The sequence below is a fragment of the Triticum aestivum genome, chromosome 6A (assembly GCF_018294505.1).
Source record: "Triticum aestivum cultivar Chinese Spring chromosome 6A, IWGSC CS RefSeq v2.1, whole genome shotgun sequence".
In the NCBI taxonomy this organism is placed as follows: Eukaryota; Viridiplantae; Streptophyta; class Magnoliopsida; order Poales; family Poaceae; genus Triticum; species Triticum aestivum.
Window position 1 is genome coordinate 356,095,039 of NC_057809.1, and position 72,089 is coordinate 356,167,127.

Genomic DNA, 72,089 nt, shown 5'->3' on the forward strand with positions numbered 1-72,089 from the left:
ATGTTGCGAACATCTGACATACACGTTTTGATAACTACGTGATAGTTTAGTTAAACGGTTTAGAGTTGAGGCACCGAAGACAGTTTTGAAACGTCACGAAACATATGAGATGTTTCGAGGGCTGAAATTGGAATTTCAGGCTCGTGCCCATGTCAAGAGGTATAAGACCTCCGAAGATTTTCTTAGCCTGCAAACTAAGGGAGAAAAGCTCAATTGTTGAGCTTGTGCTCGGATTGTCTGAGTACAAAAATCATTTGAATCGAGTGGGAGTTGATCTTCTAGATGATATAGTGATGTTTCTCCGAAGTCATTACCACCAAGCTGTTAGAGCTTCGTGATGAACTATAATATATCAGGGACATATATATGATGATCCTTGAGATATTCGCGATGTTTGACACCACAAAAGTAGAAATCAAGAAGGAGCATCAATTGTTGATGGTTGGTGAAACCACTAGTTTCAAGAAGGGCAAGGGCAAGAAGGGATACTTCATGAAACGGCAATTCAGCTGCTGCTCTAGTGAAGAAACCCAAGGTTGAACCCAAACCCAAGACTAGGTGCTTCTGTAATAAGGGGAACAGTCACTAAAGCAGAACCACCCTAGATACTTGGTAGATGAGAAGGCTGGCAAGGTCGATAGAAGTATATTGGATATACATTGTGTACTTTACTAGTACTCCTAGTAGCACCAGGGTATTAGATACCGGTTCGGTTGCTAAGTGTTAGTAACTCGAAATAAAAGCTACGGAATAAACGGAGACTAGCTAAAGGTGAGCTGACGATATGTGTTGGAAGTGTTTCCAATGTTGATATGATCAAGCATCGCACGCTCCCTCTACCATCAAGATTGGTGTTAAACCTAAATAATTGTTATTTGGTGTTTGCGTTGAGCATAGACATGATTGGATTATGTCTATCGCAATACGGTTATTCATTTAAGGAGAATAATGGTTACTCTGTTTATTTGAACAATACCTTCAATGGTCTTGCACCTAAAATGAATGGTTTATTGAATCTCGATCGTAGTGATACACATGTTCATGCCAAAAGATATAAGATAGTAATGATAGTACCACCTACTTGTGGCACTGCCACGTAAGTCATATCGGTATAAAACTCATGAAGAAGCTCCATGTTGATGGATCTTTGGGCTCACTCATTTTTGAAAAGTTTGAGACATGCGAACCATGTCTATTGGTGTATATGCATGAAGAAACTACATGCAAATGGATCGTTTGGACTCACTTGGTTTTGAATCACTTGAGACATGCAAATCATACCACATGGGCAAGATGACTGAAAGCCTCGTTTTCAGTAAAATGGAACTAGAAAGCAACTTGTTGGAAGTAATACATTTTGATGTGGGCAGTCCAATGAGTGCTGAGGCATGTAGTGAATATCGTTATGTTCTTACTTCACAGATGATTTGAGTAGATGTTGAGTATATTTACTTGATGAATCACGAGTCTGAATTATTGAAAGGTTCAAGTAATTTCAGGGTGAAGTTGAAAGATCATCGTGACAAGAGGATAAAAGATCTATGATATGATCATAAAGATGAATATCTGAATTACGAGTTTGGCACAGAATTAAGACATTGTGGAAATTGTTTCACAACTGATACAGCCTGGAACACCATAGTGTGATGGTGTGTCCGAACATCATAACTGCACCCTATTGGATATGATGCATACCATGATGTCTCTTATCGAATTACCACGATAGTTTATGGGTTAGGCATTGGAGACAACCACATTCACTTTAAATAGGGAACCACGTAATTCCGATGAGATGACACCGTATGAACTATGGTTTAGAGAAACCTAAGCTGTCATTTCTTAAAAGTTTGGGGCTGCGACGCTTATGTGAAAAAGTTTCAGGCTGATAAGCTCGAACCCAAAGCGGATAAATGCATCTTCATAGGACACCCAAAACAGTTGGGTATACCTCCTGTATCAGATTCAAAAGCAATAAGGGATTGTTTCTAGAATCGGTCCTTTCTCGAGGAAAAGTTTCTCTCGAAAGAATTGAGTGGGAGGATGGTGGAGGCTTGATGAGGTTATTGAACCATCTCTTCAACTACTGTGTGGCAGGGCACAGGGAGTTGTTCCTGTGGCGTCTACAGCAATTGAAGTGGAAGCTTATGATGGTGATCATGAAACTTCAGATCAAGTCACTCCCGAACCTCGTAGGATGACAAGGATGCGTACTACTTCAGAGTGGTACGTAATCCTGTCTTAGAAGTCATGTTGCTAGACAACAATGAACCTACAAGCTATGGAGAAGCGATGGTGGGCCCGGATTCCGATAAATGGCTCGAGGCCATAAAATCCGAGAGAGGGTCCATGTATGAAAACAAAGTGTAGACTTTGGAAGAACTACTTGATGGTCGTAAGGCTGTTGGGTACATATGGATTTTAAAAGGAAGACAGACAATGATGGTAAGTGTCACCATTAAGAAAGCTCGACTTGTCGTTAAGAAGTTTCCCGACAAGTTCAAGGAGTTGACTACGGTGAGACTTTCTCACTCGTAGCAATGCTAAGAGTCTGTTGGAATTATATTAGCAACTACTGCATTATTTATGAAATCTTGCAGATAGGATGTCAAAGCATTGTTTCCTCGACATTTTCTTGAGGAAAGGTTGTATGTGATACAACCATAAGGTTTTGTCAATCCTGAAAGATGCTAATAAGTATGCAAAGCTCCAGCAATCCTTCTAAGGACTGGAGTAAGCATCTCGGAGTTGGAAGGTATGCTTTGATGAGATGATCAAAGGTTTTGGGTTTATACAAAGTTTATGAGAAACTTGTATTTCCAAAGAAGTGAGTGGGAGCACTATAAAATTTCCGATGAGTATATGTTGTTAACATATTGTTGATCGGAAATGATGTAGAATTTCTAGAAAGCATGTAGAGTTATTTGAAAAATGTTTTTCAATGGAAAACCTGGATTAGGTTGCTTGAGTATTGAGCATTAGGATCTATGAGGATAGATCAAAAGGCTTAATAGTACTTTCAAATGAGCACATACCTTGACATGATCTTGAAGGTGTTCAAGATGGATCAGTCAAAGAAGGAGTTCTTGCCTGAGTTGTAAGGTATGAAGTTAAGACTTAAAGCTCGACCACGGCAGAATAGAGAGAAACGACGAAGGTCGTCCCCTATGCTTAAGACATAGGCTCTACAGTATGCTATGCTGTGTACCGCACCTGAAATGTGCCTTGCCATGAGTCAGTCAAGGGGTACAAGAGTGATCCAAGAATGGATCACAGGATAGCGGTCAAAGTTATCCTTAGTAACTAGTGGACTAAGGAATTTTCTCGATTATGGAGGTGATAAAGAGTTCGACGTAAAGAGTTACGTCGATGCAAGCTTAACACCTATCCGGATAGCTCTGAGTAGAGATACCGGATACGTATAATGGAGCAACAATTCAGAATAGCTCCAAGTAGAACAGTTATTTGGAATAGCTCCAAATGTAGCGTAGTAGTTGCATCTACAAGATGACATAGAAATTTGCGAAGTACATACGGATCTGAATGTTGCAGACCCGTTGACTAAAACCTCTCTCACAAGCAACATGATCAAACCCAGAACTCTTTGAGTGTTAATCACATGGTGATGTGAACTAGATTATTGACTCTAGTAAACTCTTTGGATGTTAGTCACATGGCGATGTGACCTGTGAGTGTTAATCACATGGCGATGTGAACTAGATTATTGACTCTAGTGCAAGTGGGAGACTGTTGGAAATATGCCCTAGAGGTAATAATAAATTAGTTATTATTATATTTCCTTGTTCATGATAATCGTTTATTATCCATGCTAGAATTGTATTGATAGGAAACTCAAATACATGTGTGGATACATAGACAACACCATGTCCCTAGTAAGCCTCTAGTTGACTAGCTCGTTGATCAATAGATGGTTACGGTTTCCTGACCATGGACATTGGATGTCGTTGATAACGGGATCACATCATTAGGAGAATGATGTGATGGACAAGACCCAATCCTAAGCCTAGCACAAAGATCGTGTAGTTCGTTCGCTAAAGCTTTTCTAATGTCAAGTATCATTTCCTTAGACCATGAGATTGTGCAACTCCCGGATACCGTAGGAGTGCTTTGGGTGTGCCAAACGTCACAACGTAACTGGGTGACTATAAAGGTGCACTACGGGTATCTCCGAAAGTGTCTGTTGGGTTGGCACGAATCGAGAATGGGATTTGTCACTCCGTGTGACGGAGAGGTATCTCTGGGCCCACTCAGTAGGACATCATCATAATGTGCACAATGTGATCAAGGAGTTGATCACGGGATGATGTGTTACGAACGAGTAAAGAGACTTGCCGGTAACGAGATTGAACAAGGTATCGGGATACCGACGATCGAATCTCGGGCAAGTATCGTACCGATAGACAAAGGGAATTGTATACAGGATTGATTAAGTCCTTGACATCGTGGTTCATCCGATGAGATCATCATGGAACATGTGGGAGCCAACATGGGTATCCAGATCCCGCTGTTGGTTATTGACCGGAGAACATCTCGGTCATGTCTGCATGTCTCCTGAACCCGTAGGGTCTACACACTTAAGGTTCGATGACGCTAGGGTAATAAAGGAAGTTTATATGTGGTTACCGAATGTTGTTCGGAGTCTCGGATGAGATCCCGGACGTCACGAGGAGTTCCGGAATGGTCCGGAGGTAAAGATTTATCTATGGGAAGTCCTGTTTTGGTCACCAGAAAAGTTTCGGGGTTTATCGGTAACGTACCAGGACCACCGGGAGGGTCCCGGGGGTCCACCAAGTGGGGCCACCAGTCCCGGAGGCTTGCGTGGGCCAAGAGTGGTGAGGGACCAGCCCCTGAGTGGGCTGGTGCGCCTCCCACAAGGCCCAAGGCGCATCAAAGGAGGAGAAGGGGAAACCCTAGGCTTAGATGGGCCCTAAGGCCCACCCTAGGGGGCGCCCCCCCTCTTCCCCTCTTGGCCGCCACCCCAAGACCCATCTAGGGCTGCCGCCCGTCTAGGGGTGGGAACCCTAGAGGGGGCACACCCTCCTCCCCTTCCCCTATATATATGAGGCCTAGGGGCTGCCCAATACACGCGATTTGATCTCTCTCGTTGGTGCAGCCCTCCCTCTCTTTCTCCTCATATCCCGTGGTGCTTGGCGAAGCCCTGCAGGATTGCCACACTCCTCCACCACCACCACGCCGTTGTGCTGCTGCTGGATGGAGTCTTCCTCAACCTCTCCGTCTCTCCTTGCTGGATCAATGCGTGGGAGACATCGTCGGGCTGTATGTGTGTTGAACGCGGAGGTGCCGTCCGTTCGGCACTAGGATCATCGGTGATTTGGATCACACGAGTACGACTCCATCAACCCCGTTCTCTTGAACGCTTCCGCTTAGCGATCTACAAGGGTATGTAGATGCACTCTCCCTCCCCTCGTTGCTGGTTTCTCCATAGATAGATCTTGGTGACACGTAGGAAGATTTTGAATTTCTGCTACGTTCCCCAACAGTTCCAACATGGAACAATCTTCAATTTCACCTACGACTAACAACGCTATAAGAGGGGCTGAGCAAAACTGGTAACATAGCCAAACAACGGTTGATAGGAAGGTGGGTTAGAGGCTTAACATGGCAATATGGGAGGCATGATATAACAAGTGGTAGGTAGCGTGACATAGCGATTGAATGAACAACTAGCAAGCAAAGATAGAAGTGATATCGTGGGTATGGTCATCTTATCTGAGATCCCGCAAGTAAGAAGAACGAGTCCATGAAGAAGACAAACTGTCAGGACCCCGACTCGATGTCACATCGATCTAGCTGGTAACACCTCATATCACTTTGCGGCCTCACGCACGGTATCCCCACGGGTGTCGTCTTACCTTTTCCCGGGACCGTTTGCGCCTTTTGGCTCACGTATATGATAGTGTCGCTAGCATCCATATGATAAAGAGCCCGGGCTGACATGACTAGTCGTAAACCCAAAGTGGCACAGACTTACAGGGACAGGCATCCATGACCCAGCTTCGAACGTGTCGGTCATCAGCAAGTGGGTCCGGGCTGTAGCACTGGGCTAGCAGGACTCCGGTAAACCGGGCTGTAGCGGGCTAACAGGACTCCGGTACTCAAAGCGTGACATTTCCCCGAAGGGACAGACACAGGAACGAAGAAGGACACATGCCGGCCAGCCTAAGTGTTCCAGAGCAGTAGCAAGCTACCATGGCTCAGCGGTAACACTAGGAGACATTTCCCGGTAAGAGAGGCTACTAAAGATAAACAACTAGATAGTCAGATCCCACACATACCAAGCATTTCAATCATACACACAATATGCTCGATATGTGCAAATACAACGAAGCATCACAACATGACTCTATGACACAAGTACTTTATTTAAGGCTCAGGGAGCCATACATAACATTCACAAAGGTACGGGTCTCACGACCCAACATACAAGTCATACAGTCATACAAGCCAGCAGCGGAAGTACATTGTCTGGGTACAGACAACTAGTAAAATAAAAGAGGCTTGGAAGCCTAACTATACTACGTGGTCCATCACAAGCTCAGGGTCACCACCTGGGTCTTTAGCCTACTCGTTGATGTCAACGTCTACATAGAACCCATCAGAAGGGGTTGCAGCGTCTTCTGTAAAGAAATGTAAATTATAGCAACATGAGTACAAAGGTACTCAGCAAGACTTACATCAGATCCTACATACATGCATAGTATCAAGAATGGTTGGTGGAGTTATTGCAGCAAGCCAGCTTTGACTCTTGGCTAGACTATCCTACGATACTCCAACTTGAAATGTTTTGCGCACACGAGTCCACTACTCACCACTTCAATACACTACCGAGGATCCACCTCCGTCTTCCTACGGAAGAGCCATCCTCGGCACTCACACTTATCTTGAGGCTTTTAGTAGTTTCCATTTACTTGTCTATGAACTGTATAGGCAACCAAGTAGTCCTTTACCGCGGACGCGGCTATTCGAATAGATCATGATAACCCTGCAGGGGTGTACTTCTTCATACATGTTTCCACCACTTAGCGTCTGCACACGACATGTGCTCGGCAGACTTCAAGCGAAAGCCGACGTGGGTGTAGACCACGACCTACCTAAACACTTAAGCCTCTAGTCCAGGTTTATCGCCTATTCAGGTTCCATCCGCAGGGAGTCCGGCCGAGGTTTCCCATACGGCCCCGAACGATGTGAACAGGGTTCCCGAGATACCTAACGGGTATTCGGTACACCCGGCCACGTACCTACCGCATCACAGCCCACCCCTACGGTCAGCGCTGTCCACGGCCTCCAGTAGGCTACAAACACCAGAAACTACTTGCAACTCCTGGACAGAGAGCTAGGGTGAATAAGAAGTCGAGCGGGGTCATATTTCAGGGCCCAATGCATGGTAGTAGCTGTATCTTAAATCACACATACAGATCTCAGTGCTTAAGGTCGGCTTCAATGAAACAACCCACCATGTACTCCTACATGGCCTCTCATCGATACCTTTACCAAATCGTGTTCACCACACCACTCTCATTACCGACATAATCATTTCACTCTAGCCCATCACCCAGATGAACCAGACCTGACACGACTCTAAGCATAGCAGGCATAGCAAGGTAGGAACAACACATACACATGGCTCAATCAACTCCTACACATGCTAGTGGGTTTCATCTAGTTACTGTGGCAATGACAGGTCATGCAGAGGAAATGGGTTCAACTACCGTAGCACACAGCAGTTTGAATCGCGTTGTCTTAATGCAGTAAAAGAGAGCAGGAGCGAGAACATGGGATTGTATCGATATGATCAAATGGTTGGTTGCTTGCCTGATGGTTCGATGCTCGGATATGATTCTTCGTTAGGGTAATCACGGTACTCCTCGGAGACAGAACCTGTCGCAAAGGACATCGATACACAAGCATCACCAAACAATGTGCAACAATATGATGCATGCATGAAACATGGCAATATGAGTGTGTTGGGCTAATGCAACTAAAACCAGAGGGGTTTGAACAAATTTGAATCAAGGATTCAAATTTCAAACTCAAACATGGCCTCTTTAAGTGCTTTTCCTTATTCTGCTTAAAACATCAATTTAACTTGTTTGATCATGCATGAAAATAGTACAGATGGATAGATTGGATTTTTCTGATCATTTTTCATATATAATTTGTCCAATTTGGAGTTACAGAATAAAAGTTATGAATTTTTGAAGTTTAATTAATATTCTGGAATTTCCTGATTTAATTTAAATCCAGAAAATCAATTACTGCGTCAGCCTGACGTCAGTGTGACGTCAGCAGGTCAACGGAACAGGTCTGGGTCAAACCTGACAGTGGGTCCCGCATGTCAGGGTGATTAATTTAATTAAAAGTTAATTAAAACTAATCCTGTTTAATTAACAGGGCTGGGCCCCACCTGTCATTGACTCAGGGGAGTCAACCAGGGCCCACCCGTGGTCAAAGTCAAAGTCGGCTGCCGGCGTTTAGTCGCCGGCGAGCCCGACGCGGCGGCGGAAGTGGTTTTGGTCATTTCGGCCACCAAACGGACCGCGGAGACCACCGGAGTGGAGCTGAGGACAACCCGCAGCTCTTGGCGGAGTCCGTTGGGGTCGGGGTGGCCGGAGTCGACGGCGGCGAGCTCGGCTGCGGCCGCCGGGGTTCGGTCGTGCACGGGAACGGGGTTGGAGCTCGAAGTCGAGCGAAGCGAGGCGCTAGGGATGCTCTACGGGGTCTTGCGAACTCGTTGGACTCGCCGGGGTGACCAAATGGTCACCGGAGCTGCGTCGACGGCGAGCTCGGCGACGGCGGAGGTTCGGCCGTGGTGGGGAGGAGGCTATGGTGAGGGAACGAGGGGGAGAAGAGGGGGAAACGGTGGCGTAGCTCACCGCGGTTGCAGTGGGCGTCGAAGCGGGCTCGGGGACGTGCCGGAGACGACGAATTCGACGGCGACGATGATCGGAGCCGAAGAGGGGAACGGCGACGTGGCGGCGATGCAGGGCTTCCGGGGACCCGTGGAGCGGTGGGGAGGAAGAGGGAGTTGTGGCGGAGCTTCTGAGCTAGTCGGGGGAGCGAGGGGTGGCCGGAGATGGCTGCTGTGGCGAACGGCGGCGACGGTGGTGTTCGGCCGTGAGAGAGAGAGAGCGAGGGAGAGGAAGGAAAGAGCCGGGGAGAGTGAGAGAGAGCAGGGGGGATCGGGACGGGCTGCGGGCGTCGTCCACGCGGCCAGGAGGTCGTCGGCAAGCAGGAGGTGGCCGCGCGGCCGTGCGCGCGCGAGCACGCAGCAGCTTCGGGGCGAGGGGAGGAAGACGACGGAGGGCTACAGTGCTGGGCTGGGTCGGTTGCTGGCTGGGCCGGCCAGCTGGCTGGGCCGCACAGGGAGGAGCCCAGGTAAGTTTTTCCCTTTTTCTTCTGTTTTCTGTTTTATTTAATATATCTGCAACTTTGTTGAATTAAATAAAATACCTAGGCAACTTCAAAAATCACCAAACTATTCCTGGCCCATAGTTGGATTATTTCCAACATGAAACATTTTAGTTTGGAGATATTTGAGCATTTAAATATTTTATATTATTTTAAATGCCCAAATTCAAATATTTATGATTTAATTCAAAAACCCTAGGATGGCCTAGGAAAATGTGCACCATTTTTGGCAGAGGTTCTGAACCAAGACAAAAATGATGGGCATTTTAGAAGGGCATTTCAGGTTCATTGAAAAATTATTTTAGTAACCCTAGTTGGTTTCAGAGGGGACTGGGGGTTCTGTCATCCCCATTTCAAGTTTCTGATGAATGAGTAAACATGATGCAACACTCTAATGCATGACTAGCTAGGGTGTGACAACTCACCCCCACTCAAAAGAATCTCGTCCCGAGATTTGGGTTCCTCCGGGAAGAAGGCGGGATACTCGAGTCGAAGACGATCCTCCCTTTCCCAAGTTGCTTCATCCTCAGAATGATGCGACCATTGAACCTTGAGAAACTTGATATTATGACGTCGCGTGGTACGTTCGGCTTGATCGAGGATACGAATGGGGTACTCTCGATATGTAAGATCATCTTGGAGATCAAGCGTTTCGTGGTCCACTTCACGGATAGGATCCGAGAAGCAACGCCTGAGTTGAGAAACGTGGAAGACATCGTGAACTCTGGAGAGATGCGGAGGTAGTTCCAACTGGTAGGCAACTTCTCCTCGTTTGGCAAGAATGCGAAAAGGTCCAATGTAACGAGGAGCCAATTTGCCTTTGATACCGAAACGATGGGTTCCCTTCAGAGGGGTGACCCGAAGATAAGCCTTCTCGTCAACCTCGAAAGTCATAGCCCTATGTTTTCGGTCATATTGACTCTTTTGGCGAGATTGGGCTGTTTTCAACTTTTCACGAACGATACGAACTTGATCTTCTGCTTCCTGAATCATGTCCGGGCCAAAGAATTGTCTTTCCCCGGTCTCTGACCAGTTAAGGGGTGTTCGACATCGTCGTCCATAGAGAACTTCAAAAGGGGCTTTACCCAAGCTAGATTGATAGCTGTTGTTGTAAGCGAATTCGGCAAATGGAAGACACTTCTCCCAGTCCATTCCGAAGGAGATAACAGAGGCTCGGAGCATGTCTTCTAGAATCTGATTGACGCGTTCCACTTGACCACTCGACTGAGGGTGGAAAGCGGTGCTAAAGGAGAGACGGGTTCCCATAGCATTTTGGAAACTTTCCCAAAATCGAGAGGTGAAAAGACTTCCTCGATCCGAGTTAATTTCCAAAGGAACACCATGGAGAGACACTATTCGGGAGATGTACAAGTCTGCCAGCTGACTAGCGGTTATACTCTCACGAACTGGTAAGAAATGAGCTACTTTGGAAAGACGATCGACCACGACGAAAATAGCATTATTCCCTCTCTTGGTCCTGGGAAAACCGGTAATAAAATCCATACTAATTTTATCCCATTTCCATTCAGGAATAGCTAAGGGTTGAAGGGTGCCAGCAGGCCGTTGATGCTCTGCTTTTACACGACGACAGACGTCGCAATTAGCAATATACTGAGCAATTTCTCTTTTCATCCTAGTCCACCAGAACCTCTGGCGTAGGTCCTGATACATCTTAGTACTACCGGGATGAATGGTGAGAGGAGATTCATGAGCCTCCTTAAGGATCAGCTGCCGTAGATGCTGGTTCTTGGGAACCACTAGACGGTTCTCGAAGTACACAACACCATGATCATTTGTGGAGAAACAACTAGCACCTCCGCTAGCAATGTTCTCTTTGATTTTAGATATTCCCTTATCTCGCTTTTGGGCAGCGATGATTTGATCCGTAAGAGTAGGTTTTGCTACCAAGGTGGAAAGAAAACCTTGAGGAACAATGTGAAGGTTAAGCTTCCGAAATTCCTCATGGAGAAGCGGTTGACTTTGTTGTAACATCAGGTTGTTACAATAAGATTTACGACTTAGCGCATCAGCCATGACGTTGGCTTTCCCTGGGGTGTAGGTTATTCCTAAATCGAAGTCTGTAATCAATTCAACCCAACGTCTTTGCCTGAGATTCAGATCCGGTTGGGTGAAAATGTACTTCAGACTTTGGTGATCAGTGAATATTTCGCAACGATTACCGAGGAGGTAATGTCGCCAGGTCTTAAGTGCATAGACTACGGCTGCAAGCTCTAGATCATGAGTAGGATAATTCTCCTCATGTGGGTGCAATTGCCGTGAAGCGTAAGCAATTACGTGTCGATCTTGCATGAGAATGCAACCTAGTCCTTGTCGCGAGGCGTCGCAGTAGATAACAAAGTCCTTGGAGAAGTCTGGCGGTACCAGCACGGGAGCAGAGGTCAGGCGTCTTTTCAGTTCCTGAAAGCTGTGCTCACATTGTGGAGTCCATTCGAACTTCTTATCTTTCTTGAGGAGTTCGGTTAGAGGTTTGGCAACTTTGGAGAAGTTCTCGACAAAGCGACGGCAATAGCTCGCTAAGCCTAGAAAACTCCGAACTTGCTTGACCGATTCAGGTGGAGTCCAATTAAGGACGGCTTGAACTCGCTCAGGGTTAACAGCAATACCTTTACCAGATATTACATGACCCAGATAGGTCACTTCTGGCAACCAGAATTCACATTTAGAAAATTTGGCATAAAGGCGATGCTCTCGAAGTTTCTGCAACACTAGCCTTAGATGTTCGGCATGTTCTTCCTCGTTCTTGGAGTAGATGAGTATATCATCGAGATAAACTACGACGAACTTATCCAAATACTCCATGAAGATTGAGTTCATTAACCGAGAAAAGGTGGCTGGAGCGTTGGTTAAACCGAAGGACATGACGGTGTACTCGTATTGGCCATAACGAGTAACAAAGGCCGTTTTAGGAATGTCCCCGTTTCTGATTTTGATTTGATGGTAGCCCAACCTCAAATCCATCTTGGAGAAGACTGAGGATCCAGCGAGCTGATCATACAGATCGTTGATCCTGGGAAGTGGATATTTGTTCTTGATTGTGACCAAATTGACAGGTCGGTAATCTACAACCATCCGGTCCGTACCATCCTTCTTCTTGACGAATAGGACGGGGCAAGCCCACGGAGATGAACTAGGTCGGATGAAACCCTTTTTCAAGGACTCATCGAGTTGTTTCTTAAGCTCGGCTAGTTCTAGGGGTGCCATCTTATAGGGTCTTCTAGCAATCGGAACGGTTCCTGGAATGAGGTCTATTACGAACTCAACATCCCTGTCAGGTGGAACACCTGGCAATTCCTCTGGAAAGACATCCGGAAAGTCACGGACTACCGGAACGTCCTCAAGGTCTGGCAAAGGGCTGGCGTTAAGAGAATATAATTGTCGCTTGGCTATTCGGGTCAAGACATTAACTATCTTCCCCGAAGGATGGGTGAGTTGAACAGTCCTAGAGAAGCAATCAATTTTGGCTTGATGAGCTGACATCCAGTCCATACCCAAAATGATATTAATATCCGAAGATTTAAGGGCTATCAAAGATGCAAGGAAAACAAGTCTGTCGACTTGGATCTCATTTCCATAACTTACCCTAGAGGTCTGCCATCTAGACCCAGGGGTAGAGATTTCCATAGTGGATGGCAAGTCACAGAATGCAACGTTATGCAAACGAGCATAATTTTCAGATATAAAAGAATGAGAGGCTCCTGTATCGAAAAGAACAGATGCCGGGTGGCAGTTAACAAGAAGCGTACCGAGAACGACGTTGGGGTCCTCTTGAGCTTCTTCGGCAGAGATACAGTTGACATGGCCACGTGAAGCGGTGACCGGTTTAGCATGAAACACCTTCCCTGTCGGCTTGCCACGGCCAACAGCTTTAGCAGATTGATTGGGGTTGGTCTGGGGACACTCACGCATATAGTGACCAGATTCCCCACACTTGAAACAAGTCACGGAACTGGTACGTGGAGGAGCATTATTGGTTGGACCCCCATAGGGCTTGGCCGGTGCAGACTGTTGAACAGGGCGAGGCGCCTGGAAAGATGGCCTCGGTGTGAATCTGGGTGGCAGAGCGGTGTTGGGCACCCACACGCGGCGCTTCTGAGGACCAGCACCGGATGAGGAACCCATGTCACGTCCATGCTTGCGTGTTGCGTCATAGTCAGTCTGACCAGTTTCAGCACTGATGGCTTTGTTGACAAGTTTCGAAAAAGATGTGCACTCATGCAGACGGAGGTCGCGGCGAAGCTCAGGACTAAGGCCCTTACGGAACCTTGCTTGCTTCTTGGCGTCAGTAGAAACTTCCTCAGTTGCATATCGTGCGAGATTACCAAACTCCCTGCTATAGACATCCACAGAAAGTCGGCCTTGGGTGAAATTGCAGAATTCCTCACGTTTACGGTCCATGAGACCCTCCGGAATGTGATGTTCACGGAAAGCCTCGCTGAACTCAGCCCAAGTAGTGACATGGCCCGCTGGGCGCATAGCTCCATAATTCTCCCACCATAGACTGGCGGGGCCTTCAAGATGATATGCAGCAAAGGTGACCTTGTCAGCCTCCGCTACCAGCGCGGAACGCAGCTTGTGAGAGATACTGCGAAGCCAGTCATCAGCGTCGAGAGGCTCGACGGAGTGGTGGAACGTGGGTGGATGCAGTTTGATAAAATCACTGAGTGACACCACGTTAGCCCTCTGATGGTGTGCTGTGTTCTGTTCAATACGCTCCAACAAACGGTTTGTCTCCCGCTTGTTTCTCTCAGCTTCCATCATAACCTCGGCTAGTGAAGGAGGATGAGGCAGATTTGCATCCCTGGCTTCACTGCCTTCGGCCTGCTCTTGGGAAGCAGGGTTAGCGCGCGTGTTGACCATCCTAGGTAAACAAGACAATGATTTAGTCAGAATGATAAAATTCCGACATAGGATACATAATGTAAGGAATAACTCGGAATGCAAGATGATCATCCGTATGACATGGTAGATACAGAAACTGCTTCTTTTATTCCATCGTCATACACACCATACAAGGTTTAGTACAAGACCAAACAAAGTACTATTACGGTGAGAAAAAGGATTACATCTCATCGGAGGCATTCCAAGCTCCTATACATTATTTTTCTACACCTCCGGAAAGAGTACAACTAGGTCATATCCCACGAGTCACGCAGGACGATAGACGACACGGCTAGTGCGAACTAGTGATACTACCACTACTCAGACCGATCCGTAGTAGTCCTCGTAGAAGTCACCTCCATAGCCTGGAAGCTCAACATGATCATCCGGAAACAGACGGTCTCGCGGAGCTTGTGGACCATAGGGGCTAGGATGAGGCCTTGGACCAACAGACGGTGGCCTGCGGGGACCGCGAGGTGGGGTGATGCCTCCTACATCACGCCAAACCATCACGTCTGGCAGAGCAGATCTCACAGGATAGAGATCGCGCATATCTGAGAATCCAGCTTGTACCGCCGGTGCGAACCGAGTCAAAGTGGCCCAGTGGTCAGCACGGGTATTGAAAAGCTCTAACCTTAAGGCCCGATTTTCACGGTCCTTATCCTCGAGCATCTCAGCAGTGGTGCGAGTCCGTGAATCCTCCTGAGTGGAGTCAGCATAAATAGCCTGGAGATATCCTTGTGCTCCCGGAAGTGATCCTGGCATATACCGGAAATCAGAGTCCCGAAATAAACCAGATCTGACTCGCATAATGGTCATCATAGAGTAGGCGGCGTCCTGCACAGCCATCTCAATAGTAACCCCGAGTCCATAGGAACAGTGAAGAGGCTCGGTAGATCCAGGATAAGATGGAAATATCCTGACAGTGCAGAGATACTGGCTTTGATTGAAGTCCCGGAATTGCTCTTCGACCGTGTACTCAGGATACCAGCGGTATCCAGCCTCAGTCATTACCCTGACCAACTTGGCAGTATGGCCGGGTACATCTAGGCATCGAGTCAGGCGAACCACTTGATTAAGGTCGCGAGTGGCCATCTGAAAGCATAATCATAATGCAAAGGCATTAGAATTTCTAGCAAAATTTCGGCAGCATAACAGCTGTAAATGCTCAAAAAGGATTTTGAGACATTTGACAAAGGATTTCGTACACACTCAACATCATCATATCAAAGTTCTGAAACCATTCTGGCAACATAATGTGGTAGTAGAACTGAACTAGGCTTGTATCCATCAAACTTATAAGGTACTACTGATTAGTAACACGTGATCCTGATAGAGAGAATAGATCCTAATTCCTTAACCCCGGTGGAAGAATGGACTGACTCAGATCAGAATATCATAAGGTATAAGAAGTAAAAAGAGCCTTACGTTCCAACCCACAAACAATTCCCCTACATATAACTAAAGAATTTCTAGACTCAACATCGACCAGTTTGGCTTGGAGAACCTACAGGCAGTCCGGCTCTGATGCCAACGCTGTCAGGACCCCGACTCGATGTCACATCGATCTAGCTGGTAACACCTCATATCACTTTGCGGCCTCACGCACGGTATCCCCACGGGTGTCGTCTTACCTTTTCCCGGGACCGTTTGCGCCTTTTGGCTCACGTATATGATAGTGTCGCTAGCATCCATATGATAAAGAGCCCGGGCTGACATGACTAGTCGTAAACCCAAAGTGGCACAGACTTACAGGGACAGGCATCCATGACCCAGCTTCGAACGTGTCGGTCATCAGCAAGTGGGTCCGGGCTGTAGCACTGGGCTAGCAGGACTCCGGTAAACCGGGCTGTAGCGGGCTAACAGGACTCCGGTACTCAAAGCGTGACATTTCCCCGAAGGGACAGACACAGGAACGAAGAAGGACACATGCCGGCCAGCCTAAGTGTTCCAGAGCAGTAGCAAGCTACCATGGCTCAGCGGTAACACTAGGAGACATTTCCCGGTAAGAGAGGCTACTAAAGATAAACAACTAGATAGTCAGATCCCACACATACCAAGCATTTCAATCATACACACAATATGCTCGATATGTGCAAATACAACGAAGCATCACAACATGACTCTATGACACAAGTACTTTATTTAAGGCTCAGGGAGCCATACATAACATTCACAAAGGTACGGGTCTCACGACCCAACATACAAGTCATACAGTCATACAAGCCAGCAGCGGAAGTACATTGTCTGGGTACAGACAACTAGTAAAATAAAAGAGGCTTGGAAGCCTAACTATACTACGTGGTCCATCACAAGCTCAGGGTCACCACCTGGGTCTTTAGCCTACTCGTTGATGTCAACGTCTACATAGAACCCATCAGAAGGGGTTGCAGCGTCTTCTGTAAAGAAATGTAAATTATAGCAACATGAGTACAAAGGTACTCAGCAAGACTTACATCAGATCCTACATACATGCATAGTATCAAGAATGGTTGGTGGAGTTATTGCAGCAAGCCAGCTTTGACTCTTGGCTAGACTATCCTACGATACTCCAACTTGAAATGTTTTGCGCACACGAGTCCACTACTCACCACTTCAATACACTACCGAGGATCCACCTCCGTCTTCCTACGGAAGAGCCATCCTCGGCACTCACACTTATCTTGAGGCTTTTAGTAGTTTCCATTTACTTGTCTATGAACTGTATAGGCAACCAAGTAGTCCTTTACCGCGGACGCGGCTATTCGAATAGATCATGATAACCCTGCAGGGGTGTACTTCTTCATACATGTTTCCACCACTTAGCGTCTGCACACGACATGTGCTCGGCAGACTTCAAGCGAAAGCCGACGTGGGTGTAGACCACGACCTACCTAAACACTTAAGCCTCTAGTCCAGGTTTATCGCCTATTCAGGTTCCATCCGCAGGGAGTCCGGCCGAGGTTTCCCATACGGCCCCGAACGATGTGAACAGGGTTCCCGAGATACCTAACGGGTATTCGGTACACCCGGCCACGTACCTACCGCATCACAGCCCACCCCTACGGTCAGCGCTGTCCACGGCCTCCAGTAGGCTACAAACACCAGAAACTACTTGCAACTCCTGGACAGAGAGCTAGGGTGAATAAGAAGTCGAGCGGGGTCATATTTCAGGGCCCAATGCATGGTAGTAGCTGTATCTTAAATCACACATACAGATCTCAGTGCTTAAGGTCGGCTTCAATGAAACAACCCACCATGTACTCCTACATGGCCTCTCATCGATACCTTTACCAAATCGTGTTCACCACACCACTCTCATTACCGACATAATCATTTCACTCTAGCCCATCACCCAGATGAACCAGACCTGACACGACTCTAAGCATAGCAGGCATAGCAAGGTAGGAACAACACATACACATGGCTCAATCAACTCCTACACATGCTAGTGGGTTTCATCTAGTTACTGTGGCAATGACAGGTCATGCAGAGGAAATGGGTTCAACTACCGTAGCACACAGCAGTTTGAATCGCGTTGTCTTAATGCAGTAAAAGAGAGCAGGAGCGAGAACATGGGATTGTATCGATATGATCAAATGGTTGGTTGCTTGCCTGATGGTTCGATGCTCGGATATGATTCTTCGTTAGGGTAATCACGGTACTCCTCGGAGACAGAACCTGTCGCAAAGGACATCGATACACAAGCATCACCAAACAATGTGCAACAATATGATGCATGCATGAAACATGGCAATATGAGTGTGTTGGGCTAATGCAACTAAAACCAGAGGGGTTTGAACAAATTTGAATCAAGGATTCAAATTTCAAACTCAAACATGGCCTCTTTAAGTGCTTTTCCTTATTCTGCTTAAAACATCAATTTAACTTGTTTGATCATGCATGAAAATAGTACAGATGGATAGATTGGATTTTTCTGATCATTTTTCATATATAATTTGTCCAATTTGGAGTTACAGAATAAAAGTTATGAATTTTTGAAGTTTAATTAATATTCTGGAATTTCCTGATTTAATTTAAATCCAGAAAATCAATTACTGCGTCAGCCTGACGTCAGTGTGACGTCAGCAGGTCAACGGAACAGGTCTGGGTCAAACCTGACAGTGGGTCCCGCATGTCAGGGTGATTAATTTAATTAAAAGTTAATTAAAACTAATCCTGTTTAATTAACAGGGCTGGGCCCCACCTGTCATTGACTCAGGGGAGTCAACCAGGGCCCACCCGTGGTCAAAGTCAAAGTCGGCTGCCGGCGTTTAGTCGCCGGCGAGCCCGACGCGGCGGCGGAAGTGGTTTTGGTCATTTCGGCCACCAAACGGACCGCGGAGACCACCGGAGTGGAGCTGAGGACAACCCGCAGCTCTTGGCGGAGTCCGTTGGGGTCGGGGTGGCCGGAGTCGACGGCGGCGAGCTCGGCTGCGGCCGCCGGGGTTCGGTCGTGCACGGGAACGGGGTTGGAGCTCGAAGTCGAGCGAAGCGAGGCGCTAGGGATGCTCTACGGGGTCTTGCGAACTCGTTGGACTCGCCGGGGTGACCAAATGGTCACCGGAGCTGCGTCGACGGCGAGCTCGGCGACGGCGGAGGTTCGGCCGTGGTGGGGAGGAGGCTATGGTGAGGGAACGAGGGGGAGAAGAGGGGGAAACGGTGGCGTAGCTCACCGCGGTTGCAGTGGGCGTCGAAGCGGGCTCGGGGACGTGCCGGAGACGACGAATTCGACGGCGACGATGATCGGAGCCGAAGAGGGGAACGGCGACGTGGCGGCGATGCAGGGCTTCCGGGGACCCGTGGAGCGGTGGGGAGGAAGAGGGAGTTGTGGCGGAGCTTCTGAGCTAGTCGGGGGAGCGAGGGGTGGCCGGAGATGGCTGCTGTGGCGAACGGCGGCGACGGTGGTGTTCGGCCGTGAGAGAGAGAGAGCGAGGGAGAGGAAGGAAAGAGCCGGGGAGAGTGAGAGAGAGCAGGGGGGATCGGGACGGGCTGCGGGCGTCGTCCACGCGGCCAGGAGGTCGTCGGCAAGCAGGAGGTGGCCGCGCGGCCGTGCGCGCGCGAGCACGCAGCAGCTTCGGGGCGAGGGGAGGAAGACGACGGAGGGCTACAGTGCTGGGCTGGGTCGGTTGCTGGCTGGGCCGGCCAGCTGGCTGGGCCGCACAGGGAGGAGCCCAGGTAAGTTTTTCCCTTTTTCTTCTGTTTTCTGTTTTATTTAATATATCTGCAACTTTGTTGAATTAAATAAAATACCTAGGCAACTTCAAAAATCACCAAACTATTCCTGGCCCATAGTTGGATTATTTCCAACATGAAACATTTTAGTTTGGAGATATTTGAGCATTTAAATATTTTATATTATTTTAAATGCCCAAATTCAAATATTTATGATTTAATTCAAAAACCCTAGGATGGCCTAGGAAAATGTGCACCATTTTTGGCAGAGGTTCTGAACCAAGACAAAAATGATGGGCATTTTAGAAGGGCATTTCAGGTTCATTGAAAAATTATTTTAGTAACCCTAGTTGGTTTCAGAGGGGACTGGGGGTTCTGTCATCCCCATTTCAAGTTTCTGATGAATGAGTAAACATGATGCAACACTCTAATGCATGACTAGCTAGGGTGTGACACAAACAGACGTAGTTGAACGAATCGTCACAACTTCGGAACGAAACCGAACCTAACGAGAGAAGCAAACCAGAAAGAAGCAAGCAACATGGTAAACACACAAGCATAAACATGGCATGATGCACAACCAAGGATGATGCATGTCCGGTTTAAATATGCATGGCATGGCAAAGTACACAAACAAAACTACGAGTTAAGTGGAGCTCAACATGTAACAAGATGCATGTTGACGAAACACCACATTGGATTATTTAGTTCACTCCTGGTTAGGTACTCAACAATATTAAATGTTGGTTAACATGGCAAGAGGTGAAGCATAAGTAAACTACACATTTTATGCAGTTTTAAGTGAGGCCGGAAACAACAAATAACCATTCCGGTAAATCCCCACATGTCATTTAGCAAATGATGCAAACAACAATTTAAACATTCTTGATGTTTATATCATGATGCGGATGACATTTGCAAGTTTTATGAAATTTTTATGAAAATGTTGATAAGAGCATGTTATGAATCATTTGTTATCGTGGCAGAAACGAAAGGGGTGCCACGGCAACGAATCTGAAAATGATGCCACGGCAACATATCGGTTCCGGTAGATCATGGAGATACCGGTGCAAAAGGAAAGGTGACGGGAGCGTGTCATGCAAGGATGGTGGGGTGCTCTCGGATACTGGGTTCCCACGGGTCGATGTCATGGAAAACGAGGAACAACGTGGAAGTGACAATTCGAGCACGGTGCCAGCACAAGCATCTCATACATCACACGTGCATTCTTTCATGGGTCGACTTGGCAGTTATACCTTCGAAGCGTGCGTTTTGAGGCGGACTCAAGTTCAAAGCGACGGAGAAGTTCACGGATTGTCGTGGAAGTAGTAGTACTTTTCTAGAGAGGCACTTGACGAACCCAATGTCTCTGAGGCGACGGTGGTCATACACAGGAACTGTAGTTGAACTTGTAGGGCCGTCAATTTCGTGGTACTTAGGAGAATCCATGGGAAACGGTAGTCGTACACGGTTCATCGAGGAACTAGACGTTTCGGCCTATAGTCGTTCGAGCGTCCGATGCTAGTGGTACTTGGCAAAATGCACGTCGACAGTAGGGATCCAGCTTGGGGTTCCAAAGGGGTACTTGGCGATTCCCAAGGTTTTGACGATCCGGCGAGAAGACATGGTTCGGGGCAGTCTCGATCTTGATGGTCTCGATCTTCAAAGTGGCACAAGGAGAGATGCACGGTCGTGGTCATCTTCGGACCTGGGGCTCCATGTTGGCGTCGTGGTGGTCTACTAGCAGCAGCCAGGGCGTCGGGGAGGAGATGGTCGTGGCGAGGCGATCAGAGGCGTGAGAAGGTGGTCCTAGTCCCAACAAGATAAGGCAGTGGGGCGACGCCCTTGCCGGACGGAGCTGGAGCAGGAGAACCATGGCGAGGCCGAAGATGGGGATCTCGGGCAGGAGGTGCCCACAAACTGGAGCAGAGGAGGGATCAACGCCCGACGACGAGGTGGAGCGGCGGGAGCTTCGAGCTCGGCCGGCTGCGGCCATGGAGGAAGGCGGCGCGAAGGCGGGACACTTGAGGGAATGGCGTGGAGGTGGCTCGCGTGAAGGGAGAGCGAAGAGGAGGCATGGGCAAGGAGGTGGATGCCAGCAGTGGCTGGTCCGTGGCAGGAGGCCATGGCGAGCAGGCGGTGGCCATGGACAGCGTAGCAGCACGGCGGCAAGCTCACGACAGGCTTCTACAGCCACGGAAGAGGACGAGGCAAAGGGCATCAGAGCTCCATGGATCGGGTGCGGGGAGCTCCTCTCCCAGGCCCGATGCGGACGTGCGGTGCTGGAGGGATCAAGACTGGGATAGTGAGATGGGGATCGGGACGAGCGAGGGAGATGCTATGGTTATAGTGGGGCGCGGCTGGGCCTTAGAGATGGATGGGCCAGCCTGGGAGTCAGGCCCAAGAGGCCAGCGGGCTATCTCTCTTTCTCTACTCTCTTCTATTCCCTTCTCTTTTCAGAAAAAATAGGGAGAGACCAAAAGAATCAAGATAAAAGGCAATGGAGAAGAATAAAATTGTGGGATATTTTTGTCAGGCTTTATGGAATATTTCCAACCAACAAAAGTGGTTGCCGCAAAAAAAGGCAAAGTTAAATCTAAAATTATTTAACTTGCACCAGAGGAGTTTGAATGGAGTGTAGGATTTCAGAGTGTCCAAAAATGTTGAGAATTTAGACAGAGCCTCGATAATTGGGAAAATAAATTATGGGCAAGGTTAGAGAGTCAAAACTTGAAGAAGGAAAGGCCAAGGAATTTAACATGCATGTATGTTGTGGTAAATTCCAAATTAATGGAATATATATTTTATAGCTCCCTAATAATATTGAGAGGATATATGTTATAAAGAGAAATCACCATGTGCATTTTCCTTGATTTAAATGGATCTAAGATCCATACAATTTATTTATTTAAGTTGCAACAATTAATGAACATGATGGCATGATGACATGATGCAATGCAAAAATAAATAGAGCAAGCAGACATGAAACACACGGCGGTCACGAAAATATGGAAGTCTTCTAGAGCATCGCTCTCGGGGCGTCACAATTTATTTCACAAAATTGAATGGTTTGTTGATCAGCGCCGGCGGCTGCGGCAGAATGGAATAGGCTCCGAAAATGCTGAATTTCAATTTGGAACTTCAGATGACAGAGTAATCAGAAGTCATCATGTCAAACCCATCCATTACTTCTCGGTGGTTGACCCCTTTGCAAAAATTATGAGGTTTCGAAACCAGACTTCGAAGTGATAATATTAGTTTGAACCTCTCTCATATCCATGTTCAGCGGATCAGCGCGAGCCTTTGCAGCTAATGAGCTGAATTTCATTTCTAATATCAGTTTGAACCTTGTAATCTTCGAATTTGAGCCATATAACTCTGGAATTTAAACCTCGTAATATTTCGAGTTTTTGTGGTACAATCGTTGAAATGGCATCGTATAAGACTCGTATATTGGTAGCACTATTTTGACCTTAATATGCAATGGACTTAGATTTTATTAACTATTTTCGAATATGTTTACCTTGTTGATCTCATAGCACACGATTTGTATAGCTAACTCGACAGTGATCTTCGACATTATTGCACACAGTTGATTTTTTCAACCGTGTGCCCCGTAGAGTGCATAATTAATTATCGCACTCGAGTGTCCATCATTACCCTTCTGTGTAACTTTGACCTCATCACCCATGGGTAAACTTACACTACTAGGAAAATGCTTATACGTAGAAGTTTACCAGTAGCGTTTGTTTGGGCCCCCACGCTACTGGTAATTACCAGTAGCGCTGGGTACAAAGCACGCTACTGGTATGGCTTATCTGTAGCGTTGGTTTTTTTTTGGCAGCGCTACTAGTAAGTGTGCCACATCACACCCCAGGTTAATACTCCCTCTGTAAACTAATATAAGAGCGTTTAGATCATTATTTTAGTATTCTAAACACTCTTATATTAGTTTAGGGAGGGAGTACATACTAGCAGCATGGGTGATTAACCCAACACTACTGCTAAAGACATAGCTGTAGCGCCTGGTGTCAAAATGCGCTACTGCTATTTCTTCTGCCTGTAATCTAGTGGGCCCATTTAGTAGTACGGTTTTTTTGCTAAGCCACGCTACCACTCACGACACACCCATCCATCTAATCTCGCATTGCTTGGAGAAAATCCCCTCTCTCTCTCTCTCTCTCTCTCTCTCTCTCTCTCTCTCTCTCTCTCCAATGCCGAAAACATCACCGGGATCCGCCGCAACCAGCAACGGCAAGGTGAGAGGTGGCCGGATCCGGCACAGGTTGGTCTCTCCCCTCCTTCGCCCACCCTCTCCACCTCACCTCATCTTGTCTTCCTTTTTCTGCAGGTCGCCATGGCGCAGACGACGACGACGGCAGGAGGGGCGCACATCCTTGGGGCAGGATGCCGCCATGGAGACGGAGCTCCTTCTGCCCACGACGCAGAGGACCCATGGAGCCTCCCTCCTTATCGTGTGACTTCTTCTCAGGCCCCACCCCTACCTCTGCCCCCTCTCCTCTGCTTTGAGCTGTGCCATCTTCTGTTTCAGATCCATCCACCCATGGATGCTATATGGAAAATTAGCTTGGTAGACAGTTAGTGGTCCAGGGTCCAAGTTTATGCAGTTCTATCATGTAACTTATCTGCATTTTGTTTTTCAGGCTTCAGTTCTAGCAACCATTTTGCATCGATGGATACTGTGAGTCATGTACAACTTCATTTTTGCTGTAGACCTTACAATTTGCTTTAGGCTATTTCCTTAATTAAAGCCTGTACCAATAATTCTAAATCCTTTCTATTTACGGGTTCCTGATTATTAGATTTTTAGTAAGTTTGTTATCACCTACAAGTCTACTATGACTAGCTGCAACAATATTTTCTACATTTCGCTCTAAGGCATAAACCTTAGTTCCATTGACTAACAGGGTGCGAGGAAGCATTTCTCTATACTTTCACCTTTCATCCATGCATTTTCAGGAAAACCAAACTAATATGCACATATTTGCATGGTGTCATGGTTTGTTGCGGTAGTGCCTAAACATTTCATCCATTTTTCTTGATTACCGTTCTATGATTGCTACTCCACAATTATGATTGCAAACCTTTACTCCATAATTATGTATTGCAAGGTTTCTGGATATTAGTGAACCATATATCCACTGTAGCACTAAAAATTAGACTTACCGACTCACGTTTCCTGTTACTAAAATTGGGAGTGTAATACACAGTGCGATTTCAGGTTGCGCGTCCTCGAGGATGTGATACTAATTTAGTAAATTGGTCTGATTTGTTTGTGCTACTCTTTTATTAAATAATTTTGGTATGATATTGATATGTAATATCTGCAGTGGCATTTAACTCCTGGTAATAGATGACCATAAGTGCTATCTGCATGAGTGCTCACTTAAGCTTGTGAACTGTTATTTCATATATACTCCCATTTAAATATATATATAGTACATGGCTGTATATATGAGATTCTTTCATTTAAATATTTTCTTTGTCAGCTTTGGTTCTACGTAGTGGTTTCTATAACTTAGAGCAGGGGAATTAGGAGTATGGCATGGGCCAATTCTTGTATGTATTGGGATCTCAGCGGGGCCCAATTCTCGTAGTACTACTTACTGTTGAATTGAACACGTGCTTGTATTTTCCTGTGTGCACTTGCTGAAAATATAATGTACTTAGTTGCTTCTAGCCTGTTCTGCAAGTGAAGTGTAGTTGCTTACTATAATCTATCTGAAAGTTAATGCTTTGTGTCCACTATTAATTCACAGCGGCATATGGCACCCTCTTAGCGTAATGGGATACAGACACCATTTCAGGAACAGAGGAACACTAGCAATTCAGGTAAATATATCATTAACTTTTCACTACATCATGCTCGTGGATCCTAAAGATGCTCTCTGCAAGACAAATCGTAGATCCTAAAGAATTAAAGAGACAAAGGTAAATGAAGAGGCATGCACGAATTAGAGATGATATATTACAAAGAAGAGATACCATATCTTCTACTCTATCGGGGATGATTTGCACAACAATTACCCCATTGACTTCTTAACACGCTCACACAAAATGTCTTGAACCCGAACGTCTTGAAAAGTCAAGGTCAATTGTCTTATCATTCTACACCCTACATGTATTGTCATCAGCGTCAAGTAACCGTGTATGCTTCAAGTGTGAGAGTTCTGAATTTTTTAGTTGCAACTTAGCTACTATTTCATCCGGTTTATTGTACCACACTTTTCTCTTAGGTTATCTGGTTTATACTTATCTGATTTTATGATTATCACATAAATTTTAGTCCTCTACACTTTAGTTAGTTATTGTAAAGCATCTTCAGTTTCTGCACAGATACAAGTAGTATTCACAAGTCATCTTCAATTTCTATCATACAAGTTGCATGTGCTCAGATGTGACCTGTTGTCTGTTGATCATGTGCAGATTCATCTCAAAAACCAGTTTGTTTAAAAGGTTGGTGATTGTGGCTAGACACTTGATTCTTCACTTGGCTGCTGGATCACAATGGTGTCTCACTTCTCAAAATTTAATTTGAATGACATGACAATTTTTTTTCTCCATTTGGTATTTGCAAGAATTGTTTTGATATCATACCATGAGAACTGATTAGCTAAACATATGAGACGTGCGTGCATGTGCACATTTATTAGTGCTCTATAGGTAACTGTTGTACTGTACTAATGCTCCATGTTCTTTGTGAGTTCCTAGTAGTGGTCTTGGTTCATTGTTTAATTCAAGGATTTGTGAGTTCCTAGTAGGGAACATATGGAAAGGAAACTGCGGCGATGACGACGATATCGACATGGGGCTGCGGCGGTGACGATGATGATGACGAGGACATCGACATCGACATGGGGCGGCAGCGGCAACGACGACGACGTCATCATCACGGTGTTGCGGCGACGACGACGACGACGGCATCAACACCATCAAACACGGGCTTGTCGAGGCGCCGACGCTGACAACCTATACGCGTGTGTATATTGTGTGTGTGTGTGTGTGTATCTATGTGTGTGTATTAATTATCTATACCAGACATGTACACATAAAATGTGCGTATTATAAAATGCATGTATGTGAGTACTATGAAATGTATGTCTACACTGGAATAGGTAGATTTTTATATTTTTTTAAATCTTAATTAGTTACTAGTAGCGTGGGTGTATCATAGAAGCACTACTACTATCATCCTTTACCAGTAGCGGTTGTTTCAAAACAAGCGCTACTATCATCATTTACCAGTAGCGTAGGGTAAAAAACGCGCTACTGCTAAAAAATAGCTGTAGCGCCGTACCAGTAGCGCGGGTACCCGCGCTACTAAAACAAGCGCTACTATCATCATTTACCAGTAGCGTAGGGTAAAAAACACGCTACTGCTAAAAAATAGCTGTAGCGCCGTACCAGTAGCGCGGGTACCCGCGCTACTGGTATGCAAAAAACCTACGCTACTGGTAGTGTTTTTCCTAGTAGTGTTATGATCGAAGTCATTCCACACACATTATTTTTACAAATCTTTTTGCCAATAAACACCCATGATTTGTCCCTCTTCTAGCTGACGCATGACCAAACTAGCTAGGCAGGAAGCTTGCACGGTAAACTGCATAGTAGCATGGGAACAGGCTCACCGACGATACATTTGATGCCTCTTCGAGCCCATGCATGGTCAAAACAAAAGACGTGCGGTGCGGTGTTGTCAAGCGTGTACTGGAATCCTCCGCTATGAACGTCGTGACAAGACGTGACGATTACAGGCCGGCCAACCCCCATTTATTACAGCAGCCATTTAAACCTTGTGTCACTTCAACCTTTCGATCGCGCCTCACCGTTGCAAGAAGCACACCCACTATGGCAAATTTTTAGAGGGTATCCTGCGCGGCTCCAATGGCGCACCGAGCGGCTGCTGACGACGAGCAGCAGTTCACTGTGCATGCCGTGGTGGACACTCACAGAAGGTTCACGGAGCTCTCGATGGTGTACACCAACAACCCGATCTGGGTGGAGCACTCCATCCACATCATGGAGCTGTTGCTTGCTGAGGAGAAGTACAAGGTGGTCGGGTTCGACCTCAAGTACACCTACACTCGTGCCGGGTTTTGTCCCAAGGTCGCCATCGCCCAGATGTGCATGCGCAACCCCGTCGCCGTCTACCACTACTGCCTGGCCACAAGGCCTTGCGAGCGTTTCGCCAGGTTTGTCAAGAGACCCCATTACATGTTTGCTACGGTGGACATCACCAATGATGTAAAGGTGCTCAAGAATTCGGTCATCGCCTGCCAGAATCTTGTCGACATCCATGGCTAATACAAGATCTGGGGCAGCAAGGAGCATGAGACTCACTGGTTCACCTCATCGACGCCATCATCAACCCCTACTACAGAGACATGAAGGTTCCTGCAACAAGAACAAGAGTGCCTAGCACTCGGTCTAGATGCAGAAACTCGACAAAGCTCACGTCGTGTACCCGGCCAAGGAGGCGTACACGAGCTACGACATGTATAGGCGGATCGTTGACATGAGGAAGTGCCTCCTTCCCCAAAACGGCCAGGGATCCAGCCGGAAGCAGAGCAATAGCAAGCGTCATCGCAACAATAAGTAGATGATTAGATCCTCGTTTCTCCTAGTTTAGTATGCATGTAATTTCTTACTTTGGTGTGTGGAGATTTTATGTGTGTAGTCACTTGTGTAACTGTATGCTTAATTTGGTTTTGCAATGCTATCTTTTTAAGTATATATGTTGATGCTCTATAGATAGAGAAAATCACATCGCACACGGACTAAACAATGGAACCCGTCGGTGATGATTTCATCCATCACTAACAATTGTATACCAGCAATCGTTTGCTCACGACACACATGGCTTTTAACAGGAATCGTCTGTTGCTACCTCTTGAGAACTACATTGGTTTTCCCTTGAAGAGGAAAGGGTGATGCAGCAAAGTAGCATAAGTATTTCCCTCAGTTTTTGAGAACCAAGGTATCAATCCAGTAGGAGACTACACGCAAGTCGCCTCGCACCTACACAAACAAATAAGAACCTTACAACCAACGTGATAAAGGGGTTGTCAATCCCTTCACGACCACTTGCAAAAGTGAGATCTGATAGATATAATAAGATAAATATTTTTTGTATTTTTATGATATAGATTGAAAGTAAAGATTGCAAAGTAAAATAGATTGGAAACTTATATGATGGAAAATAGACCCGGGGGCCATAGGTTTCACTAGTGGCTTCTCTAAAGATAGCATAAGTATTACGGTGGGTAAACAAATTACTGTCGAGCAATTGATAGAGAAGTGCATAATTATGAGAATATCTAAGCATGATCATGTATATAGGCATCACGTCTGTGACAAGTAGACCGAAACGATTCTGCATCTACTACTATTACTCCACACACCGACAGCTATCCAGCATGCACCTAGAGTATTAAGTTCATAAGAACAGAGTAACGCATTAGGCAAGATGACATGATGTAGAGGGATAAAGTCAAGAAATATGATATAAACCCCATCTTTTTATCCTCGATGGCAACAATACAATATGTGCCTTTCTGCCCCTGCTGTCACCGGGAAAGGACACCGCAAGATTGAACCCAAAGCTAAGAACTTCTCCCATTGCAAGGAAGACCAATCTAATAGGCCAAACCAAACTGATAATTCGAAGAGACTTGCAAAGATATTTAAATCATGCATAAAGTATTTCAGAGAAGAATCAGATATTGTTCATAGATAATCTTGATCATAAACCCACAATTCATCGGATCTCGACAAACACACCGCAAAAAGAGTTAGATCGAATAGATCTCCAAGAAGATCGAGCAGAACATTGTATTTAGATCCAAAGAGAGAGAAGAAGCCATCTAGCTAATAACTATGGACCCAAAGGTCTGTGGTAAACTACTCACACATTATCGGAGAGGCTATGGTGTTGATGTAGAAGCACTCCATGATCGATTCCCCCTCTGGCAGAGCTCCTGAAAAGGCCCCAAGATGGAATCTCTTGGGTACAAAAGGTTGCGGCGGTGGAAATAGGATTTCGTGGTGCTCCTGAATGTTTTCGGGGTATATGGGTATATATAGGAGGAAGAAGTACGCCGGTGGAGCTGCGAGGGCCCCACGAGGGTGGGGGCACCCACCCCCTGGGCATGCCCCCTACCTCGTGGCCTCCTTGCTTCTTTCTTGAAAAACACTCCAAGTCTCCTGGTTATGTTTGTTCCAAAAATAACTCTCCCGAAGGTTTCATTCCATTTGGATTCCATTCGATATTCCTTTTCCGCGAAACACTGACATAGGCAAAAAACAACAATTTCCACTGGGCCTTTGGTTAGTAGGTCAGTCCCAAAAATAATATAAAAAGGTATATTAAAGCCCATTAAACATCCAAAACATATAATATAATAGCATGGAACAATCAAAAATTATAGATACGTTGGAGACGTATCAAGCATCCCCAAGCTTAATTCCTGCTTGTCCTTGAGTAAAAATAGTTTTTTTATGTGGAGTGCTACCTAGCATAATTCTCGATGTAATTTTCTTTATTGTGGCATGAAATGTTCAGATCCAAAAGATTCAAGACAAAAGTTTAATATTGACATAAAAATAATAATACTTCAAGCAAACTAACAAAGCAATCATGTCTTCTCAAAATAACATGGCCAAAGAGAGTTATCCCTATAAAATCATATAGTCTGGCTATGCTCCATCTTCACCACACAAAATATTTAAATCATGCACAACCCCTACGACAAGCCAAGAAATTGTTTCATACTTTTGATGTTCTCGAACTTTTTCAATCTTCACGCAATACATGAGCCTGAGCCATGGACATAGCACTATAGGTGGAATAGAACGGTGGTTGTGGAGAAGACAAAAAGGAGAAGATAGTCTCACATCAACTATTATCAATGGGCTATGGAGATGCTCATCAATAGATATCAATGTGAGTGAGTAGGGATTGCCATGCAACGGATGCACTAGAGCTATAAGTGTATGAAAGCTCAACAAAAGAACTAAGTGGGTGTGCATCCAACTCGCTTGCTCATGAAGACCTAGGGCATTTTGAGGAAGCCCATCATTGGAATTGTGACGCCCCCGATTCAATCGTACACTAATCATGCACGCAAATGTGTACGATCAAGATCAGGGACTCACGGGAAGATATCACAACACAACTCTACAAATAAAATAAGTCATACAAGCATCATAATACAAGCCAGGGGCCTCGAGGGCTCGAATACAAGTGCTCGATCATAGACGAGTCAGCGGAAGCAACAATATCTGAGTACAGACATAAGTTAAACAAGTTTGCCTTAAGAAGGCTAGCACAAACTGGGATACAGATCGAAAGAGGCGCAGGCCTCCTGCCTGGGATCCTCCTAACTACTCCTGGTCATCGTCAGCGGGCAGCACGTAGTAGTAGGCACCTCCGGTGTAGTAGGGTCATCGTCGACGGTGGCGTCTGGCTCCTGGACTCCAGCATCTGGTTGCGACAACCAGAAAGAAAGGAAAGGGGGAAAAAGGGGGGAGAAAGCAACCGTGAGTACTCATCCAAAGTACTCGCAAGCAAGGAACTACACTACATATGCATGGGTATATGTGTAAGGAGGCCATATCGGTGGACTGAACTGCAGAATGCCAGAATAAGAGGGGGATAGCTAGTCCTATCGAAGACTACGCTTCTGGCAGCCTCCGTCTTGCAGCTAGTAGAAGAGAATAGATTGAAGTCCTCCAAGTAGCATCTCCAAGTAGCATCTCCAAGTAGCATCTCCAGTAGCATCGCATAGCATAATCCTACCCGGCGATCCTCTCCTCGTCGCCCTGTAGAAAGCGATCACCGGGTTGTCTGTGGAACTTGGAAGGGTGTGTTTTATTAAGTATCCGGTTCTAGTTGTCATAAGGTCAAGGTACAACTCCAGTCGTCCTGTTACCGAAGATCACGGCTATTCGAATAGATTAACTTCCCTGCAGGGGTGCACCAACTTACCCAGCACGCTTGATCCCATTTGGCCGGACACACTTTCCTGGGTCATGCCCGGCCGCGAAGATCAACACGTCGCAGCCCCACCTAGGCTCAACAGAGAGGCCAGCACGCCGGTCTAAACCTAAGCGCACAGGGGTCTGGGCCCATCGCCCTAGCACACCTGCACGTTGCGTACGCGGCCGGAAGCAGACCTAGCCCCCTAATACAAGAGCAGGCGTTACCAGTCCAATCCGGCGCGCGCCGCTCAGTCGCTGACGTCACGAAGTGCTTCGGCTGATACCACGACGTCGGGATACCCATAACTACTCCCGCGTAGATGGTTAGTGCGTATAGGCTCGTAGCCAACTCAGATCAAATACCAAGATCTCGTTAAGCGTGTTAAATATCCGCGAACGCCGAACAGGGCCAGGCCCACCTGTCTCCTAGGTGGTCTCAACCTGCCCTGTCGCTCCGCCACAAAGTAACAGTCGGGGGCCGTCGGGAACCCAGGCCCACCCCTACCGGGATGGAGCCACCTGTCCTTTCAGCCCCCTCATCAAAATCACTTGCGGGTACTCATCGAGCTGACCCGACTTTAGTCACCATCTGTATAGTATGTATGTATGTATAGTATATACCCGTGATCACCTCCCGAGCGATCACGGCCCAATAGTATAGCAAGGCAGACTGACAAGAATGTAGGGCCAATGATGATAAACTAGCATCCTATACTAAGTATTTAGGATTGCAGGTAAGATATCAACAGATGTAGCAACAATGTCAGGCTATGCATCAGAATAGGATTAACGGAAAGCAGTAACATGCTACACTACTCTAATGCAAGCAGTATAGAGGAGAATAGGCGATATCTGGTGATCAAGGGGGGGGGGGCTTGCCTGGTTGTCTGGCAGAGAGAGGGGTTTCAACTCCGTAGTCGTACCTGGGTAGCAGCGGCGCTCGTTCTCGTGTCTAGGGCGGAGAAGAGGGGGAAGAAACATGAATACAATGCAAACAGATGCATGACGATGCATGACAAAGCAAAACGTGAAGCTAGCGTGCCTAACGCGGTATGAGGTGAATGCCGGTGAAGGGGGAAACATCTGAGAAGTATCCGTGTTTCGTGCTTCCGGGCCAGAGGAGCCGGAGCGGGAAAGTTGCTGAGTCGATAGGTTAGGGGCTGTGTGTGCGGACGCAACGGGCCGCGTTCTGGATTCGTCTCGTCGTTCTGAGCAACTCTCATGTGAAAATAATTTAATCGAGTTACGATTTAAAAGATATGATTTTCTAAAGATTTTATTAATTTCTAGAATTTAATTAATTATCTTAATTTAATTCGAAATATGGATTTATGACATCAGCATGATGTCATGCTGATGTCAGCGGTCAACAGAGTTGACTGGTCAACCTGACAGATGGGGCCATTGACTGGGTCAATAGCACGGTCAGCATGCCCAGTCAGCAGTCAACAGTCCTGTTGACTTAGTCAAACCTACACGTGGGTCCACTGTCATAGTCACATTTTAACTAAACCTAATTAACAAGTTAATTAATCATTAGTTTATCTAATCAGAGTTAATCAGGTTAATTAACAATCCAATTAAGTTAATTAATTTCGAATTAATTAATTAATTAATTGATATTTTTCTAATTCTTTTTTTAATAACAACGTTCTGGGGCTGGGCCCCGTTTGTCATAGGCCCTAGGGACCTTAGCGGCGCCGGGTGTTAGGGTTCGGGCGCAACGGGTGCCCCGCACCCGTTCGGGCGCACGCCCAGGGGTGGGCGGAGCCAGCAGGGCGCCGGAGCAGGGGAGGCCGGTGGCACAGCGCCGCCAGGCGGCCGGGGCGGCGAGGAAGCGGCACAGGCAGGGGAGCGGCAAGGCGAGGCGCACGACGCGGGACGTGCAGCCAGCAGCGGGGGAAGGCCCGGCAGATCTAGCGATGGACGATGCTGAGGCGGGGTGCAAGGGCGCTTCGGCCAAGGGAGCGCGGTGCGTGCGGCCACCCGCAAGCAGGCGTAGCAGAGGGCGGTCCAGGGACCTGTGTGCGCGGATGGGGGCGCGGTGAGCGCGCATCAGGTGCGGTGAGCACGCATCGGGCGCGGCCAGAGATGGCGCGGGCGCGCACGAGGGTGGGGACCAGGGTGCACGGTGTCGAGGCGAGCCGGGGAAGCCGACGCGGGGAGAGGAGGAGGGAAAAGCGGCAGCTCACGGTGGGGCGTAGGGTTCGTGGCAGCGGGGCGTGAGGAGGAGGACGGAGACGGCGCGCGACGGGGAGGCAGTCCGGCGGCGAGGTCCGTTGAGGAGGACGGCGGCGAGGCGGCGTTCCGGCCGACGGGATCCGGGGGCGACGGGGTCGGGCCTCTCCCCGATCCAGATGGGACCGAGAGGAGAGGGGGGGAGTGGAGGAAGGCGAGGCGTCCGGCGATGGAGAGGCGGGGCGGGGTCGAGGCGGCACCAGGCGGCGGCGTACGGCGTCGGGGCCTCCTCTGGTTCCAGCCCCTGATTCAGATCGGGGGGAGAGGGACGAGAGTGGGGATCGTGCGCGCGGGGGGGGGGGGATGGGTGGACCGGCTAGGGTTTCTCCCCTGGTGGGGGGTTATGGAGGGGAGGGGTGGGCCGGCTGGGCCTGGTGGTTGGCCCAGTTGGGCCACGGCCCAGAGGGGGGGGTTCTCCTTTTTTTCTGTTTTAGTTTTGATTCCTTTTCTTATTTTCTCTTCTGTTTTAATTCAATTTAAAATATTTATGTATTTTATAAAACTGTGCCTTCTACACCATAATTATTTATGTAATATTTAGTACAATCCGAACATTTTTATTTTAATTTTTGAAAACTTTTATTATTGACATTAATTTGAATTTGAATTTTGAAACGGTTTCGAATCATCGCAAGGTTAACAACAGTAACCGTGGTGACGTGGCACCATTAGCCCGGGATTACTGTAGCTTAATTATCCGGGCGTCACAATTCTCCTCCACTACAAGAAATCTCGTCCCGAGATTTAAGCGGTGGAGTAAGGGGGGAAGTTGTGGTTGCGAAATTCTAACGGATCTTCTCGGTCTTGGTTGCTCTCCTCGAAGAGGTCGATCCATTACGTTGATGTCTCCATTTCTCTGCTTCAAGTCACCATGATCAAGTCGTCATCCTTTCTTCGGGATCTCCAACGTACTTTCGAATAGGTAAGGGGCAGCTTGGCTACGACAGAATGCTTATGAGGGAAAACAATCTGGGGTTAACCCATGAATGAGCATAAGATTATCTCTCGAGTTGAACATATAAAATACATCGAGAGTAAGGTACGAAGATAGAATAAGAGGTTCCCAGCGGATAGATAGTTGCTCGAAGTCTGAACCAGAGTGAGAAAGGGGTTCAGAAAGGCGAGGGTAGGTATTGTGTCTGATACCAGAATAGATTACTAGGCATGTGGCCCATGAATTACATACGAAGTCAAGCTCGAGGAATAACTTTGACAACAAGGTGTACAGGAGAGTCAGGTTTCGATCCTGTGGAACTGTGGGTTATGGGCCCACCATGTGGGTTAAAAGTAGGAAAGGCGGTGACGTCTTGCACAATCATGTAAGCAAGGCATGCCAGAGGAGAGTCTGTGGGTCATGTCGGCAACAACATAGGTACCAAGGGCGAGGGACGAAGAGAACCATTTTTCTGCTCGTTGAAACGAGGCGGACCAATAGGCAAGGTTCCCGTCCATCGGTGGTTACCGGAATGTCATCAACAATAGTAACAAGGTCTTACCGACAGAGTTGTACATCGAGGTGTTTGCACAAGCAGTGGATTATTACTGCTTATATCATATAGATCATAGAAAAGGTTTAAACAAACCAATGGAAGGAAAATATGATCATCAGATTAAACAGAACAATGGAAAGGAAAATATGTTTAAACACATATTTCAAGGGTATATCCTTCCCAAGGACAAGCAGAGCAAGATATCCATGGCAGGATATAAAGTAGAAAACCATTTAGGTAAGGGGGGAGTAATCTCATGATATTACCCATACCACGGTGTTAGGATAAATGATAAATAAAATCTAGCATCGTGCTTCAAATGTTCCTGTTGAAAATCGGAGTACCATTGACATGCTTCGAGATAGCATTGACAAGGTCTTCAGGTGAAGATCAGACTTTGGAAACACGAAGGATCCATCAGGAATAACTTGTAGAATAAGTCTTACAATTTCCTCATGGATGAATGGATAACCTTGCTGAAAAGGAATCTATAATGATAGGTCCTCCAGCCGGGGGGGGGGTGCTAGGCATGACATCATGTTACCGGGTCATCAAAGGATCAACATCATGACTCTTGGAAAGTTGTCCCAACCATCATATCTGACCGAGATTCAGATCCGATTGGTGTCAGGATACCTCAGACTTAGGATACCTGAGAAGAAAAGGTGCAACGCAAATTGACGAGATGACATTGTAAGATTCTCGGGGAAATGAACTATGAAGTGATTTCCGTTAACAAGAGTCCATCATTAACCCAAGGAGAGGACAAGGAGGTGTCTGGTGAACTCAACGGCAATTCACCGAGATTCCCAAAAGATGGATTTCCACCATTAAGTGAAAAAGGAGATAACATTTGTCAGATCAAATGATATAAGGAAGTATGCTCGAGGAAAACATAAACAATTAAACATTGGTTGAAAGGTGCGCCCGAAATATGGGTTGGGTTGCACGACCAATGTCAGAATGGTGATTCAATTAGCGAAGGACTTAGAATGAACTATCGCCCATTCACTTCAAAGCAATAGGGTTGCTAGAAGTTTTGAATTCACACGTCATAGCTCAATTGTCGGTATTCCGGTTGAAAACAATACGAGGACCAAGGAATGAACGAAGATGGCAAGAAGTATTATGATATCAAGAATTCTTAAGAGGTGGTGAAATTCTCACCACATTCTTGACAAAAGGAGATGGTAATACTTCCGAGGTAAGGAAGATCAACTGCTGGGTAGCAGGGATTTCAAGGTTTACACCAAAGACGAACAAGTTGTGTTGAACGGAAGGCAATAAAGTGGTCGATGAGAACAAGAATCATCAAGGGGCAAGGATGGTATTACCCATCATGAATTCAATTGAATTCCTGGAAGAGCTCATAAGGTTGATGATGATCACGACACATTTGTCGAGAGATTTCATGCAGATGTAATCAACCAGCGATGACATCAAGTCAGAGGAATGATGAAGCAAGAGGTTATTGGAACCACAGTTACGACACAAACTCGAACTCAAGCTGGTTGTTTAAGGTCAAAGGGTATGACGAGGAAAATCGACGTAAGCTTAGCTATCGTCGCAAATTGGTGCTCCGAGAATAAGGACCAGGTAGCATAGGTAGAATCGTCACGACAATGATATAGCCAAACAGGCTAGGAATGGCGTGATCGGGTACAAACTCGTAGTTATAGAAGCTTACTGAAGAGTTGTTGAACCGTAGTGCGGACTCGGTTCAGTTATCGGTGTCTTTGAGTGTTTAATAACTCAGAGCCCGTGAAAAAAATGGAATCAGTGGGAAGGTAGTACTTGATGAACTCATAAAAAGTTATGCAGTTCCATGATAATCTCGAGATACCAGGGGGGTAATACTCGACACAAGATCAAAGTAAAGGTTGGACTGGTGTATTGATCCATAGGAGACAATTGTTTTAACTTGTCCGAGAAATGAGATCAAAGAAGAACAATCATGGTCGGAACCACGGTTGCAAGGGATCAATTCACAGATACCATATGTTAGTTATCAAGGAAATAGTTATTGTTACAAGAAGCTTCCATGATAGGATATACATCGCGTCCATGGGCATGAACACAAAGTTCAAGGTCGACTCCCACTTCTCCAATGAATACCCTTTCATTCACTTCTCGCGTTCGATGAAGTTGCAGTGCTGAAATTTTATCTGGCGAAGCACCAGAAGAGTATTAATCGTGAAAACTTTCGGGTTCACACGGTTTAGAGAAAGCATATGTTCAACCCATAGGGGCTTCTTAGAAACATATACCACAATCTTTAGGAGTAATAAACTCAAACTCGATGGCAGAGCATGGTTGAGAAAAGCAGAGGATACAATTTACCAAAGGCATTATGTATCCGAGGAAAGGCTCACAAGGTTATTGAATATGAAGGGCGTTGTCAGATAAATCCAACAAAGGATCTGGTGGTCCATAAGGGATCTGGTGTGAGCATTGGTACTCAACTAGAGGAAGCAGATTATAGAAACAACTGACTAACTCAATTGTCAAATGCAAGGAATTATGATTTCCAAATCAAGGGGTCAGAAGCAATGCTCTGATTAGGGGTGGATAAGTTGAATAGCCTTAGGGTACAATCAAGGACAATTGGATTGGTCGAGAACCAGTTCCAGTTAAAAGAATGGCAGCTTAGCCGGAAAAGTAATTTATAAGGATCAATGATGATTGCGTGTATTCGCAAACATATTGAGTCAACAGACTCAAAATGATAATGACAAGGAATGTCATTAAGACTACGAGACTTATGGGATTAACCATAATGCAAGCAAGCAAGAATTTCAAGAGCCAAAGGCTCCAGAGGATTTTCGGAAGATCGAATATTATTTTGAAGACTTTTGTGAAACACATGAACAACTAGGGATGAGCGGATACTCGGCAAGCGCGAGTAATTATTCGTAGGGGTATTCATGCAGCAAGGAACTGCAGGGCAATAAGCGTAAAGAATTCTCGGAATATCGAAGAGTATTTCAGGACATCTTGTAATAACAAGAGCAACTGGGGATGACAATATGAACGATAGGTGTAAGTAGTTATCCAGAGGGATTTATCGATGGAAGTGAATTGCAAAAGCGATGGCACATAGTCTCGAGAGCACATCGTAGAGTATCTTCGGAATCTTCTGGTGCAGCAGGCGGTCATCAGTAACAAGTGGCTCCCCGAGAGAAAGTACTTGCGAGAACCTAAAGTTAATTTTTTTTAGCAAAATCATTTAACCCGAATAGAAGAGAGCTCAGAGTCCCAGAGTAAAGGTCGAGGAGAAAAAGATCCTAGTACCACCCAATGGCGACGTGGGCCCGTAAGGCCACACAGCCAAGTTAGTAAAAGTTTTGCAATGTCTAGACTCGACTTCGGCCAAGGAGTGTGGAAGGGGGATTCCTACAGGCAGTCGGCTCTAATACCAACTTGTGACGCCCCCGATTCAATCGTACACTAATCATGCACGCAAATGTGTACGATCAAGATCAGGGACTCACGGGAAGATATCACAACACAACTCTACAAATAAAATAAGTCATACAAGCATCATAATACAAGCCAGGGGCCTCGAGGGCTCAAATACAAGTGCTCGATCATAGACGAGTCAGCGGAAGCAACAATATCTGAGTACAGACATAAGTTAAACAAGTTTGCCTTAAGAAGGCTAGCACAAACTGGGATACAGATCGAAAGAGGCGCAGGCCTCCTGCCTGGGATCCTCCTAACTACTCCTGGTCATCGTCAGCGGGCAGCACGTAGTAGTAGGCACCTCCGGTGTAGTAGGAGTCATCGTCGACGGTGGCGTCTGGCTCCTGGACTCCAGCATCTGGTTGCGACAACCAGAAAGAAAGGAATGGGGGAAAAAGGGGGAGAAAGCAACCGTGAGTACTCATCCAAAGTACTCGCAAGCAAGGAACTACACTACATATGCATGGGTATATGTGTAAGGAGGCCATATCGGTGGACTGAACTGCAGAATGCCAGAATAAAAGGGGGATAGATAGTCCTATCGAAGACTACGCTTCTGGCAGCCTCCGTCTTGTAGTCTATAGAAGAGAATAGATTGAAGTCCTCCAAGTAGCATCTCCAAGTAGCATCTCCAAGTAGCATCTCCAGTAGCATCGCATAGCATAATCCTACCCGGCAATCCTCCCCTCGTCGCCCTATGGAAAAGCGATCACCGGGTTGTCTGTGGAACTTGGAAGGGTGTGTTTTATTAAGTATCCGGTTCTAGTTGTCATAAGGTCAAGGTACAACTCCAAGTCGTCCTGTTACCGAAGATCACGGCTATTCGAATAGATTAACTTCCCTGCAGGGGTGCACCATCTTACCCAGCACGCTTGATCCCATTTGGCCGGACACACTTTCCTGGGTCATGCCCGGCCGCGGAAGATCAACACGTCGCAGCCCCACCTAGGCACAACAGAGAGGCCAGCACGCCGGTCTAAACCTAAGCACACAGGGGTCTGGGCCCATCGCCCATAGCACACCTGCACGTTGCGTACGCGGCCGAAAGCAGAACTAGCCCCCTTAATACAAGAGCAGGCTTACGTTCCAATCCGGCGCGCGCCGCTCCGTCGCTGACGTCTGAAGTGCTTCGGCTGATACCACGACGTCGGGATACCCATAACTACTCCCGCGTAGATGGTTAGTGCGTATAGGCTCGTAGCCAACTCAGATCAAATACCAAGATCTCGTTAAGCGTGTTAAATATCCGCGAACGCCGAACAGGGCCAGGCCCACCTGTCTCCTAGGTGGTCTCAACCTGCCCTGTCGCTCCGCCACAAAGTAACAGTCGGGGGCCGTCGGGAACCCAGGCCCACCTCTACCGGGATGGAGCCACCTGTCCTTTCAGCCCCCTCATCAGAATCACTTGCGGGTACTCATCGAGCTGACCCGACTTTAGTCACCATCTGTATAGTATGTATGTATGTATAGTATATACCCGTGATCACCTCCCGAGCGATCACGGCCCAATAGTATAGCAAGGCAGACTGACAAGAATGTAGGGCCAATGATGATAAACTAGCATCCTATACTAAGTATTTAGGATTGCAGGTAAGGTATCAACAGATGTAGCAACAATGTCAGGCTATGCATCAGAATAGGATTAACGGAAAGCAGTAACATGCTACACTACTCTAATGCAAGCAGTATAGAGAAGAATAGGCGATATCTGGTGATCAAGGGGGGGGGGGGCTTGCCTGGTTGCTCTGGCAAGAGAGAGGGGTCGTCGGTGACGTAGTCGACCACAGGGGCATCAGCATCGGTCTCGGAGTGTACCGGAAAGGAGTAACAGAGGGGGAACACAATAAATAACGGAGCAATCAGATGTAACACAAAGCAAGACGCGGCAATACGTTGTGCTTGGGGTGACCTAACGTAGGGATGGGCGATACCGGTGAAGGGGGAAACATCCGGGAAGTATCCCCGGTGTTTCGTGCTTCCGGGCAGAGGAGCCGGAGGGGGAAAGTTGCGATTCCGATAGGTTAGGGATGTGTGGCGGACGAACGGGCCGCGTTTCTGGATTCGTCTCGTCGTTCTGAGCAACTCTCATGTTCAAAATAATTTAATCCGAGTTACGGTTTAAAATATATGATTTTCTAAAGATTTTATTAATTTCTGGAATTTAATTAATTACTTAATTTAATTCGAAAATGGATTTATGACATCAGCATGATGTCATGCTGATGTCAGCGGTCAACAGAGTTGACTGGTCAACCTGACAGATGGGGCCATTGACTGGGTCAACAGCACGGTCAGCAGGCCCAGTCAGCAGTCAACAGTCCTGTTGACTTAGTCAAACCTACACGTGGGTCCACCTGTCATAGTCACATTTTAACTAAACCTAATTAACTAGTTAACTAATCATTAGTTTATCTAATCAGAGTTAATCAGGTTAATTAACAGATCCAATTAAGTTAATTAATTGTCGAATTAATTAATTAATTAATTAATATTTTTCTAATTCTTTTTTTAATAACAACGTTCTGGGGCTGGGCCCCGTTTGTCATAGGCCCTAGGGACCTTAGCGGGCGTCGGTGTTAGCGGGTTCGGGCGCAACGGGTGCCCCACACCCGTTTGGGCGCACGCCCAGGGGTGGGCGGAGCCAGCAGGGCGCCGAAGCAGGGGAGGCCGGTGGCCACAGCGCCGGCCAGGCGGCCGGGGCGGCGAGGAAGCGGCACAGGCAGGGGAGCGGCAAGGCGAGGCGCACGACGCGGGACGTGCAGCCAGCAGCGGGGGAAGGCCCGGCAGATCCAGCGATGGACGACGCTGAGGCGGGGTGCAAGGGCGCTTCGGCCAAGGGAGCGCAGTGCGTGCGGCCACCCGCAAGCAGGCGTAGCAGAGGGCGGTCCAGGGACCTGTGTGCGTGGATGGGGGCGCGGTGAGCGCGCATCAGGTGCGGTGAGCGCGCATCGGGCGCGGCCAGAGATGGCGCGGGCGCGCACGAGGGTGGGGACCAGGGTGCACGGTGTCGAGGCGAGCCGGGGAAGCCGACGCGGGGAGAGGAGGAGGGAAAAGCGGCAGCTCACGGTGGGGCGTAGGGTTCGTGGCAGCGGGGCGTGAGGAGGAGGACGGAGACGGCGCGCGACGGGGAGGCAGTCCGGCGGCGAGGTCCGTTGAGGAGGACGGCGGCGAGGCGGCGTTCCGGCCGACGGGATCCGGGGGCGACGGGGTCGGGCCTCTCCCCGATCCAGATGGGACCGAGAGGAGAAGGGGGGGGGGAAGTGGAGGAAGGCGAGGCGTCCGGCGATGGAGAGGCGGGGCGGGGTCGAGGCGGCACCAGGCGGCGGCGTACGGCGTCGGGGCCTCCTCTGGTTCCAGCCCCTGATTCAGATCGGGGGGGGGAGAGGGAGGAGAGTGGGGATCGTGCGCGTGGGGGGGGGGATGGGTGGACCGGCTAGGATTTCTCCCCTGGTGGGGGGTTATGGAGGGGAGGGGTGGGCCGGCTGGGCCTGGGGGTTGGCCCAGTTGGGCCACGGCCCAGAGGGGGGGGTTCTCCTTTTTTTTCTGTTTTAGTTTTGATTCCTTTTCTTATTTTCTCTTCTGTTTTAATTCAATTTAAAATATTTATGTGTTTTATAAAACTGTGCCTTCTACACCATAATTATCTATGTAATATTTAGTACAATCCAAACATTTTTATTTTAATTTTTGAAAACTTTTATTATTGACATTAATTTGAATTTGAATTTTGAAACGGTTTCGAATCATCGCAAGGTTAACAACAGTAACCGTGGTGACGTGGCACCATTAGCCCGGGATTACTGTAGCTTAATTATCCGGGCGTCACAGGAATATACAAGCCAAGTTCTATATTGTAAAATTCCCACTAGTATATGGAAGTGACAACATAGGAGACTCTCTATCATGAAGATCATGGTGCTACTTTGAAGCACAAGTGTGGTAAAAGGATAGTAACACTGTCCCCTCTCCTTTTCTCTTTTTTTGGGCCTTCTCTTTTTTATGGACTTTCTCCCCCCTTTTTTCGTCCGGAGTCTCATCCCGACTTGTGGGGGAATCATACTCTACATTATCCTTTCCTCACATGGGACAATGCTCTAATAATTATGATCATCACACTTTTATTTACTTACAACTCGAAAAATTACAACTCGATACTTAGAACAAAATATGACTCTATGTGAATGCCTCCGGCGGTGTAACGGGATGTGCAATGACCCATGAGTGAAATGTATGAAAGAATTATGAAGTTGGCTTTGCGACAAATACAATGTCAACTACATGATCCTGCAAAGCAATATGACAATGATCAAGCGTGTCATAATAAATGGAACAGTGGTAAGTTGCATGGCAATATATCTCGGAATGGCTATGGAAATGCCATAATAGGTAGGTATAGTGGCTGTTTCGAGGAAGGTATATGGTGGGTTTACGGTACCGATGAAAGTTGCGCGGTACTAGAGAGGCTAGCAATGGTGGAAGGCTGAGAGTGCGTATAATCCATGGACTCAACATTAGTCATGAAGAATTCACTTACTTATTGCAAAAATCTATTAGTTATCGAAACAAAGTATTATGCGCATGCTCCTAGGGGGATAGATTGGTAGGAAAAGACCATCGCTCATCCCCGACCGCCACTCATAAGGAAGACAATAAATAAATAAATCATGCTCCGACTTCATCACATGACGGTTCACCATACGTGCATGCTACGGGAATCACAAACTTTAACACAAGTATTTCTCAAATTCACAACTACTCAACTAGCATGACTCTAATATTACCATCTTCATATCTCGAAACAATCATCAAGTATCAAAATTCTCATAATATTCAATGCACTTTTTATGGTAGTTTTTATTATACCCATCTTGGATGCCTATCATATTAGGACTAATTTTATAGCCAAAGAAAGTTACCATGTTGTTCTAGGGGACTCTCAAAATGATATAAGTGAAGCATGGGAGATCAATAATTTCTATAAAATAAAGCCACCACCGTGCTCTAAAAAGATATAAGTGAAGCACTAGAGCAAAATTGTCTAGCTCAAAAGATATAAGTGAAGCACAAAGAGTATTCTAATAAATTCCGATTCATGTGTGTATCTCCAAAAGGTGTGTACAACAAGGATGATTGTGGTAAAATAAGAAGCAAAGACTCAAATCATACAAGACGCTCCAAGCAAAACACATATCATGTGGTGAATAAAAATATAGCATCAAGTAAAGTTACCGATGGACGAAGACGAAAGAGGGCATGCCTTCCAGGGCATCCCCAAGCTTAGGCTTTTGGTTGTCCTTGAATTTTACCTTGGGGTTCCTTGGGCATCCCCAAGCTTAGGCTCTTGCCACTCCTTGTTTGAAAATCATCAAATATTTACCCAAAACTTGAAAACTTCACAACACAAAACTTCAACAGAAAATCTCATGAGCTCCGTTAGTATAAGAAAACAAACCACCACTTAAGGTACTGTAATGAACTCAGCCTTTATTTATATTTGTGTTAAACCTACTGTATTCCAACTTATCTATGGTTCATACCCCCCGATACTAGCCATAGATTCATCAAAATAAGCAAACAACACACGAAAAACAGAATCTGTCAAAAACAGAACAATCTGTAGTAATCTGTAGGTTTCAAATACTTATGTAACCCCAAATTTTTTGAAATAAATTGTGGACCTGAGGAATTTGTCTATTAATCATCTGCAAAAAGAATCAACCTAATCGCACTCTCCAGTAAATATGGCAGAAAATCTCGTGAGCGCTAAAGTTTCTGTTTTTACAGCAAGATCGCAAAAACTCCCCCAAGTCTTCCCAAAGGTTCTACTTGGCACAAACACTAATTAAAAGCATAAAACCACATCTAAATAGAAGCTAGATGAATTATTTATTACTAAACAGAACCAAAAAGCAAGAAACAAAAATAAAATTGGGTTGCCTCCCAACAAGCGCTATCATTTAACGCCCCTAGCTAGGCATAAAAACAAGAATAGATCTAGGTATTGCTATGATAATGATAAGGTAAATCGCGAAAGCTCATCTCATACTCCCTACGTTCAGCAGCAAGCTTTCTTTGTGGCAAGCAAAAGTAATCAAAAGATCTGAATTTAATGGGACAAAAGTCCCCAAGATCAAGCTCGGGAGGTATTGGTTCCTCCTTTGGCCCCTCATATTGCACAACCAATTTATCATTATAAGGAAAAAAGTCATGAGCCTTTGTTCAATGGTAAAAGCTAACCCACTATTCTGGATAGCAAAATTATCATTAAGTTCAAAAATCCTATCAACTAGAACATTGGTAGGAACCTTTTTTCTAAGGTTTTAAAAGCAACATGATCTAAAGATCGTAAGCGAATTATGTCTTCCTGATAGAAAAGGATTGCCTCTATGGGAGGACGGCCGACATCCACCCTATAATGCGCAAAATTTTCGTTGTCCTATTTTATTATAAATCTGAACTCATGAGCTAAAAAGATGGTAGCTGCTCGCTTAACAGAAGAATGCTCAATATTAGAAAATTCTAGAAAGATCCTCTGTATGCAAGGATGCATATGGATAAATTGTCTTTCAAGTTCAACCACAAGCAATGATATATCATCCGCAAGACTACTAGTTTTATGAAGAATAGACCCGACCATGGTGGGCAAAGTACCGGCACAAGTAAAGAAATCTTGAATAACTCCTTTTCCAATAATATTACCACTACCAATTCAAAACTTTTTAGTGTGTAAAATAGTAGGTTCTTCATGAGGATCAACAAAAGCATCAAGGTTTTCCATGTTATTACCAATATCCTTATCAACAATAACCTCCCCAATTTCAGAAATGATGGCAACAAGAGGCAAGCAAAAAGAGGCAAACGAAAAAAGGGCGAATAAAACGGCAAGGGTGAAGTGGGGGAGAGGAAAACGAGAGACAAATGGCAAATAATGTAATGCGAGGGATAAGAGTTTGTGATGGGTACTTGGTATGTCTTGACTTGTGCGTAGATCTCCCCGGTAACGGCGCCAGAAATCCTTCTTGCTACCTCTTGAGCACCGCGTTGGTTTTCCCATGAAGAGGAAAGGGTGATGCAGCAAAGTAGCGTAAGTATTTCCCTCAGTTTTTGAGAAACAAGGTATCAATCTAGTAGGAGACTACACACAAGTCGCCTCGCACCTACACAAACAAATAAGAACCTTGCAAGTAATGCAATAAAGGGGGTTTCAATCCCTTCAAGGCCACTTGCAAAAGTGAGATCTGATAGAGATAATAAGATAAATATTTTTGGTATTTTTATGATATAGATTGAAGGTAAAGATTGCAAAGTAAAATAGATTGGAAACTTATATGATGGAAAATAGACCCGGGGGCCATAGGTTTCACTAGTGGCTTCTCTCAAGATAGCATAAGTATTACGGTGGGTAAACAAATTACTATCGAGCAATTGATAGAAAAGTGCATACTTATGAGAATATCTAGGCATGATTATGTATGTAGGCATCACGTCCGCGACAAGTAGACCGAAACGATTCTGCATCTACTACTATTACTCCACACATCAACCGCTATCCAGCATGCATCTAGAGTATTAAGTTCATATGAACAGAGTAACACATTAGGCAAGATGACATGATGTAGAGGGATAAACTCAAGCAATATGATATAAACCCCATCTTTTTATCCTCGATGGCAACAATACAATACGTGCCTGGCCGCCCCTGCTGTCACTGGGAAAGGACACCACAAGATTGAACCCAAAGAAAGATCAATCTAGTAGGCGAAACCAAACTGATAATTCGAAGGGACTTGCAAAGATATCTAAATCATGCATAAAATATTTCAGAGAAGAATCAAATATTGTTCATAGATAATCTTGATCATACACCCATAATTCATCGGATCTCGACAAACACACCACAAAAAGAATTACATCGAATAGATCTCTAAGAAGATCGAGGAGAACTTTGTATTGAGATCCAAAGAGAGAGAAGAAGCCATCTAGCTAATAAATATGGACCCAAAGGTTTGTGGTAAACTACTCACACATCATCAGAGAGGCTATGGTGTTGATGTAGAAGCCCTCCATGACCGATTCCCCCTCCGGCAGAGCTCTGGAAAAGGCCCCAAGATGGGATCTCTTGGGTACAAAAGGTTGCGGCGATGGAAATAGGGTTTCGTGGTGCTCCTAGATGTTTTCGGGGTATATGGGTATATATAGGAGGAAGAAGTACGTCGGTGGAGCTGCAAGGGGCCCATGAGGGTGGGGGCGCGCCTGCCCCCCATTGGCGCGCCCCCTGCCTCGTGGCCTCCTCGCTTCTTTCTTGATGGCCACTCCAAGTCTCCTGGATCACGTTTGTTCCAAAAATAACTCTCCCGAAGGTTTCATTCCGGTTGGATTCCGTTTCATATTCCTTTTCTGAGAAACACTGAAATAGGCAAAAAAACATCAATTTGCACTGGGCCTTTGGTTAGTAGGTTATTCCCAAAAATAATATAAAAAGGTATATTAAAGCCCATTAAACATCCAAAATAGATAATATAATAGCATGGAACAATCAAAAATTATAGATACGTTGGAAACGTATCATCTGTGTTGTTATCGGTCTTCCCACACGTTTTTGATTACATACCTGTTTGCCAGGTATCAAACACATCTTGTTAAGTTGCACCATTTTTGTTCTCTTGGCTCAACACAAACAGTTCATTCGAGTGAATTGTATGTCATATATCGCACACACCTTCATCTGGCTGCCCATTTCTATTGTTCCGCCTCAACACAAATAGTTTATCCGTGTGAACTGTATGTCGTATATCGCACACGCCTTCATGTGGCTGCTTGTTTCTTTTGTGCTGCGTCATTGCAAACAATTCATTGAACTAAACCATATGCCCCTCATCGCACACGCGCCTAAAATCTGAACCGTGTTTGATGTATCCTTCATTGCAAACGTTTTGCATCTTTTTTGATGATTATTTTACATCTCTGTTTGCGATTAATGCATCGCACACAATTTCATCAAAGGGTCTCTGATCGTAATGTCACGTTAGTAGCATCCTGAAGTAGTACAACCTTGCCAAATTTTGCTCATTGATGTTAGCAAGAAGACACGCGTTTGATATTTTCGAATGGGATGCCCTTTGCTGTCAGCAACATCTGTTGATTTCTCTTTCTTCTTTAGTTGTGAAGTAAATATTGGCTCTGACATTTGAATCACTGAGAAGCATAATCATCGATTGTTTTGAATGTTCTCTATGAATTGCCAGGCCTGTGAGTTTTGATTGCAATGTACATGCACGCTAAAAAGCTGCTCAAACTTTTTGTACGTGTGAAACTATTGCAAACGAGGTGATCACCGTGCATCCTACGAATAATGCTAGTACATATTGTTTTGCATGTTCATCCAATGCCAGTGATACAAGAATTCGAGCTACTCGAACTAAATTCGTTCATACACAGTCGTATTTCATATAAACATATCGGATTTCATTACATTTCATACATTCTTCAACTAAAAAGGGGTGCGTTGGAGGTATAATTAATTAACCTAATATATGATCTCCGACGCCCATTTCCCGTGTTTGGCTGAGCCGAACAAAAGCTTCTTCTCTAGCACAACTCTCTGACTCCATGTCGCTGCCAAGAAGCCAATCGACCATCAATGTTCAACCCGCCAAGCTTGGCTTCAATCAGAGGGTAGCAGCGGTGGCCTTACTTGGACCCGAGTGGCGGCGACCTACTGTGTTCTACTCTTCTTCGACTTCTATGTGGCGTGGCCTCGTTGGCAGCGAGGCGGGGCCTTGACGGAGCCGATGATGTGTTGTGTCTCGTTGCCAGCGGGGCGGCGCCTCGACGGAGCGGTTGAAATCCGCTCCCTTGTTGCGGGCAAGGTGAGGCCTCGCCAAAGCTGGCGAAGTCCTCCGCCTCAGTGCCGGCGGGGCGAGACCTCGGTAGAGCCAACACTGTCACCCGCTTCATCGCCCTCTTTGTAGGAGGCTGCAACCTCCACCACCAGCATGCGATACCGCCAGCATGCAAGGCGGCTCTCGCGGGCTGAGTGGTATGACTCGAGCAACGCCTGCTGCTTCGCCCGCTGTGCGGCGATCTGCTCCTCCAACTGCAGGTGCTCCTAGAGGACATGGTGGTTATAGGTGGCATCGGCCTGCGCCTCCCAGAACTGCCCCTCACGCTTCTGCCTCACCATGTCCATGTATTGGGCATGGGCTTCACCGATGGTCATGGTGCAATTCACTGGCGAGAATGGCATAGAGGAGGGGGTTGGCGCCGGATCATCGACTACCATGTTCTCCATTGGGACGTCATCATCCTCCGGCTGCCTGCCGGCCAGCCAGTCGAAAGCAATGGCTACCATCTCCTTCTGGTCCATCGTTCGCCCATCCCGAAGAGCACTGGAGCGTGAGGAAGCCATGGTTGTAGTGGTGTGGATAGGAGAAATGGCACAGAGGCTTATGACTGCGGCTATGGATGGCGCAACAGTTTATATAGCAATGGTGGGTGGTAGAGGGATGGACGGGTGGCGCCGGAGTAGGTGCCTCGGCAACCGCGTATCACTAATGCGGGCGGTAGACAAACGGACGGACGACACTTGTGTCGTTTGAATACGGAGCAATCGCCTGCACCGGGAAGCAGCGTGGGCGGCGCTGACCGTTTCGGGTGGAAAGCGCTTGCGGGCGAGGGAGGGGGTCTAGGTGGGCCAGGGTAGTCACACTCGTGCTTGGCAGCGGTCCAGTCTAGCAGCCGAACATGCTAGCTCACCGGCAAGCTCGCCAAGCTCAGCGACGACAATCAGACGATGGATGTGGCTTCCGACGAGGAGCCGGCGCCACCGCCCAAGCCGGCTCATGCCGTGTTCACCATAGAGCAGGTGCGACCGCATTTCGACGCCCTAATGGCAGAAGAGCTACCAGCGCAGGAGGACCTGCGCTGCAACCTCTGTCTCCTCAACGAGCACCAGCTAACGGAAGGACGAATCGCCGGACAATGCCGTCGCGGACATGTGGCCCTATGATCCTGGCTTCCTCAATGAGCAGCAGGCACTGTATCAGACCATCCGTAGGGCCCGCGAGGCCCTCCCCGCTGTCCTTCCATTTGTTGCACTCGCCGTGGCACCGCCATCTCGCGTTCTCAACATGGTCAACGAACATGAGGAATTATGAGATGACTTTAATTGGAGAGGATGACAGTGGGACCCACCAGGGCCATAGCCGCTCGTACGCAAGTGCCTCTTTATTATATACAACTATATTTTTTTTCTTCCTCCTGGTTTCCTGACATCACGGTCCCACACCATTGTCAACCTATATAGTCAATAAACGAGAGAGTTGCACAAGGAGCGGCCGACAGCTGGGACCTAGCAGCTCGAGCAGTATTTGTGTTTTTAATGTGTGATCAGAGTTTTCTTGAGCAATGTTGTTGTTGAGCAGGGTATCAACTGGGCGGGCTATGGCCCATATAGCCCAGGCTATTATTTTATGTCGACCAAATATCCAGCTCTCATATTAATTTTTTTCAAGGTGAAAATGGCTAGCCCAGCTATATTTTTTCTTGAGGAATACCCAACCCATGTCAACTTGTTATTCTCCACCCCGGTGGGCTGCAAATCTTTCCTAGGAGGGATGCATTTGGCTTAATAAGAAAATGGGCTTTAAGAAATAATAAATGGGATGTAATTATAAAAACTGGGTTGTAACTATAAAAAATGCACCAAACACATAATTAGTTAAAAAATATATTTTTTTGGATTTTGATATTTTTAATTTCATTACTTGTTGCGCGGGCAATATTTCGTTGGATTTTTACTTAATACAATTTTTTTGAAATTATATTTAATCTAACTCAAAATTTCGGATAAAAATATTTTGGATCCCATCAAAATGTGGGAAATATTATTCAATTCTGTTTTGAGAGGTTGGTTGAAATTATTAATCATTGTCCTAGCTAGAAAATGGGCTGTAATTTTAACAAACTGTAAATGGGCTATAGTAAATTACATTAGATTTCAAAAATGGGTTTTACATTCTTACAAATCGCAAATGGGCTATATGTTCTCTGCCACACACTTGTGGGTCTACTAAGTTGATGGGTATGCAAGGCTTTGTCAACTTATAGTCAACACAATATTCTAGCAGCAGTGGTCGTTGATGTCCATCCAATGGATGTCATGCTTCTTCTTCAATCTCGGATATTCTTGCTTCAGCCGCCCAAACCACCACCGGCGGTACCGCCTGCTACCGCCTCCCGTGGCCAGTTGTGCTATCGTGCGTGACTCACCGGCCCACCCTACTCCCATCGCCGTCCAGGCCATTCCTATACTCACCAACACCTCCTATTATACTCCGGTGATGGTAGCCTCACACCACAACTGAGCCAGTGAACCCTCCTACCCCCCTCCACGTGGGCATCCACCTGCCTAGTCTTCCTTGGCTCCATGTCGTTCCCTTCCTAGGCCTCGCTGTCGTCCACTGCCTGGGTGCTGTCCGCGCGGCGTGGTCAACATGGTCAACGAATGACATCCATCGGAAGAGGACTCTACACGGTGAGGCTGACAGATGGACCAACCAGCTACATCTTCGCACGCGAGGAAGTGCATCCATATTATGGGCAAAAAATGATTCTTCCCCCTAATAGCTGGGACCCACCAACTATATCTTCGCACGCAAGGAAGTGCGTCCTTGTTCTCCCTGAAAGCTGGGACCCATCCGGTCGAAGCGTACATAGCATTTTCTGTCTGGTGGAGAACGTGTACATACATACTGGTGAATCAGTCTCTCTGGAACGATGAACCATGGCTGAGCAAGCAGCGGCACATGTAGTAGTAGATCCCTCAACACAGTGCCTTATAAACCATGTACATGTATGTATAGCCACACGCCAAAAAATACGGCCAGGTATGTACATACGGGTGGGATCTCGAACGCCTACTCACGCATACATACGACCAGGGCCCGTGTACATGGAGAGGCAATGTACGGCAACAATGGCGTCTTGCTCATCGGAAGCCAACCGGCTAGGTCGGAATGGAGAAACTGCGTCGTGTTCATCAAGAGGCAACGGAATGCGTCATGTTCATCGGGAGCCAACTGGCTTGGACGGAACAACCGAAACAGGGTCTGGCGTACCGCAGTATGGAGGAAACGGCCTTCTGTTTGACAAGCTACGGTCAAAACAGGATCTTGTTCATCGGGAGGGGTCTAGCATACCGCAAAACGGAGGAAACGAACTTGTGTTTGAGCTCCTACAGTCAAAATGAGATGTTGTTGATTGGGAGGGGTGTGGTGTACCGTAAAACGGAGGAAATATGACTTGTGTTGGAGCACCTACAGTCAAAATGGAGTCCTGTTCATCAGGAGGGGTGTGGCCTACCACAAAATGGGACTCCACGGGTTACTGTTCATCTACCGTATAGTGCCTCGCTCTAGCCTCCACGGGCTACTGTTCATCCACCGTCAACTACCTTTTGCTCCACCTACTATTGTTCATCCACCGTCGACTTCCTCCAACCTCCACTAGCCACTGTTCATCTAGCCTCCACCGGCTACTGTTCAACTAGCCCTCCACGGCCGAGTCCTCCTGTTCATCCACCCCAACTGGCTCGGGCATGTGTGGCGACCTCCTCTCGATCGGGGTCATGTACATCCAACGACAACTACCTACTACTACCATGTGGTACTATTCATCCAACCCCCACCAGGAATAGTTCATCCAACCCCCAACAATAGTCACTGTTCATCACGAGGAAGCAGCAGGTTCGATCAGCTTTAGTTAGGGATAGTAGCGAAGGAATCGCTCGGGTTGAGTTAACAGCCAAGGGATCGATCGCTCGGGTTCAGTAACGTAGCTAGTGCAATCGCTCGGGTTCAGTAAGTGAACGCCTTTCTCGGGTTCAGCTAGGGCCAACGGCTCGCACACACGCGCGTACGTGTATACGAGAGAAACACGTAAACCTCCATGCATCGCCCGGCCCCGACCACCCACCGTAACCGGGAACCACCCCGGTGTTCCTCGCCCTCGCTTCCACCATGATTTTTCTGTCATTGACGGCCCAAAGAATGTTATGCACGTGTGTCCCTAGCCATCCCTGGACGGAAAGCCCATTTTCTATCATGATTTTTTGTCATAGAAGTAGGAGCCCACCACATCTATGATGATACGTGTTTTTGTCACAATTATCATCATAGAAGTGTCATAAGCATGACAGAAAAAATCAGTTTGGGCCAAAATGTCACAGATGTGTCTTTTTTTGTAGTGAATCAGAGAGCCTTCGACGAAACTATGTGTGATGCAATAATCGCAAACGGCGGTGTAAGAAAACCATCAAAAATGATACAAACTATTTACAATGGCGCATACATCAAACACGATTCAAATCAGAGTTGCGTGTGTGATATGTGGCATATGGTTGGTCCATGATGACCAACAAGTATATGGGATCATTTGTAGCCTTTTTCGATAAGTAAGTGTGTCGAACCCCACGAGGAGCTAAAGGCAGAACAAATATTCCCTCAAGTTCTATCGACCACCGATACAACTCTATGCACACTTGACGTTTGCCTTATCAGAAACAGGTATGAAACTATTTGTACGAGTGATGCTAGAACTATTTTGCAGGAATAAAACTAGAATTACTTTGCAAGATAATAAAAGTTAGGTGTTTAGTAAAAGGGTTTGTGTCAACAAGAAAGTTATTTATCCCTAGGCAATCAATAACAAGAACCGGTAATCATTCTTGCAATTTTATATGAGGGAGATGCATGAGCTAACATACTTTCTCTACTTGGATCATATGCACTTATGATTGGAACTCTAGCAAGCATCGGAACTACTAAAGATCATTGGGGTCATGAAACCCAACCATAGCATTAAGTATCAAGTCCTCTTTATTCCCATACGTCATACCCCACCTACTCGGTTTTAAGTTTCTGTCACTCTCGCAACCCACCGTAAGCAAATCATGAACATATTGCAACACCCTACAGCAGGGGCCCCTCACAATTGCATGAGAATGGAGGGCACCGTAGGACAGCACCATAAATAAAATAGACAATCATACCAACCAAGATCACGATTAACCCACAGGACAAAACGGATCTACTCAAACATCATAGGATAACCATAGATCATTGGGAAATAATATATGAAGTTGAGCACCATGTTTAAGTAGAGATTACAGCAGGACAAGAGGTGTTACACCGCTGCATAGAGGGGGAGAAAGTTGGTGTTGACGGTAGCAAGATTGTTGATGTAGATCGCCGTCCCGATCGTTGCCCCGGTGGAACTCCGGCGCCACCGGAAGCGAGGGGGAGAGAGCCCCCTCCTTCTTCTTCTTCTTCCTTGGCCTCCCCCCCTAGATGGGAGGATAGTCCCCCCTATGGTCCTTGGTCTCCATGGCCGTGGATGGGCGGGAGCCCCTCCGAAATTGGATCTCCCTGTCTGTTCTCTTCTGTTTCGCGTTCCCCTGATCATGCCGAAAACCGTTCCTTACATTCCAGGAGATCCATAACTCCGATTGCGCTGAGATTTTAACATGATTGTTTTTTGGATATAAGATTCCTTGCACCCGAAGTAGAGGTCCAACCGATGTACAAGGTGAGCACAACTCACCACGGCACGCCTGGCTCCTCTGGCGCGCCCTGGTGGATTGTGCCCACCATGGGCCACCGTTTGCGGTGATCCCAACTCCCAAAAGTCACATATATTCCAAAATAATTCTCTGTGAAATTTTATTGCATTTGGACTTCATTTGATATGGATATTCTGCGATACAAAAAACATGCAGAAAACAGGAACTGGCACTTGGCACTGGATCAATAGGTTAGTCCAATAAATCATATAAAAAGTTGCCAAAAGTATGTAAAACTTGAGTAATATTGGCATGAAACACTCAAAAATTATAGATATGACAGAGACGTATCAGTCCATACAACCTGTTTGCGATGAGTATAATAATAGAAACGGTTAGCCAGGTGAGGATTTCTGTGATATACGGCATACAGTTCACTGGGATGAACTATTTTTGATTAGGCGACACAACATAGACGATCAGCCAGATCAAGGTGTGTGCGATAAAGGGCATACCGTTCACTCTGTTAAACCGTTTGCGATGATCCAAGACAAGAGAAATGGTTCAAAAGAATAAGATGTATGTGATACACAACAAACAAGGCCATAATAACACCGATGATTGCTGCTAATAAGCCATGTGTGTTGAGGGCAAACGCTTGCTGGTATACAATTGTCAGCTATTGATGAATTCATCATTGACGAGTTTCCTAGTTTACTCCGCCTGTGATGTGACTTGCTCTGTCTATAGAAGAACAACATATATAACCAAAATAAACATCAAATTACATAAAGTGATTATACAAATAATTCGCACACACCTCAATAAATAATTACATGCATTCTAAACTAGGAGAAACAATCACATAATCATCTACTTCTTGCGATGCTGCCACCACTGCTTTGTGGCTCAATCCTTCGTCTAGGGCAGGACGAAGGCACTTCCTCATGTCAACCATCCACATGTACATCTTGTAGCTTGTGTACATGTAGATGGCCACGTACTTGACGTGTTCTTCATCCAGTCTCTGCTCCTAGGCATTGTGCCAGGCGATCCTGTCCTTCTTACACTCACCCTTGATCTTCATGTAGTAGGGGTCGATGATGGAGGAGGTGAGGTCAACCATGGAGTTCTGATTGTTCTTGGCGCTTCCTCTAACCCAGGGGGGTAGGGCGCACCCCCCACCCTCGTGGTGGCCTCGGGACTCTTTTGGCCCAGCTCCGGTACTCCGTGGGCTTCTTTTGTTGAAAAATGATCTCCGTGAAGTTTCAGGTCAATTGGACTCTGTTTGGTTTTCCTTTTTTGCGATACTCAAAAAAGAGGAAAAAACAGAAACTGGCACTGGGCTCTAGGTTAATAGGCTACTCCCAAAAATCATATAAAATACCATATAAATGCATATAAAACATCCAACGTTAGTAATATAATAGCATGGAACAATCAAAAATTATAGATACATTGGAGAGTATCAGTCCTTACCCATCACGTGGATGTCCACTATGTGATGCGTGGTAAACTTCCGCCCGTTGTCGTCATCGGCTGCTGGGAGGGCCATTGGAACCGTTGGATCTCCTCTCTGTATGTGTCATCGTGGGTGTGTTTATTGTGTCATGTGGCGCGAGAGATGAAGGTAAATAGCCGCGGGAATAAATGGGGAACGGGTGGGCTGGATTGTCGGCACGTTCGCATGGCAGTTCTTGCAGCGGGTAACTGCATCGTGGTGCAGTGCTTGGCGCAACCGCATGTATAATGGTAGCACGAATGTACGTGATCGTGTCCCAGCCCCAAACACTAGCAGAGCACGTCACGGCCGCCTCAACGCGAGCCACCACACGTATAGAGAAGTTGAACACGTAGGGAATGGTCGTCTACAAGAAAGCCGGCAAATGTGAGCCGATGGCATGATGTGAAACTACCTCGCGTTCCACATCACATGGTGGTCGAACAAATCGTTCGCAATGCTGTGTAGAGAGCGGCCGTGTGCTACTACCTCTGTCTTGGTACATTAGTCCCCTTTATATTCTGTGTCATATTTTGAACTTAAATTTAACTAACACAATGTTAATGCATGTTATAAAAATAATATAATTGGAGACTATGTTCAAATATGAATCCAATGATATAATCTTTGGTGACATGCATTCGTATTTTATTAGTTAAATCTCTAGTCAAAATTTGGCACAAAAATACAAAGATGACTTATAAACTACTCCCTTTGTTCCAAATTACTCATCGTGGTTTTAGTTCAAATTTGAACTAAAACCACGACGAGTAATTTGGAACAGAGGGAGTAATATGGAGGTAGTAGGCAATTAAATCACAAACCTTTTTTTATTAACCGTACGTGTACGTGTCGTTTCGTCCTCCTCTCGCATGTCTTGTCACCCCGCTGACGCAGATGGCTTTGAGCGCAAGCTTGAGCAGCGCACATGCATTCTTTTGGCCAAACGGTGGCTAAAAGTGGCACCAACAAATCATTAGTGAGCCCATTCCCATGCAACCACGTAGGTTCGTGTGCATTGCCGCGCAAGCTTCCCGCCCGACTTGGCGAAATCCACCAAAATCCCAATACTTATCGGCCTGCTATATAAACCCTCACGGACGACGAGTCATGCGTGTCATTTCTCTCTCCCTCCCTATAGCTTATCTCGTTTGCTTACCCCACAATATCCAATGGCATCGGTCTTTCGTCGTCGCTCAGCCACTCCGCTGTCATCAGAGGACAGTTCCAGCTGGGAGGCTACACCATGGCGGCGACACAGTCCCCGACATATTGTAGTAAGTCTGGCGTCCTGTTTGGGTTTGCACGCAACACCCACCACATGCTCCGTCGACGTTGCGTGTTGGCAGCTGTTGCCAGCCGTCGTTGCCGCCACCTGATACGTCTCCAACGTATCTATAATTTTTGATTGCTCCATGCTATGTTATCTACTGTTTTGGGCAATATTGGGCTTTATTATCCACTTTTATATTATTTTTGGGACTAACCTATTAACCAGAGGCCCAGCCCAGATTTGCTGTTTTTTGCCTATTTCAGTGTTTCGAAGAAAAGGAATATCAAACGGAGTCGAAACGGAACGAAATCAACTAGAGAAGTTATTTTTGGAAGGAAAGCTACCGGATGGACTTGGACCCCACGTCAGGAGCCAAGGGAGGTGCTCACGAGGGTGGGGGGGCGCCCCCCCTAGGGCGCGCCCCCTGCCTTGTGGGGCCCCCGAAGCTCCACCAACGTACTTCCTGCACCCATATATACTCACGTACCCTAAAACTTCCAACAGGCAATAGATCGGGAGTTCCGCGCAAGAAGTCTCCGTAGCCACCGAAAGCCAATCTAGACCCGTTCCGGCACCCTGCCGGAGGGGGCAATCCTTCTCCGGTGGCCATCGTCATCATCCCGGTGCTCTCCATGATGAGGAGGGAGTAGTTCTCCCTCGGGGCTGAGGGTCTGTACCAGTAGCTATGTGTTTGATCTCTCTCTCTCTCTCTCGTGTTCTTGATTTGGCACGATCTTGATGTATCGCGAGCTTTGCTATTATAGTTGGATCTTATGTTTCTCCTCCCCCTCTTCTCTCTTGTAATGAATTGAGTTTCCCCTTTGAAGTAATCTTATCGGATTGAGACTTTAAAGATTTGAGAATACTTGATGTATGTCTTGCCGTGCGTATCTATGGTGACAATGGGATACCACATGATTCATTTGATGTATGTTTTGGTGATCAACTTGCGGGTTCCGCCCATGAACCTATGCAAAGGGGTTGGCACACGTTTTCGTCGTGATTCTCCGTTAGAACATTGGGGCACTCTTTGAGGTCCTCTGTGTTGGTTTGAATAGATGAATCTGAGATTGTGTGATGCATATCGTATAATCATATCCACGGATACTTGAGGTGACATTGGAGTATCTAGGTGACATTAGGGTTTTGGTTGATTTGTGTTTTAAGGTGTTATTCTAGTACGAACTCTAGGGCTGTTTGTGACACTTATAGGAATAGCCCAACAGATTGATTGGAAAAAATAACTTTGTGGTGGTTTCGTACCCTGCCATAATCTCTTCGTTCGTTCTCCGCTATTAGTGACTTTGGATAGTTATGTGATCCAATTATGTTATTATTGTTGACAGGACTTGCACTAGTGAAAGTATGAACCCTAGGCCTTGATTACTATCATTGCAATACCGTTTACGCTCACTTTTACCATTAGTTACCTTGCTGTTTTTATAATTTCAGATTACAAATACCTTTATCTACCATCCATATTGCACTTGTATCACCATCTCTTCGCCGAACTAGTGCACCTATACAATTTACCATTGTATTGGGTGTGTTGGGGACACAAGAGACTCTTTGTTATTTGGTTGCTGGGTTGCTTGAGAGAGACCATCTTCATCCTACGCCTCCTACGGATTGATAAACCTTAGGTCATCCACTGAGGGAAATTTGCTACTGTCCTACAAACCTCTGCACTTGGAGGCCCAACAACGTCTACAAGAAGAAGGTTGTGTAGTAGACATCAAGCTCTTTTCTGGCGCCGTTGCCGGGGAGGTTAGCGCTTGAAGGTATATCTTTAGATCTTGCAATCGAGTCTTTTAGTTTCTTGTTTTAGCACTAGTTTAGTTTATAAAAGAAAACTACAAAAATATGGAATTGAGTTTGTCTCATACACTTCATCTTTTTAATATCTTTCGTGAGTATGATGGAAAGGAAAATTGTGCTCAAGTGAAGTCTATAAAATGTTTGGCACTAAATCTTTGAATGATGAGCATGATTGCAATGTTGTTAGTACGAATTCTTTGAATATCCATGATACTAATGATGATTGCACTGGGTTTTGTGGAGTGCATTGGGTTTTCTAGTATACACCAAATAGGGAAGATAGATATTGCAATAGACATAAGTATTTAGAAACTAAATTGTTGCAAGAAAGTCTTGATGATTGTGCTGAAAAATTCAATATTTTTCGCACCCCTTGTGAACTTTGCAATGAACATGGTCATTTAAATCTCCAATGCAAATTGTTTCATGACCGAATCGTATCCAAAAATTGTGATAATTTGATTACCCTTGAGCATCATAAAGAGCTTAGTGTTCTTTTGGGGTATGAGGAAATGAAACATATAACCGAGGGTATTCCAAAGTTTAATCTTGATAGATTTCTTGATTTTGATCTAGAGAAAATTTATATGTATTGTGCGGTGAATTGTATTGAAAATCCTTATATTGCCAATTACATAAAGAAAAGAAAGCAAATAGAAGATGAAGAGAATACTAATGAAAGGGAAGAGACTTCCCAATATCCTTCTATTATTTCTTATGATGAATCAAGTAATGAGGAGGAGCCTCCTATTCAACCAATCTCATTAATAAGGAGCTCCAAAAAGAGGATTGAACCCACACATGATGTGGTGAAGAACAAGAAAAAAAAGAAAGAGAGGTAAAAAGATATCTCCCCCAAATAATGCTGCTCTATTACTATTGTGCCTCATGAAAATATAATTGTGGAAGATAATGATACTTCTTATGATCTTGAAAATCTTTTTGGCACTTGCTTGGAAGAATATGATAATTGTTATACTATTGGCGCTATCCATACTATTGATGATGAAAGTGATTATGCTTACGATATGAAAAGGCCCAAGCTTGGGGATGCTATGTTTGATGAGGATGACATATTTGAGAATATATTTGCTGAAAATAGTGTTTGTCCCAAGCTTGGGGATGCTACGTTTAATGAAGATGATATTTTTAGTCTCCCAAGTTTTGATATGAAAATTTATAATGATGATAGAATGCCTCCTACTTATGGTGATTATTGTGATGATACTTATGCTATAAAAAGTAGTGATTATATTTCTAAAACTTGCCATGATTATGGTTACCCCATTTCTGAACATTACTCTTTTAATGTGGAAACAATTTATAGTATTCAAGTCTCTTATGATACTCCCACTATCCTGAATGAGAAGAATTTTGCTTATGTGGAGAGTAATAGAATTTCTATTCTTGTAGATCATGAAAAGAATGCTTTAGTTGCTGGTTATATTGTTGAATTCACTCATGATACTACTGAAAATTATTATGAGGGAGTAACATATGCTTGTAGGAATTGCAATAATATCAAGTTTCCTCTCTATGTGCTTAAAATTTTGAAGTTATCCTTGTTTTACCTTCCTATGCAAGTTAATTCTTGTTCCCACAAGTTGTTTGATCACAAAATCCCTATGCATAGGAAGTGGGTTAGACTTAAATATGCTAGTTATATTCTTCATGATGCTCTCTTTATGTTTCAATTCTTATCTTTTATGTGAGCATCGTTGAAATCATCATGCCTAGCTAGGGGCGTTAAACGATAGCGCTTGTTGGGAGGCAACCCAAATTTATTTTTGTTCCTTACTTTCTGTTCCTGTTTAGTAATAAATAATTCATCTAGACTCTGTTTATATGTAGTTTTATGCTTTTAATTAGTGCTTGTGCCAAGTAGAACCTTTGGGAAGACTTGGGGTAAGTCTTTGCAATCATGCTGTAAAAAATAGAAACTTTAGCGCTCACGAGAATTGCTGCCATTTTTATTTGGAGAGTGATATTTAGTTAATTATTTTTGCAGATGATTAATGGATAAATTCCTCACGTCCAGCAATGTAATTTAGAATTTTTGGGGTTCCAGAAGTTTGCATTAGTTACATATTACTACAGACTGTTCTGTTTTTGACAGATTCTGTTTTTCATGCGTTGTTTACTTATTTTGATGAATCTATGGCTAGTAAAAGAGTTTATAAACCATATAGAAGTTGGAATACTGTAGTTTTAACACCAATATAAATTAAGAATGAGTTCATTACAGTACCTTGAAGTGGTGATTTATTTTCTTATACTAACGGAGCTCATGAGTTTTCTACTTTAAGTTTTGTGTTGTGAAGTTTTGGGTAAAGATTCGATGGATTATGGAATAAGGAGTGGCAAGAGCCTAAGATTGGGGATGCCCAAGGCACCCCAAGGTAATATTCAAGGACAACCAAAAGCCTAAGCTTGGGGATGCCCCGGAAGGCATCCCCTCTTTCGTCTTCGTTCATCGGTAACTTTACTTGGAGCTATATTTTTATTCGCCACATGATATGTGTTTTGCTTGGAGCGTCATTTTATTTCATTATGTTTTGCTTTCTGTTTGAATAAAATACCAAGATCTGAAAATCTTAAATGTTAGAGAGTCTTCACATAGCTGCATAATTATTGGACTACTCATTGATCTTCACTTATATCTTTCGGAGTAGTTTGTCATTTGCTCTAGTGCTTCACTTATACCTTTTAGAGCATGGTGGTAGTTTTATTTTGAAGAAATAGATGAACTCTCATGCTTCACTTATATTATTTTGAGATTCTTAAATAGGATGGTAATTTTCTTAAATAATACTAATATGCTAGGCATCCAAGAATAGTAAAAACTTTCATATAGAGTATTGAATACTAAGAGAAGTTTGATGCTTGATGATTGTTTTGAGATATGGAGATGGTGATATTAGAGTCATGCTAGTTGAGTAGTCATGAATTTGAGAAATACTTGTGTTGAAGTTTATGATTCCCATAGCATGCATGTATGGTGAACCGTTATGTGATGAAGTCGGAGCATGATTTATTTATTGATTGTCCTCCTTATGAGTGGCGGTCGGGGACGAGCGATGGTCTTTTCCTACCAATCTATCCCCCTAGGAGCATGCGCGTAATACTTTGTTTTGATAACTAATAGATTTTTGCAATAAGTATGTGAGTTCTTTATGACTAATGTTGCGTCCATGGATTATACGCACTCTCACCCTTCCACCATTGCTAGCCCCTCTAATACCATGCACTTTTCGCCAGTATCATACACCCAACATATACCTTCCTCAAAACAGCCACCATACCTACCTATTATGGCATTTCCATAGCCGTTCCAAGATATATTGCCATGCAACTTTCCACCGTTCCGTTATTATGACATGCTCCATCATAGTCATATTGCTTTGCATGATCATGTAGTTGACATTGTATTTGTGGGAAAGCCATCGTTCATATTTCTTTCATACATGTCAATCATGCATCATTGCACATACCGGTACACCGCCGGAGGCATTCATATAGAGTCATATCTTGTTCTAAGTATCGAGTTGTAATTCTTGAGTTGTAAGTAAATAAAAGTGTGATGATCATCATTATTAGAGCATTGTCCCAGTGAGGAAAGGATGATGGAGACTATGATTCCCCCACAAGTCGGGATGAGACTCCGGACGAAAGTAAATAAATAAAAGAGGCCAAAGAAGCCCAAATAAAAAAGGAGAAAATAGGCCATAAAAAAGAGAAGGCCCAAATAAAAAAAATAAAAAAATGAGAGAAAAAGAGAGAAGGGGCAATGCTACTATCCTTTTACCACACTTGTGCTTCAAAGTAGCACCATGATCTTCATGATAGAGAGTCTCCTATGTTGTCACTTTCATATACTAGTGGGAATCTTTCATTATAGAACTTGGCTTGTATATTCCAATGATGGGCTTCCTCAAAATGCCCTAGGTCTTCGTGAGCAAGCAAGTTGGATGCACACCCACTTAGTTTCTTTTTGAGCTGTCATACACTTATAGCTCTAGTGCATCTGTTGCATGTCAATCCCTACTCACTCACATTGATATCTATTGATGGGCATCTCCATAGCCCATTGATACGCCTAGTTGATGTGAGACTATCTTCTCCTTTTTGTCTTCTCCACAACTACCATTCTATTCCACCTATAGAGATATATCCATGGCTCATGCTCATGTATTGCGTGAAGATTGAAAAAGTTTGAGAACGTCAAAAGTATGAAACAATTGCTTGGCTTGTCATCGGGGTTGTGCATGATTTAAATATTTTGTGTGGTGAAGATAGAGCATAGCCAGACTATATGATTTTGTAGGGATAACTTTCTTTGCCCATGTTATTTTGAGAAGACATAATTGCTTAGTTAGTATGCTTGAAGTATTATCATTTTTATGTCAATATGAACTTTCGTCTTGAATCTTTCGGATCTGAATATTCATACCATAATTAAGAATAATCACATTGAAATTATGCCAAGTAGCACTCCGCATCAAAAATTCTGTTTTTATCATTTACCTACTCGAGGACGAGCAGGAATTAAGCTTGGGGATGCTTGATACGTCTCCAACGTATCTATAATTTTTGATTGCTCCATGCTATGTTATCTACTGTTTTGGGCAATATTGGGCTTTATTATCCACTTTTATATTATTTTTGGGACTAACCTATTAACCGGAGGCCCAGCTTAGATTTGCTATTTTTTTGCCTATTTCAGTGTTTCGAAGAAAAGGAATATCAACCGGAGTCGAAACGGAACGAAATCAACTGGAGAAGTTATTTTTGGAAGGAAAGCTACCGGATGGACATGGACCCCACGTCAGGAGCCAAGGGAGGTGCTCATGAGGGTGGGGGGCACACCCCCCTCCTAGGGCGCGCCCCCTGCCTCGTGGGGCCCCCGAAGCTCCGCTGACGTACTTCCTGCACCCATATATACTCACGTACCCTAAAACTTCCAACAAACAATAGATCGGGAGTTCCACCGTCAGAAGCCTCCGTAGCCACCGAAAGCCAATCTAGACCCGTTCCGGCACCCTGCCAGAGGGGGTAATCCTTCTCCGGTGGCCATCTTCATCATCCCGGTGCTCTCCATGACGAGGAGGGAGTAGTTCTCCCTCGGGGCTGAGGGTATGTACCAGTAGCTATGTGTTTGATCTCTCTCCCTCTCTCGTGTTCTTGATTGGCACGATCTTGATGTATCGCGAGCTTTGCTATTATAGTTGGATCTTATGTTTCTCCTCCCCCTCTTCTCTCTTGTAATGAAATGAGTTCCCCTTTGAAGTAATCTTATCGGATTGAGTCTTTAAAGTTTTGAGAACACTTGATGTATGTCTTGCCGTGCGTATCTGTGGTGACAATGGGATACCACGTGATTCACTTGATGTATGTTTTGGTGATCAACTTGTGGGTTCCTCCCATGAACCTATGCATAGGGGTTGGCACACGTTTTCGTCGTGATTCTCTGGTAGAACTTTGGGGCACTCTTTGAGGTCCTTTGTGTTGGTTTGAATAGATGAATCAGAGATTGTGTGACGCATATCGTATAATCATACCCACGGATACTTGAGGTGACATTGGAGTATCTAGGTGACATTAGGATTTTGGTTGATTTGTGTTTTAAGGTGTTATTCTAGTACGAACTCTAGGGCTGTTTGTGACATTTATAGGAATAGCCCAACGGATTGATTGGAAAGAATAACTTTGAGGTGGTTTCGTACCCTACCATAATCTCTTCGTTCGTTCTCCGCTATTAGTGACTTTGGAGTGACTCTTTGTTGCATGTTGAGGGATAGTTATGTGATCCAATTATGGTATTATTATTGAGAGGACTTGTACTAGTGAAAGTATGAACCCTAGGCCTTGTTTACCATCATTGCCATACCGTTTACGCTCACTTTTACCATTAGTTACCTTGCTGTTTTTATAATTTCAGATTACAAATACCTTTATCTACCATCCATATTGCACTTGTATCACCATCTCTTTGCCGAACTAGTGCACCTATACAATTTACCATTGTAGTGGGTGTGCTGGGGACACAAGAGACTCTTTGTTATTTGGTTGCAGGGTTGCTTGAGAGAGACCATCTTCATCCTACGCCTCCTACGGATTGATAAACCTTAGGTCATCCACTTGAGGGAAATTTGCTACTGTCCTACAAACCTCTGCACTTGGAGGCCCAACAACGTCTACAAGAAGAAGGTTGTGTAGTAGACATCACCACCCCACCGTCTGCCATCATGGTTGCCACACCACCATCGAAATCCAGGGACATCGCCCGCTTCGCCACCCCACTGTCGGCCACCGTGGACATCACCCGCTCCGCCATCGCGGCCAGAGGGCGGATGTGGCGGTCGTGGCCGCCAACCCACCATCGACCGCCGGAGTCATCACGCTCTCCCCAACGCTGCCCGAAGGTGGGAGGTGGATTTGGAGCCCTGCATGCGCGTTGGCGACCTTGCACGCTACATAAAGTTCCTGCGGGAGGAGGAGGAGCTCCTGGTCGAGCACGCAAAGAGACTTCTAGCCCCCATGGCCGCAACACATGCCGCCGTAGAGGCGTGGAATGAGGTGATTTACGACGAATCCCGCTGCTTCAAGACGGGTCGTTTGGAATGACAAAGAGCGTTCAAGGTGGGCGTCGCTAAAGGTGCACTAGCATGCACCAGATTCTAGTTGTCCATCTTGTCGGTAGGCTCCTCCTCCTCTTCCTCTTACTGAGCGCGCTCGGCAGAGGAGAAGCTGCTGGAAGTAGTACAAAGCCCCTCCGTAGTAGTATTTATGGGCTATTTTGTTTAGTTCACCTAACAATAGATGTTGTTGAACCATACAACATACTTAAAATGAGCTAGTATATATAGTTGAACTAGCTATTTCAGTACGCGTTGGCAACAATTGTGGAAAAGTTTGGTCTGTTCAGCTGTCGAGTTGAACTGTTTGTATAAAGAATGAATGCTTAATCTATGAATGAAATCAACGATTACTGAATTTTAGTTGCAAAAACTAGATAGTTCTCGTGATTTTTAGCTGTAAATTTTAACAAATGGCAGTGTTACAAGGTTGACAAAGGGCAATGCTACTAGATAGACAAATGTCAATCTTTCCAGTTTGACAAATGACAATATACCCAATATGGTAGATGCAAATCTTACCAAATTGTTTGTACGTGGTTGCGCACGGGCCATCCGAAAATATCATTTGCGTTCAAGGGATGTACAAATCATGCGTGCCATCTTTTCTCTTGGATTAGTGGCGAAGGAACCAAAGCTCTCACTTTGCATACCGTCTTCAATCGGAATGTTTGCGATGGAGAGATGCACAAATCCTGCACGGCAAATTTTCCCTTGGCTTAGTGGGGAAGGACCATAGCTCTCGCTTTGCATACGAGTGTTCTATCTAAAACGTTTGTGATATAGAGCTGCACAAATCCTGGGTGACATATTTTTGATCTAAAATGTTTGCGATGAGTGTTTCAAATTTTAAAACCATTGACGTTTTTAAATTGTTTGATAAGTTTGTACATTCAGAGAGAAAAATACAAGTTTGTTCAAACCATAGGTTTCATTCAGTCACACTGCCACTATATAATCATACGATCGAGATACGGTATTAAACCCGAAAAACTAATTCCTGTGGCGGCAGAGGCGGCATGCCGCGCCGGCATTGTCGTTGTTGTCCTTCGGGACACCATTGTTGAAGTCTTCAAGGTAACACAAAATGTTCTTCACTTGGAAATCAAACATCATGTTGTCGCACGATTGACGGGCGTGGCGTGGGAGGAGGACAATTCATGGCGCTGCGAGGTAGCGGTCAATGGTGGCATCCCATGATGCTGAGGGGGGGGGGGCGCACAGTCACGGGTGTGGCGGGTGCAGGGAAGCGCACAGGGACGGGTGCCGCGGTGGTTGCAGGGGCGCGCACGGGCACGGGCGCTGGCGCTGGCATGTACATGAGCTCCTGTGGGTCTATGTGGACCTTGCTGGCGCCCGTTGCTTCCAGTGCTACGATAGTGCTCGGCGACTAGGGCGTCAATGCTACGGGGATGGTAGCTGGCACGGGCGCGGGGATGGGAGCTGGGACAGGAGCGGGGGCAGCAACCGCCGCGGCCAACTCGTTCAGGGCCATGTCCACGAGGCCCCATTCCTCCTTATTTTCTATCTCATCCGGCTCGGAGTCGATTTCACCAAACTGGAAGACTAGTGACAGATGGACCTTCTGCGCCATGGCATTGGTGGAGGTCTGCAGGAGGGGATTGTGAGACGAACAGTAAGGCCGCCCGTATTAAACAGCAGTTCGGGCACCATTAATGGAGAGGATGCGAGCGAGGTAGGGGCCATGGAAGTCAAAGAGTTCACTTCCTAGTGAGCCTGCGCAACGTACAACTTGCATGCTTTATTATCCACTTTTATATTATTTTTGAGACTAACCTATTAACCGGAGGCCTAGCCCAGAATGACTGTTTTTTGCCTGTTTTAGGGTTTCAAAGAAAAGGAATATCAAACGGAGTCCAAACGGAATGAATCCTTCGGGAACGTGATTTTCTCAACGAATAAGACCCAGGAGACTTGGACCCTACGTCAAGGCACAAGAGAGGAGGCCACGAGGTAGGGGTGCTCCTGCCTACCCCAGGCACGCCCTCCACCCTCGTGGCCCCCCTGTTGCTCCACCGACATACTCCCTCCTATATATACCTACGTACCCCCAAACAATCAGATACAGAGCCAAAACCCTAATTCCACCGCCGTAACTTTCTGTATCCAAGAGATCCCATCTTGGGGCCTGTTCCGGAGCTCCATCGGAGGGGGCATCGATCACGGATGGCTTCTACATCAACACCATAGCCCCTCCGATGAAGTGTGAGTAGTTTACCTCAGACCTACGGGTCCATAGTTAGTAGCTAGATGGCTTCTTCTCTATTTTTGGATCTCAATACAATATTCTTCCCCTCTCTTGTGGAGATCTATTCGATGTAATCTTCTTTTTGTGGTGTGTTTGTTGAGACCGATGAATTGTGGGTTTATGATCAAGTCTATCTATGAATAATATTTGAATCTTCTCTGAATTCTTTTATGTATGTTTGGTTATCTTTGCAAGTCTCTTCGAATTATCAGTTTGGTTTGGCCTACTAGATTGATCTTTCTTGCAATGGTAGAAGTGCTTAGCTTTGGGTTCAATCTTGCGTTGTCCTTTCCCAGTGACAGTAGGGGCAACAAGGCACGTATTGTATTGTTGCCATTGAGGATAACAAGATGGGGTTTTCTTCATATTGCATGAGTCTATCCCTCTACATCATGTCATCTTGCTTAAGGTGTTACTCTCTTTTTAACTTAATACTCTAGATGCATGCTGGATAGCGGTCGATGAGTGGAGTAATAGTAGGAGATGCAGGCAGGAGTCGGTCTACTTGTCTCGGACGTGACGCCTATATACATGATCATGCCTAGATATTCTCATAACTATGCTCAATTCTGTCAATTGCTCAACAGTAATTTGTTCACCCATCGTAGAATACTTATGCTCTCGAGAGAAGCCACTAGTGAAACCTATGGCCCCCGGGTCTATCTTTATCATATTAATCTCCTACTACTTAGTTATTTCCTTTGCTATTTACTTTGCCTTTATTTTACTTCTCATCTTTATCACAGAAAGACCAAAAATATTATCTTTATCATATCTATCAGATCTCACTCTCGTAAGTGGCCTTATAGGGATTGATAACCCCTATTTGCGACCTTGGTTCTCAAAAACTGAGGGAAATACTTACACTACTTTGCTGCATCATCCCTTCCTCTTCGGGGAAAACCAATGCAATGCTCAAGAGGTAGCAGGCGCACGAGCTCCTGCGCTATCGCCCAATCAACGACCTCTACGAGGACTGGCTCGACTGCATCACCGAGCTTGTCAGCGCCGCAGGGGGCTCCCCTGTGCCGTCCCTCTTACCACCCCGCCCTCCGCCAGCCACGAGCGGCATGGCCTACGAAGCGCCTCCACCACCTCTGCCCCAAGACGGAGTCTTGGCGCCCAGGCGTGCGGCCCCACGGCGCGACCTGCCGCGTCCGGCGCCCACGCAAGAATAAAGAAGGTGCGAAGAAGTCCCTCGGCCGCGAGAAAACGCCCTCGCGCTCCCTGTGCCACCACGGCAAAACCGCGTGCCGGCTGCGGCGGCGGTGTGCGGACCCCATCAAGGACAAGTTCTCCACCAGCGCAGAGACCCGGTGACCACGGCAGGCTGCCACGCCTTCCCCTGAGCTACGTAGTGTCGCTTGGCCGGGCAAGTTCATGACGGATCTGCCACCTCGCTACGACGGCACCCCCAACCCCGCGGAGTTCCTGCAGCTCTACAAGCTGAGCATCGAGGTAGGCAACGGCGATGAGAAAGTCATGGCGAACTGGTTTCCCATGGCTCTCAAAGATGGTGCCCGCTCCTGGCTCCTGAATCTGCCTCCAGGCTCGATCTCCTCCTGGGACGAGATGCGCGACCATTTCGTCGCCTACTTCCAGGGCACTCGCAACCACCCACCAGCTGCGGGTGACCTGCGCCCCGTCAAGCAACAACCAGGAGAGACCCTCCAGAAGTACATCCCGCGCTTCAACAACGTTCGCCTCAAGATCCCCAAGGTGACGGATGAGGCTATCATCTCTGGGTTCTCCGATGGCATCTGCGACATAAAGATGAAGGAGGAGCTCGCCATCCACGAAGAGCTATGCACATCTCTGGAGCTGTTCAACCTGGCGACCAAGTGCGCAAGAGCTGAGGAGGGGCGCCACTCCCTCCTCGAGCTCCCGGCTGCGGAGCCGGAGGAGAAGAAATCCAAGGCCAAAGACGTGAAGCGCAAGGGAGCAGCCGTGCTCGCTGCGGAGCCGGACACAAAGCGCGGCACGGACCAACCCGAGTCATCCAAGAGCAGCCGACCGTTCTGCGCCTTCCATAACCTGCATAGCCACAACACCAATGACTGTCAAGAGCTCAGAGCCATTTGAAATGGACGCTTCGGTTGACGCCTCGAGCGCAACGACCGGGGCTACGGCCGAGGAGGAGGACGTGGTGGCGGATGCTGGGATGACCGTGGCCCGCGCCAGGAGTGGCACAACCGGCCTCGTGAGGACCACTAGTAGGATCAGCCTCGCGAGGGCACCTGGAGGGATCAACCTCGTGAGGATCGTCCTCATGGAAACGCCGGTCTGCCTCCACTACCGCCAGCACCAAGAAGGAATGACGACCACCACCAAGACGAGGGGTCTGGGGGCCTCCAGGAGCCGCATGCCATCGCCTGCATCTTGGGTGGAGTTCAAGCCCCAGCCTCACAATGTATATTCAAGCAGTTTGCTCGCGAGGTGAACCCAGTCCTCCCCAAGCTCGAGGCCACGCGCCCTCTCAGGTGGTCCGAGTGCACTATCGCGTTCAGCTCAGCAGACCAGCTCAAGTGCGCGGCTACTTCCGGCGTCCTCTCGATGCTTTGTTCACCCGTCATCAGCAATGTGCAAGTCACCAAGACGCTCATCGACGGAGGGCTCAATGTCCTGTCCGTCGAGACGTTCGACAGCCTCCAAGTGCCGTATGATCAGCTTCAGCCCACCAAGCCTTTCTCAGGAGTGACCGACGGCTCCACCACGCCGATCGGTCAGGCCTGCCTCCCAGTCACCTTAGGACAGCGCAACACCTACTGCATCGAGCTCATCAACTTCGGCGTCGCCCACATCCGTCTGCCATACAATGCCATCCTTCGGTATCCGGCCCTGGCCAAGTTCATGGCCGTAACGCACCACGGCTACAACATCCGCAAGATGCTAGGAAGCGGCGGGATCATCACAGTCCCCTGCGAAGAAAGAGATGTGGTGTGCTCCCTTGAGCGCGCCTTCCAAGCAGCGTCAATTGAAGACCCCGGCAGCAATGCAGCTCTGTACCCTCCTGATGTCGTCCCCAAGAAGAAGAAGCAGCAACTCCGTGCCGGACCTCAGGAGGGCAGCACTGCAAGTGGCACCTCGTCAGATCAGCGCCCGCACCTGGGGCGCCTTCCTCTATCACATAGGAAGGCGCGCCCGGCGCCCTCCTCGGGCAGGGCTCGGGGGCTCTCTTCTAGAGGGCCTTAGACCTCGCCAACATCACAAGGGAGGTGCTCGGGCACCACTTGGAGGCGTGTTTCACGGCACGTCTCCTTCAGGAGGACTCTGGGCAAGGAGCGCCCGGTGCTCAGGAGTTCATCACCAAGGTATCTCAGGAGCTTCAGGAAGCAAGAGCAATACGCGGCAACCGCCTCCTACCTGGCGCTGCTCCCCACCCAGGCGAGGGTGGTGAGCTCATCGACATACCAGGGCTCAACCAAGCTGCATCTCAGGAGCGCTTCTCGCCATCGCGTGTCAGGCACTGTGAAGGCCCACCTCACAGCTACATTCACATGCCGTTCGGCCTGCCGAGCGTGGCCACTGCCTTCCAGCGCAACCTACAAAGTGTCATGGCGAGTCAGGATGCCAGGCACCATGCAGTCCTGGCGGAGATGGAGACGGTCCTCAAGGAACCACCGGGACCCCCAGCGCCTCCTGAGGCTCAGGTCCCCGGTGACGCGTGAGGGGCAACCCCTTCGCCGCGTACCTCAACACCCCTTCATCAACGGAACCAGGTGACATTTTCCAAGTTCATTTAGCTGGGAGCGCCCAGGGGGCTGCATTATTCCCAGGCCACGTGGGTCCATCCCTGTGGCATGTATCTTTCCTTGTTTATGTCTTTAGCTTACCTTGCTGGGGGCGCCCCTCGGGCTGCATCATACCCAAGCCGCTCAGGCCCGAGCCAGTGGCGCGTATCGCTTATGCATTTACCTGAGCTAGGTTGCCTTTCATGCTTAATCTATCTATGACTATCACCTCTTGATTGTCGCCCATCGCGGGAGCCGCATGCCGGTCGTCTTTCTTCAGGACCCTTCGCGTGAGAGGATTAGGCACGATGTCTGTGCTCGGGCCCGTCCCTGCAGCGTCGATAAATCCAACGGCCGAGCTCCGTCTGGCGGGCCGACCCCATTCACGTCACCTCCTGGGGCCGTTGGTGCTTGGCCTTCTCACGTGATAACCTCAGGAGATTCATTCGGCGCAAGTTGTCTAACCACCTCGCACGACCAAGACAATGAACAAGAATTGAGACCAGGCGCAACCCGCCTTGAGGTAGGGCCTCGTGAATCCTGCACTGGCTCACGAGTGCCCAGACACATCTCGTCTAGCCCTACCATGCAAGCCATGTGTCAGGGCGGGGCT